The 72,089-nt window shown below is 37.5% G+C and overlaps 3 protein-coding genes across 3 annotated transcripts; 2 read left to right on the top strand and 1 right to left on the bottom strand.

The window, feature by feature from the left end:
* The first annotated feature begins 23,761 nt into the window (after window positions 1-23,761).
* Window positions 23,762-25,421, top strand: LOC111876621 (50S ribosomal protein L29, chloroplastic). The gene is made up of 2 exons (XM_023873168.3): window positions 23,762-24,143; window positions 25,110-25,421. The coding sequence occupies exons 1-2, from the start codon at window positions 23,814-23,816 to the stop codon at window positions 25,293-25,295; spliced, it is 516 nt and encodes a 171-aa protein (XP_023728936.1). The 5' UTR covers window positions 23,762-23,813; the 3' UTR covers window positions 25,296-25,421.
* Window positions 25,422-34,637: 9,216 nt separating this feature from the next.
* On the top strand, window positions 34,638-38,907 carry LOC111876622 (bifunctional aspartate aminotransferase and glutamate/aspartate-prephenate aminotransferase). Its single transcript, XM_023873169.3, has 10 exons — window positions 34,638-34,852; window positions 35,555-35,792; window positions 35,890-35,983; window positions 36,075-36,178; window positions 36,453-36,701; window positions 36,863-36,976; window positions 37,078-37,161; window positions 37,797-37,967; window positions 38,228-38,341; window positions 38,550-38,907. The coding sequence occupies exons 1-10, from the start codon at window positions 34,704-34,706 to the stop codon at window positions 38,676-38,678; spliced, it is 1,446 nt and encodes a 481-aa protein (XP_023728937.1). The 5' UTR covers window positions 34,638-34,703; the 3' UTR covers window positions 38,679-38,907.
* Window positions 38,908-41,693: 2,786 nt separating this feature from the next.
* On the bottom strand, window positions 41,694-45,789 carry LOC111876623 (thioredoxin-like fold domain-containing protein MRL7L, chloroplastic). Its single transcript, XM_023873170.3, has 6 exons — window positions 45,634-45,789; window positions 44,104-44,276; window positions 43,370-43,869; window positions 43,212-43,293; window positions 43,008-43,119; window positions 41,694-42,005 (listed from the first exon to the last, which is right to left on the bottom strand). Exons 2-6 carry the CDS (start codon window positions 44,227-44,229, stop codon window positions 41,875-41,877), a joined length of 951 nt encoding a protein of 316 aa, XP_023728938.1. The 5' UTR covers window positions 44,230-44,276; window positions 45,634-45,789; the 3' UTR covers window positions 41,694-41,874.
* Between the last annotated feature and the right edge of the window lie 26,300 nt (window positions 45,790-72,089).

The raw sequence follows: 72,089 nt of genomic DNA, 5'->3' as shown, positions 1-72,089 counted from the left end.
GGCTATTAGGGTTACACCATGTAACTCATGACTTTACCCATTCCTTATGCTCCATGGATTTTAACCTCCATGGAGTATCCATGGGTCACCCCATGGACTTAGTCCAACATAAGGAATCTTGGATCACAAGCCCACATATATAAGAATAAGTGATTTACACAATCAACCCATATATTTAATTAGTCTCCTTTTGATCACTTAATTAATTCCAAATTAATTCTTGATCAATACTAATTAAATAACCTTATTAAAATATTAGAACTTATAATATATTAACAAACCTTAAGTGTTATTTCTCTCATTATAGTTTATCCAAATGCATGATGCCATGCAACCCAAATGGACCATGCCGGGTTGGGTTAAGTCTTACCAATTATAGTTATGGACTTAGACATTAATCCAACAGTCTCCCACTTGGATAAGTCTAAAACTATTATTGCTATGACTTCAGGAACCGACTGGCAACCATAGCTCTCAAAAGCTTTTGTCGAACTCTGACCTTGTAGATGAACTCTGACCTTTGTCAATGACTTGTCCATTAGATAAGGGATCATATATTCCTCCATTCTAGATATCGTATGGACTGAGACATGGATTATAATCATTCTCTCTGTCCATTTGTTGTTTCCCGATTTCCGATTTATGACAACTGACTAATTGAACAAATCAAATCAGTCCTGGCCCGACCGAGCACTTCCATTTGTCATCATCAAATCATCGAGGGGCCCATACATATCGCTTTTATCCCGAAGGTAAAAGGAATGGATAAACTTCGACTCATATGGCTTATTCTACTACTTGTTAAATCATACACAAAGGCACGCTTTATAACACCGAGTTACCAAGTGCGTTTTCGTGCAATGAATATACAACCAACTCATAGTAACAACTCATATCTCTAGGTTTGAAGAATATAAGATATTATCGTCTCATGATCACTCGTGATAAAATCCATGAAGTGATTCCAATGAGCGCGGGTTGAATCCAATACTCATAACTTATGAGCACTCATGAGTGTTGTAGCCCTTTGTCCAACATCTTAGACCTCTACAACCCAACTCATGACAGTCTTGATTCATATCTACTTCTAACATATGACCGACTGTGGATGGTTTAAATAACTTAGTCAATCAGAACAATGACCTAGTTATTTTGGAAGTCAAAACATGCAAAGTGAAACACAATAATAATCGAATCCAATATGGTATCAAAACCTATGAACATAAATAAAACACCTTTTATTTATCACCATATGATTACACATTATTCATTGTATACTGTTTCAACTATCAACTTTATTCTTGAATTTAAAACAATAGTAGTCCCATGCTCCAAGCATGTACACTATGTTTTCTAAACACTAGTCATGCCACACACCAAGTATGCATACTATGTTTGTCTATGATCTTTACTTTGTGAATTAGATCAATTGAACGTAACTCCAATGATCCTTTTTCACAGTCCCAAATCCTTACTGCAAATGCAAGAATTCCAAATTCATGCCATTTATTGAAATATGTTAGATTCTAAACTTATACGCATTGATCTTCTTGTAATGATTATGCACAAAGTCATAAAGACTTGACAACAACCATTACAGAGCATTCCAAAGGAGATCGGCTCCTTGGAAACGTTTCCTAATCTTACACAGATTGAATAATTTCTAACTTTGAAACATTTCCAGATTCCATTTTGACTATCACTTATGAACAAGAGTTGCCTCCTTACAGATTATGTCAATATGGTCCTTCCAGAATTATCACTATACTTCCAACTGTCCTTGAGCAACCAATCTTTGGTAAACCTTAGATTGTCCTCGATAATTGTTTAATCCTTTTAGTCATATCCAATTCTAGACCTTTTCCCTTCTTAATGCCCCAGGCATTTGGAAAATTTTAGAAAGGATGAATATAGCACATGTAATCGATCCTATATCTGAAGCATATGGGACATGATTCATGATGTCTCACATAAAGACTAAACCAGTCTTTTGCTATAACATTTCCATTTCAATTTGCCAAGTTCTCATAATTCAGATTATGAAAAGAGATGCCGTAATCATAATCGAATTTTAGAACGCAAATAATGGACCCATATACAGAATTTCCTTATGTTGAGCCATTCCAACATGAAATTCATATATATATATATATATATATATATATATATATATATATATCTTTGACTAAATGATTAAAACCTCATGATCTAAGCTTATAGATTTGAGATGAAGTATAATTTCCTCTCCCTTAGTTATAGCAAAACAACTTTTCCCAATTGAAACCTTTTGTTTTCTATAATTAACATTGCTAACTTGCAATACTTATCATAATTATCATGCTCCCACTAACATGATGATTATTAGCATGACACTTATGCTCCCACTAGCTTTGACATGTACTCAGAAATCAGCTGACTTTCTTACCAAAGTTCAGATTTCTGATACTAGATTGTTTTGATATAACTTTATCAAAATCATACACCTTCCCTTAGATAGCACACTTGTGTGTCTAAACAATTATGAAGAGGGATGCCGTAATCATAATGGTTAGACCTTTTTGCCACTTCTCACAAGTCCAGGTTAGTGTGCCGGTAAACCACACACGCTCCACTAACGACTTTGAGAATGCAAATATTACAATTGCTATCTAGCTAAAATCTACTTAGTGAAAGTGTTTCCTCACCATCATTTTCATGAATCGGAGAGAAACCTTATGACACTTAGATTTAATGGTGTATGTGTTCTTATCCATGTGAATTGTCACAAGACAAGGATAATGACAAATCCAAACTCATATGGACTGAACTCAATCTTAATTTCTTGCCATCTGGCAGCTCAAGGGCCTGCCATTGCTTCCAAGTTGTTATGCAACCAATTGAGAACTCTAAGAACTCATATGCAAAACCAACTTTAACTGGAATGGGCACAAAATATGTCAACACGATAGGTTATAAACCTCAAGTCGCGTGCTAGTGAAGAACTTTAGGTTTTATTCTTGATTAGTTCTTGAGACTTTCAAGACTCTTAAGACTCCCACTGTCCTCTTGACATATAAGACTTTCTTGTCAGTTATTCAAGAGATAGTGTGGATTCTAATCAAGACAAACACTTCACAAAATTGGCCTAAGTTGGTCTTTGTTTTATCCAAAACATCACAACTTACCAATTTCAAATGTACAAGAGTAGAAAACTTTTACTCTTACATTTGACAAGTGTTTTAAACCTTCTTTAAGACATGTCACTCAAATTACAATCTTGGAGTATGACTCTCAGACTTGTATTGGAACGAAGTATGAATCATCTTCTTGATTTAACCATTTCAACAATTCAAGTTCCTCTTTTTAGTCATAAGAATGCATTAAGATTTCCTTAGATAACTAATTGTGTTATGGTTTCTTAATCATGAAGATGATCACAAAACTGATACTAAAGTGCTCTCCCATCTTTTCAGATTTGAGAAACTTTTATCTTTCTGCCTAAGTTGATTCTTCTTATTCGCTCTGCCATACATTGGAACCTTTTTCCAATGTCTCAGAATTTATAATTAAGCTTGTAAGTATAACCATATTTACTAAACCTTAGTAAATAATGACGAATAGTCTTATCGATCTTTTGTGGTGGACTTAATCAGTGCACAAGAATGTGTACTCGATCCCTTAGTCCATTACTTGACTCACACATCCATGTGAACAAGTAATTAGTCTTAATTTTCCAATACTTGAAAGTTCTCATTCATCATGCTATACAACTTGCATGATTCCAAGTTCCGGTCCAATTGAAACTTGGATGATGAGAATCTTTCCTTATTTGGTAAATTTAGACATTACCACAAATGACATAATCAATTTTGTATTTCCACTCTTGCTATTAATGAAATCTTATAAGCAACAAAAATTTTCACCAAATGCCATTGTAAGGATATTTTAAAATAAATAAAATCTAAAATTTCTTTTTATTTTAAAAACTTTGCGGAAAAACTTATCCTTACAATCCATATGAAAACTTGTTGTTATCTATTCCTAAGCAAAATATCATAACGCCTAAGAAGTAGCTCAAGAATCCGATCTTTAAACTATGCGATAGAAATCCATCTATGCGATCAGATTCAGCATATTCTTTCTTTAAGTTTCTTCACTTTTCTTTGATTCTTAAAACATCACCATGTGACCCAGTCACATCATGTATCAAGAATCTCAGAATAGAAATTTAGCAGAGTTAGATAGTGGACTTTACCTGAAGTAGAGTCAAACTTATTGACTTTACCATCCTTAGGTAAGTTTGGCAGCTTCGTAACCAAAGCCCCTTCCTTTGGCAATAGAAACGTATGGACCCTTAAGTAATAGTACATGAGACTATCTCAGACTTAGCCTTTCTCTTTACCATTTGGTCAACCAAGTTGACTATGGCCAATCCCTTTCCATTGGGAAGAGAATGCTTTTCTGGATTTCCTATGTCACTATTGTCCGTGTCCATAAAGTTTTGGGAAGTTGATCTCCTAATAAAATTTGCTTTACTAGTACACCAAATCATTTCTGATTTGCAGCACCAAGCAAATTGATAATATCATTATGGGTCTTGTCATAGTCTGTTTCATAGGAGTCCCAAAAGAACTCACTATGTGACTTAGAAAGTAGTTGAGCCACCAACTTTCTCAAGACTTTGACACCCAACTCTCCCGGCTTGTCAATATGTGACTACATCTCCAAGATATGATCACACATAGACCTTTGCTTGCCAATAGGTCTTGATTGACCTTAAACTTTTCAAGAACTTGTGGGTTGGGGGAATAATTGGAGGAGGTGAAAGAAGTATGATTTCCATGGGACATCATCTTCATTTAGGAAGCTTGTTTCAAGAGATTTGGGAAGATCATAAATGTCTAAACCAAACATCTTTTGGGAGATATTCAAGATAGTTGATCTAAAATCCTTAATATGACACTCAATATGAAATATTAAGGTTAGGACCCAACAAACTATTTTATAACTTAGAAGAGGGATGCCGTAATCCAAGCTACAAAATATTTGAAGGTAGGTGAATGACGATTCACCAATTTCCACCAAGATAAACGAAATGTATTATTAGGTTTTAATTGGTTTTGAAACTCCTAGATCTTTGAGATTCATTGAACTTTTCAATGGCATGTTTCAATCTCGAGTGTGCCCTTCAGGTTTTGTGACTGGGATGCCGAGGATCACAAAACAAGGTGTGAAGTAACCATGCAAATTACTTGGTACCCTAAAGTGTTTACCCCTCAAACGATGTGCCGGTTAACCACACACGCTCCATCGATACTATGATAAACATTAAGTTACCCTTTGCCTGCCTTGTTAAATATAAGTTAGTGTGTCGGTTAACCACACACGCTCCACTAACCGACTTAAACAAAGTGCAAAGTGTAATTTCATGGATTAGCACCTTATTCACATTTTCCTAAGTAACTAAGATTGGGTATTTATAAAAGGTTTAGTTACTTAGTATTTATCATTAATACTTTTAATGAAGGGAGAATTATAGTCCTTGTCCTACCCGTTCGGCTAACGACCCTCCACCGGTCAAGGAAGCGGTGGGTGAGAGTGGACACCCATTAAATTGCCATTTTATAGGCAGTAACCTTATACCCCCTTATAGACTGACTTCGTGAATGAGGCCTACTAACGGTAAGACTGACTTGCTCTTATACATATATATAAATATTATTAACTTATAATATTATAAAGTATAAGGGTTGAATTTTAACTTTTAAAATTCTAAGGGCTAACTTGGAATTAAAGTATTCATAAGTGAAAACTTTTCGAATTCCAAAACTTGAGGGCAAGTTTTGAAACTATTCAAAACTAATTAATTCCATAACTTATGTGTTTAAAATAGTTTTAATCCAAAAACTCTTCAAGTTCCATAACTTGAGGACTAGTTATGGAAGACTTTAAACTAATAAAAGAATTAACTTTTCTTTGTTTTATAACTTATGAAATTAATTAAGGTTACACTTTTTCTAATTTATTATTTAATGAAGAGACTCTTGGTCCTCCATAACTTGAGCACAAGTTATGGAGTCATAAAACCATTTAATTAGAACTAGACTCTTCATTTTGTAACCTTTGCCAACTTTTATGAGTTTTATGAAACTTAAATGTGACTTTTTATATAACTTGAGGACAAGTTACAAAAACACATTTTAGAATCAACTCTTAGATTAATTTGGATTGAAAACAACTATTTCACTCAACTTTTCTATTAATCTAAGCAACTCATAAGAACAAGATAATTCAAATCAAACTTTTTCATGTAATTAGTCTAAACCTTAAACTAATACAAAACATGAATCTATTGACAATTATCTTTGAAATTGGATTAGCATGAACATTACCATACCAAAAACAAGTTTATAAGTTCAAAAACATCTTAGGGTAATGTTCCTAGTCCAATTCCAGCCAAAAAAGTCGAATTATGCTGTCTGGGGGTCCAACTCGTCGAGTGCACGAACCAACTCGGTAAGTTGGATGCATTTTGCCTTGGACTCAGCGATTCTGCTGGGCAGACAGCATCAAAACTCGATTTTTCAGCTACTTTTGCAAGTATAACAAGAAAACAAGCCTAGGCTCTGATACCACTGTTGGGTTTTGAGCATTCTAACACTCTTAAGTGTACATGCAACCCTAAATACCTTGTATCTATGTTTTCTCTATTATACATACAGATATGAACATCCAAGGTATTATCCTAATCTAGCATACAAGACAATGAATATAACAAGATAGAATACATACCTCTTTCATGTAGAAAGTCTTCATGAAGCTTGAGTGCCTAGTGCCTCAAGTGTGACACCTCAAATGGTTCACACAACACCAAATACACTTGGAATAACTTTAGAGAATTCTACACTTCTTGAGAATCGGCTAGACCTCACACTCACACATAGTGCACGATTTCTTGAGCCATGGGATTCTTTTATATGGTGGCTATTAGGGTTACACTATGTAACTCATGACTTTACCCATTCCTTATGCTCCATGGATTTTAACCTCCATGGAGTATCCATGGGTCACCCCATGGACTTAGTCCAACATAAGGAATCTTGGATCACAAGCCCACATATATAAGAATAAATGATTTACACAATCAACCCATATATTTAATTAGTCTCCTTTTGATCACTTAATTAATTCCAAATTAATTCTTGATCAATACTAATTAAATAACCTTATTAATATATTAGAACTTATAATATATTAACAAACCTTAAGTGTTATTTCTCTCATTATAGTCTATCCAAATGCATGATGCCATGCAACCCAAATGGACCATGCCGGGTCGGGTCAAGTCTTACCAATTATAGTTATGGACTTAGACATTAATCCAACAGTAATGCCAATTAGCCATCACCTGAATACCATAACATGTGATGAGGCTCAGATAATCCTTCGAGTAATAGACTCGTCCCTACAACGGTTAGACTCAGACAAAAGCTGTGCAATAGGGCCAAATACAGCACTCTGAGATTATTCAACCCTGACCACATGTGATGTGACGTATTCACCTAATGGCTAACTCCCATCACTCAGATTCCCACAAAGCACAAAGCAAGCAACATTCTGATGCACGTAAACTACTCAAGCAAGTCTGTTCTCATAGAGAGAAACGGTACTAGTATACAATGCTAAGCTCATACTATCAGGCATAACCTAAACAGGATATCCTACAACTGTCTACTCAACACTAGCATGCAATTCACATAAGCTGAAGCACATAAATCAGGAACATAAGGCATCACTCCTAGATCCTTAGTCCTATTCTACCATGCTGTTCTACCGGAACTGATAAACATAACATAAACTTGTATGGGTACTTTGGGGAATACTTACTTGAGCTCGGCCGGTCGCGCACATCACACACTTCGTTCTTTCTTAAAACTCTTTAATTAATCTTTTAGAAAACTTTTTTTTCGAAATCTTTTAATCCCTCGGATTGAGTTCAGACACTCCCGAAGGTGTGTCCGAATCCCTCAAACCAGAGCTCCGATACCAACTTGTAACGACCCAATTTTCACGTCCAAAAATTTCATTTTTAAATCATTACTTTGGAAAACATTTGTAAATAAACATCGTTTGATTCTATCATTTCATAAACATATTTCGTTTCTGAAAACCAAAACATAAAAACAACCATAATGTCAGAGTATAAAATCCCAAAATAACTCATGGTGCGGAAAACAATGTGCGTGTATGATGTGCCGCTACCGCGCCAGCTCCTTCCCCTTCGAAGAAGAGGTACCTGAAAACAAAAGTGCAAACGGTAAGCACGAAGCTTAGTGAGTTCCCCCATCGTAGCACATACCATACAATCACATAACATACAAATACTGTGTAACGTCCCAAAATTCAAGACCAAAAATTTCTTTTTAATAAAACATTACTTTAAACAAAGACATCATTCCAAAACATAATCTGAGTATAAGTTTTCAAAACACTTGTTTATTATCAGAGTAAACATTCCCAGGCTGACTAATCTATGGTGTGTGCCATGCGATCACCCCGAGCTCCTCCCTCCGCTACCGGAAGTACCTGAAAACAAAACTGAAAACCGTAAGCACGAAGCTTAGTGAGTTCCCCAACTTACCACATACCATGCATAACCACATACTGCACATACTGGGCCACGCCCGCTATCCGGGGCCTCGCCCCCTACTTCGGACCTCGCCCGCTACAACGGCCCCGCCGCTCCAGGCCCCACCTGGCTTCGAGCCCCGCTCGGATACATATCTGTTTCACTTAGGCCTTGCCTGTCACAGGGCCTCGCCCACTAACATATAATAGCACATAAACATATCACATAACATTACATAAACTAAACATATACTCACAACTCTTGCTCTAAGGCCTCGCCTATCTTTGGGCCCCGCCCGTGTCCTACTACTGATGAGTCATGGAACCTCATCCATACTCCTGCTGTTAGTGAGATACGGGCCCAACCCACTCTCACTCCTTTCCTAACTTGGGCCTCGCCCCTGCTCTTCTGCTACTGAGATGTGGAACACCATCCACACTCTGCTATTGGTGAGATACGGGACCTCGCCCACACTCACCTCCCTACCAGGCACATACAAGTATCACACAGACAACAAGTATAAACTATCACATAAACTGCTCCTTGGGCACCCGCCCTCTATCATTGGACCCATTCATACAAAGGGAAACTCACCTGATACTGCTGAACTGCTGTTGCTAACCCCTTTGACCGCTACCTGACCACTGACTCCGAATTGCTGCTCCGCTAGCTCCCCGAGCTACCAATATCAACATAACACTTAGTCTAACTGACCTTCAAAGGTCAACCAAGCCAACTCTGGTCAAAGTCAACGTCCTGGTCAAAGTCAACCTTCCAGGTCAACCCTACTCGTCGAGTCACCCTACTGACTCGCCGAGTTTATAAGTCCAGAGTCCTTCCACTCGCGACTCTACTCGCCGAGTCAGCCCCTGACTCGGCGAGTCTACTGATTCCCGATTCCTGTCTTGTCCAACTCACTGAGTCCTGGCTCGACTCGCTGACTCGAGACTTAACTCGAAGGGTTTGGGACCACGCGACCTGACTCGCCGAGTCTAAGAACAGACTCGCCGAGCACACGGTAATCTTCATCCAACTCGCCGAGTTGTTCATCCAACTCGCCGAGTTCATGCCTATCTTCGTCCGACTCGACGAGCTGTTCATCCCACTCGTCGAGTTCCTCCTCATCTTCAAGCTACTCGCCGAGTCCACTCGAAGGACTCGCCGAGTCCATTAAGATCCACTTACATGCAGAGGACTTCCGAGTCATGCATGGACTCCAAACTGTAGATCTACCCTTCCCAAGCCTATTCCCCACGTAAAGTTGCAAACTTTACGTGTAGAGAGGGAGATCTAGGCAAAATGCACCAATAACTAGGGTTTAAGACCAAGAGGCTCCAAAATCCACCCAATGGCTGATACTTTACGGGATTCTAAACCAACACAAGCATGGATCTGAGGTAGCAACCTCAGATCTGGACCTCAAGCTTGAAATTGATCTTAGGCATGGCTTAAAAGCCCCAAAACTCATAACCAAAGAAGATCTAAAGGAGGGAAACGAATTGATACCTTCCAATGCTCTGAAATGTTCCCCAAACTTCAGATTCAAAGCCACTCCTTGATGCTTCAAAGATTCCCACTTCTTCTTCTTCTTCTTCTTCTAAATCACTCAAAAATGGCCAAAATCATGAATCATCACAATGGGGGCTTAGGGTGCGGCGTTCTGGGTGTGAGAGACAGTAAAGGAGCCCTAGGAAGAAGATTGAGACGTTTAAATAGGCTCCAAGCCCCGGATTTAGGGTTTTCCTCGCACAGACCAGACTCGCCGAGTCCACTTGGCCGACTCGCCGAGTTGGTCACTTACTCCTCAACCCGGATCCCGCTCCGACTCGCCGAGTCCCTCTTAAATTTAGGGTTTCCTTTACTTTCTTGGCTTTCAAAATCTTGGGTGTTACAACTCTCCCCCATTTAAACTGAACTTCGTCCTTGAAGTTTACCATGGCCCACCGCCTGCGATCTGCCTCCAATACCCAACACCAGCCGCCTACCTGCGCTGGTCTTCCACCTGGTCATTCTGACTAACATCAACCTTGCGGGTAAACCTCAGGTCAAACCTGACTCCGAACAACTTAGAAACAGAACTTACTCAACCGATAATCCTTCTGGTACTCACCGAGTACTGCACTGAACCCGCAGAGGTTCTCCACTTCTTTCCTTGCCTTCCCAAGGCAAAGCCTCATAACCGACTTTTCCTCTGACACGGTGAAGGTCCTATCCTTCACTAACTCCATCACCCCCCCCCCCCCCCCCCGCTATTCCCAGAACAGGTCATCACCGCCAGTACTCACTGACACTCCTTTCTGCCAACACTTGGTGTCGAGCACCCCTCGACTTAACTAACTGAATTCCACCATACGCTTCATACTCGCACTGCCACCGACTGGCAATTCTACTATTCCTCATCTGACTCCCTGATGAACTGAGACCACCCTAGTCCCTACCAACCTATCAATGACTGGATTACCGGCTCCCACCGGTAGCTAGCCCCAACACCATCACTGGTCGCTCTCAGCGACTTCCAAAGAAACCTCGACCACCTATAACTGCTCAATCAATCCTGCCATTCAGGCACTACAAACCTGGGATCCCCGATCCCCTAACTTGACACTAAGGTCCTTACCAGGTCCCACCTGTGCTGTTAAAACTCACGGGCCTCGCCCACGGGTCCCACCCGCCTCTATCCTTCTAGTCTCACTAGTCTAGTCACTCTCGCTCGGGCCCCGCCCACGGGTCTCACCCAACCATACTACTGAGCAACCCTGCTCCCTGGTCTCACCTGTACTGCTAATCTCATACGGGCCTCGCCTACGGGTCTCACCCAACTATATCCTGGAGCGGCCTCTCCCAAGGTCTCACCTCTCTAGAGCTATACAGGCAACTCCCTACCATTCTCATCCACTACTCAATCTTGATCCCTACCTGATCACTAGGAGATAAGGGCCTCGCCCCAACTCTACTAACGGAACTACTAAGGAATGCTACGGCTTACCCATAGGCTTACATCACCATCCATTGCTGACCTCTAGTGAATGCTACAGCTGCCCTGTAGTCTTACAACACTTCCACTACTGACTGCTAATACGAAGGCACCCACGTGCCATCAGCTTCTCAAGATCCTTATTCCGACTCCCGCGAGTCCTTCAGGCGATCCACAACCTGAATTCTCAACCATAACTAACCATTACCATCACACGCGCTAGCTGATGTGGAGTTTCTCAAACTCCCAACCCTAAAATCCTCAATCCATTAAACGCTGAACTACTTCTCTTCCCTCTCGGAGGTCTCGTACTCATTCTGGGTCTGCGTGCTCCTCTCTGGGCACACCCGGAGAATTCTCCCCCACTTCGATCCTGCTTACCCCCTTGCTGCTCAATACTCAAAGAGATCCCAATTTTTGCTACCATTCCATAACCCATCTACTAAGGAACCCAAGCCCGCCATAGCTAGGGATTTAGCCAATCCATCACAATCACTGCACCACTCTGAACTAGCGAAACGTACCAAATCCCTCCCAAGCATGCTATAGTTACTGCATCCTTTTAAACCTTCTTCAATAGAGCACATCCCCTAACTACCATACAAATATCCGAGGTATGCAGATGGCATATAACTCGATCACAAACAACCAATCAAAATAAAATACTTTCACCACTAATGTTGCAGAACCATAACAATAAAATCATGCATGAATAAAAGAACTGAAAATGGGAAATTGCATACCTGCAACGTCCGACGTTGCTCGCGTCTCCAAGATCGTCATCTGAAAAGCCCTGCTCCCTGCCGTAGGTGCCTCTACCCGGCCCTGACGGCCATCTGTGATCCTCAAAGTTGTAGGGGCAGGTGCCATCACCCGTCCCGCCGAAGACAAACTGGGGCACTGGGCCTTCTTGTGGCCCCGCTGGTTGCAATGAAAACATATCATGTCTGATCTATGCACGGCGGTAACAGTACAATCCCTGTTGAAATGACCAGTCCGACCGCACTTGAAGCAGCCAGACTCACCGCCGCTACCACTCCTGCACGCACCCCCGTGCGCCCTGCCACACTTTCCGCACCGATTGCGGTCCTGATGATCCCTCGATCTCGAATCCGATCCCTTGGGCCTTTTGCCCGAACCCGTAGCTACTTGAACCTCATCCGGCTTCCTCTTCCGGATCTGCTCCAAATCAATTTCCCTCTCTCGAGCCCGAGAAATCATATCTTCCAACGTCTTATAGCTGGACCTGCTCACGAACTCCCTGATGTCGTCCCTCAACATCTCATGGTACCGAGCCTTCTTCATCTCCACATCCGCTACATACTGCGGTACAAGAAGAGCCCTCTCCCTGAACTTGGAGGTGATCTCCGCCACAGTCTCAGTAGTCTGCGTCAAATCCTGAAACTCTCGTGCCAGCTGCTGCACTTCAATAATCGGTGAAAACTCCGCCCTGAACCTGGCCGAGAAATCGCTCCAAGTCATCGCGTCCAACGTGGCATCATCCCCCAAGGCATGACCAATCTCCTCCCACCGATCCCTCGCTCTGTCCTTCAGAAGACAGGAGGCGAGTCTAACCTTGTCCCCCTCGGGACACTTGCTCGTACGAAAAGCGTTGGCAACATCAGCCAACCATCTGCTGCTAGCAATGGGGTCCCTAGCCCCATGATAATCTGGTGCCCCGCAGGCTCTGAACTCTCGAAATGTCAAGGTACGCGCTCCCATCAATGCCATCATCTCAGTATGGAAGGCTCCCAGCCTCTCATCCAAAATCTCCAGTATGCCCTCCTTGACCGTGCCAAAGATCACAGGAGTCTGAGCTAAAATACTGCGCGTCACCTCAGCTGATATCAATTCTCTCATCCGCTCCTCGAGCTGCTCGGTCCCTGAACCCGAGCCTGATCCCTCTCTGGCTCCTGATCCGCCCGCTGGTCTCTCTCGCAATGTCACCATGCTGAAAATATACCACAACCACTATCAGAATACTCATCACTGATGCGAGACCAAACACACCCCTTACTAGGTTCCCGGTCTTGTCTTAGCCCTTCCCGAATCAAGTACGGATCCTCTGCTTTCAGTAGTACGGGCCCATACTACCTTCCACATCTATCCGTACTTTCCTCGGGGATTGCTTTGACTCTACCAGGTCCCTTATCTACTAATGCTGCTCCCAACACTATCTCATCCTAGGCTTACCCTAGGGAAACCTCTGACTCAACTCAAACCAGTCCTCAGCTGCTGAAGGTCTCCTTGTGATGCCAATTAGCCATCACCTAGATACCATCACATGTGACGAGGCTCAGATAATCCTTCAAGTAAAAGACTCGTCCCTACAACGGTTGGACTCAGACAAGAGCTGCGCAATAGTGCCAAATCCAGCACTCTGAGATTATTCAACCCTGATTACATGTGACGTAACGTATCTATCTAATAGCTAACTCCCATCACTCAAAATCCCACAATGCACAAAGCAAACAGCATTCGGACAAGGGGAAAGTCTAACCACAACATACTCAAGAATCATATCCACATAGCAAGAATCTGAACTAGCATGCAACACAAACTCATAAACTCAGGCATAACCTAAACAGGCTATCCTACTACTGTCTAATCAGCACTATCATGCAACTCAAAAGCACAAATAACAGGCACATAAGGCATCATCCCTAGATCCTTAGTCCTATTCTAGTATGTTGTTCCATCAACTGATAATCATAACATAAACTTGTATGGGTATTTTGGGGTACTTACTTGAGCTCGGTTGATTGCATGCACCACACCTCTTTTCACTTTTCAAAGTTCTTTTCTTTCTGAATTCTTTTTGCTTTTCTAAAACTGTTTTTCGTTCTCAAAATTCTTTTTACAAAACTGTCTTTTCACTTTTGAAAACTTTTTATCCGACCCCTCAGTTTGAGTTCAGGCACACCCGAGAGTATGCCCGAATCCCTCAAACCAAGGCTCTGATACCAACTTGTAACGTCCCAAAATTCAAGACCAAAAATTTCTTTTTAATAAAACATTACTTTAAACAAAGACATCATTCCAAAACATAATCTGAGTATAAGTTTTCAAAACACTTGTTTATTATCAGAGTAAACATTCCCAGGCTGACTAATCTATGGTGTGTGCCATGCAATCACCCCGAGCTCCTCCCTCCGCTACCGGAAGTACCTGAAAACAAAACTGAAAACCGTAAGCACGAAGCTTAGTGAGTTCCCTAACTTACCACATACCATGCATAACCACATACTGCACATACTGGGCCACGCCCGCTATCCGGGGCCTCGCCCCCTATTTCGGGCCTCGCCCGCTACAACGGCCCCGCCGCTCCAGGCCCCGCCTGGCTTCGAGCCCCGCTCGGATACATATCTGTTTCACTTAGGCCTTGCCTGTCACAGGGCCTCGCCCACTAACATATAATAGCACATAAACATATCACATAACATTACATAAACTAAACATATACTCACAACTCTTGCTCTAAGGCCTCGCCTATCTTTGGGCCCCGCCCGTGTCCTGCTACTGATGAGTCATGGAACCTCGTCCATACTCCTGCTGTTAGTGAGATACGGGCCCAACCCACTCTCACTCCTTTCCTAACTTGGGCCTCGCCCCTGCTCTTCTGCTACTGAGATGTGGAACACCATCCACACTCTGCTATTGGTGAGATACGGGACCTTGCCCACACTCGCCTCCCTACCAGGCACATACAAGTATCACACAGACAACAAGTATAAACTATCACATAAACCGCTCCTTGGGCACCCGCCCTCTATCATTGGACCCATTCATACAAAGGGAAACTCACCTGATACTGCTGAACTGCTGCTGCTAACCCCTTTGACCGCTACCTGACCACTGACTCCGAATTGCTGCTCCGCTAGCTCCCCGAGCTACCAATATCAACATAACACTTAGTCTAACTGGCCTTCAAAGGTCAACCAAGCCAACTCTGGTCAAAGTCAACATCCTGGTCAAAGTCAACCTTCCAGGTCAACCCTACTCGTCGAGTCGCCCTACTGACTCGCCGAGTTCATAAGTCCGGAGTCCTTCCACTCGCGACTCTACTCGCCGAGTCAGCCCCTGACTCGGCGAGTCTACTGATTCCCGATTCCTGTCCTGTCCAACTCACTGAGTCCTGGCTCGACTCGCTGACTCGAGACTTAACTCGAAGGGTTTGGGACCACGCGACCTGACTCGCCGAGTCTAAGAACAGACTCGCCGAGCACACGGTAATCTTCATCCAACTCGCCGAGTTCATGTCTATCTTCGTCCGACTCGACGAGCTGTTCATCCCACTCGTCGAGTTCCTCCTCATCTTCAAGCTACTCGCCGAGTCCACTCGAAGGACTCGCCGGGTCCATTAAGATCCACTTACATGCAGAGGACTTCCGAGTCATGCATGGACTCCAAACTGTAGATCTACCCTTCCCAAGCCTATTCCCCACGTAAAGTTGCAAACTTTACGTGTAGAGAGGGAGATCTAGGCAAAATGCACCAATAACTAGGGTTTAAGACCAAGAGGCTCCAAAATCCACCCAATGGCTGATACTTTATGGGATTCTAAACCAACACAAGCATGGATCTGAGGTAGCAACCTCAGATCTGGACCTCAAGCTTGAAATTGATCTTAGGCATGGCTTAAAAGCCCCAAAACTCATAACCAAAGAAGATCTAAAGGAGGGAAACGAATTGATACCTTCCAATGCTCTGAAATGTTCCCCAAACTTCAGATTCAAAGCCACTCCTTGATGCTTCAAAGATTCCCACTTCTTCTTCTTCTTCTTCTAAATCACTCAAAAATGGCCAAAATCATGAATCATCACAATGGGGGCTTAGGGTGAGGCGTTCTGGGTGTGAGAGACAGTAAAGGAGCCCTAGGAAGAAGATTGAGACGTTTAAATAGGCTCCAAGCCCCGGATTTAGGGTTTTCCTCGCACAGACCAGACTCGCCGAGTCCACTTGGCCGACTCGCCGAGTTGGTCACTTACTCCTCAACCCGGATCCCGCTCCGACTCGCCGAGTCCTTCCTTGGACTCGCCGAGTCCCTCTTAAATTTAGTGTTTCCTTTACTTTCTTGGCTTTCAAAATCTTGGGTGTTACATACTGTCAGGCATATCTGGGTGCCCGACCTACCCCTTCGGTCCTTTCGACCTGGATACTGCCTAGCATATATGGGTGTTGGCCTCCCCTTCGGTCCTTTCGACCGGATATTGCCTAGCATATCTGGGTGCTGGCCTCCCCTTCGGTCCTTTCGACCGGTAACCAGAGACTATTTCACACCTACTACTACCACATAATATCATATCACACATATCATAATCTGGCTAGCATGGATGAGTACTAAACTACCCCTTCAGTCCTATCGACCGATAACCAACGACTATTCCACCCCTACTACCACTATCACATAACATCATAACATGCTAGCACATAAACATATCAAGTAGTAGCAAACCTAGATGAATATCACAAAGATAATCATCTAACATACAACTCTTACTGGTGGGCCGACATTGTGGCCTTAGACCCACCGCTACTGGAAGGTAACTCACCTTGAAAAGTAGCTGCTGATAGTCTGCTTGCTAGACGACCGACTGTTGCACCGGCAATCCTCCAACTATAAATCCATAAACATAGATTAGTCACTCCTAAATACCCTTAGGTCAAATGACTGACCTACCCCTGGTCCAAGGTCAACTTCCAGTTGACTGGACTCGCCGAGTCATGACACAGACTCGCTGAGTCCCTCTCCTACTCGCTTCCAAATCCTCACCATAGCATCCATCTTGAGGATTTGGGTTTCTGGGACTATTGATACACGTTAAACTACTCATCCCGTGTGCAGCTACGAAGGGTTGGACCTTCTACACTTCAACCCCTCTTAACTCAGTAACAGTTCATATGACTCGCCGAGTTTGAAGAGTGGATACCCATTCAATCGTCATTTTATAGGCAATTTCCTTAAACACCCCTTATAGACCAGCTTCGTGAATGAGGCCTACTAACGGTAAGACTGACTTTTATTCATACATATATATATATATATATATATATATATATATATATATATATATATATATATAATGTCAGACTTTTAATGTTATATTTAGTATAGGGTGTATTTTACACTTTTAAAATACTAGGTGGTCAAGTTTAACAATTATACTTTTAATTCAATTAAATTGTAAACCAAAACTTTATGGATTTATTAAACCTCTTTTAATTATACACCTTAATTAATTAATAAAACCATAAGGGTGTGATATGAACTTTTTCAAAACATCACTAGGGTTTTAGAATTTAACATTCCTAAATTAAACTTTTAATCAACTTTTAAATTCCAAAACTTGAGGGCAAGTTTTGAAACATTTCAAAACATTAGGGTTTAGAATTTAAATATACATCAAAATTAAACTTTTAATCAAAATTTAAATTCCAAAACTTGAGGGCAAGTTTTGAAACCTTTTTCAAAACATTAGGGTTTCAACTATTTAAATTTCAAAACAAAACTTTTGAGTTCAAATTTAAACTATAAAACCTAAAGGGGAAAAATTGAAACTTTTCATAACACAAGGATCAAATAACAAATAATATAAATTAAACAATTAATTTCATCATTATCTATATTTGACCTAATTTCAATTTCTTGCAAAATAAGTTACCCAATTAATACAAATAATCAAACTTTATCATATATGGAAGTTATTATCTAATCAATTGGTAATTATCTTTTGTTTAATCAAGGATATACTCATAAATATGTATAAAATCGGATTTTAATGATCTAAAACAGATAAGGCAAGTATCCATGAGAAAAACAACAAGAAATCCTGAAATCCCCTCTTTCTGACGCTCGAACTCGCCGAGTACCACACTGGACTCGCCGAGTTAAGGCCTACTCGCCGAGTACACTGTGGTACTCGCCGAGTTCATCAGGCAGGTTGGCCAAAAATCGATTTTGTAGCTTGAATAAACACACAAGGCATCAATACAATAGAAACCAATCAAGACTCTGATACCACTGATGGGTTTTAGCCATAAGAACATCCTATGTGCTCATACAAACCCTAATGCTTGGATATAGGTTTCTCTATTGTACATGCAATTCATCCAAGACTATAAACCCTAGATCTAGTATATGATAATCAATATTACATATGAATTAGAGTTTAGATCATACCTTGATTGTTATGTAGCAATAACAATCTCAATTCCTCCTTATAATGACTTTAGAAGGTTAGAGTCACAAATGTCACTCCTCTAATGGTTCACAAACACCAAGAGCAAGAGGATGAAGAAGAGAAGAGAAGGAGGTTGCCCAAAACATGTGGAAACCCTAGACAACAAGTTCACCACGTTTTTGGGGCATAAGGGTTCTTTAAATAGTGAGGCTATTAGGGTTATCAAACAAGGAAACCCTAATTTGGATGCTTAAGCCCTAAGCAACCCATGGGCTCCTTCCTTAAAGGCCTTTGGACGATTTCTAATGGGTTTCCCCATAGAATTCGTCCACCCCTTTAATATGGAGTCCATTAGCTCAATATTCAACTATCATACAACTGACAGTTCTAGTCCCTCAAGTTTAATTAATGTCTTTTAGTCACAAACTTAATTCTTATTAATTCTTGACTAATATTAATTAAACAATATGATTTCTCCATTAATATATTATTCTCATAATATATTAATAAATCATATTTAATCCTTTCTCTCCATAATTCATCCTATCAAGTTGCTTTGGTGAAGGCAACCCAAAAGGACCATGCACCATCGGGTCAAGTACATACCAAAATAGTTATGGACTTAGACACTAATCCAACAATAAGTACAAATAGTTGTAAGAAAATACTTGTATGACCATAATAGCGAAGAACAAGTAAGCTTTAGAAACATTTTAAGTAACAAAAGATCAAAACAAATGTTCATATGGAAATTTCATTTCATAAAAATAAAGAGCTATATCTTTTGGGAAGAAATGACGTAGGATAAGTACATTTCATTAAGATCACACAAAAGAAATAAAAATGCGATTTTGAACATCGAAAATGATTCATTGAAACATAAAATTTCGATAAAATATTGAACAATAAATGTTCATTGTCAATTCAGAATGTTGAATTTTATTAGGTTTCACCCTCATCATGAAAAAATGACTTTGGATCTTAAACACAAAATTTTGACATACCTACATCATAGTTGTTTTTAACCGGGTATGCCTCATTATATATATATATATATATATATATATATATATATATATATATATATATATATATATATATATATATATATATTAGGGATGAGCATAGGCGGGTTCCCGGCTCATTTGGCGAGAACCGGAACCGGAACCGGAATCGACAGTTCCTAGAAAGTTAGAACCGGAACCGGAACCGCTCTAGACAGTTCTTAAATGTTTGGAACCAGTCCCGGAACCGGCGGTTTCGGTTCTGAGAGCGGGTAACCCGGTTACATTAATTTTGTTAACTTTTGTCGATAAAACCGCAATTTAGTTCGATCCAAATCATGTCAATTCGGACCAAAGACAGACAAAATTAGACCAATATATATTCTAAACCGGTCTAAGTAACACACATATTTATATGAATGAATCTCCATTCTTAATAAAACACTCCTATAATCGCCACATGGCAACTTTTTATACTATGTTTCTACCACGTGGCAGATTTCTACACCCTCACCTTATGGTTTTCCCGCTCAAAATTTCCTCTATGTCTATCCATTAATTAATTCCTATTTTTAGGGCTATAAATCAGGTTTGTAATCAGCAAAATTTGTGAATTGATTACGTCTATCCATTCCTATTTCTTTTGGAGTTCGCATAAAGTCAAACTTCCCTCGGTGTTATCACCAATATTCTCCTCGAATTCCATTCCATATTGATTTAATTTTTAAAATTTGAATTCTGTTTCCCCCAGAACTCGGCACGTCCCTTTAGGGTTTTGAATTCACCTTGTGCAGTCCCTTCTTCCTTGTTGGTCTTCTCATGTGGTTTTTTAAGGGGGTTTTGGTTGTGGTTCAATATAATGTTGGTTTTTCAGTTTCTCAATATTCTGTCTACCTGTGTCTACAAGTTTGTATGCTTGGTCGCCTCATTTGATTAAGTTAGTGTAGGTTTATGTGTTCATTCCATTCGTATACATGTACATACTATGATATCGATCTATAATTTGTTTTTCTTTTACATTTTGTTTTAGCATTTGCAGCTATCAGAGAGATTTCTCCTAAAAATGACGGGATTTTTAGCAACTTCCAGGTTTGTTTGACATTTTGGTGAACTTGATTTCATTTTGTTCTTAACGATTTATGAGTAGATTTTGAATTTTGTTCCAGTATCTCTGCACATAACCTATTCATTTTCTTTGGCATCCCAGAGGTATTGTAAATATGGGGACGTTAAATATTTTCCGATTTTGAATCTTGGTCTTTGGCCTCTGTTCTTGCCTCTATTATTATTGCAAACGACTATCAATCCTCATTTATTGATGGTTGCTAAGAAAAAAAAGTAAATTATATTGATACTTATTGAGAATTCCGTCTTTTCCTAACTACAAAAGGTTGGTGAAGTTAGTTAATCAAATCTATCAATAGATGCTCAAAAGATGCTATTTATCGCCCTTGATTTCACAAAGTATAAGGCATAAAAAAAAGAGATAAATAGGCCATGAGAGAGATGAATAGAAGGAATCATGTTTCAAGTTAAGACTTACAAAGCAAGTTTACTTGCATTTCAAAGATCATGTTTTGTGTTTGGAAGTTTTGGTCTTTTTTGCTTTTGCAATTCAAATTATTAGTATATTTTGCTCAATTTAGTAAGTTAACTTGCATTTCATGTCAAGTGATGGGTATTTGTAGTGAGATCAGAGAGGATTGAAAGAAGAATGATGCAATTGTATGACTACAAGTAAAAATGAGGGTTGGTTTTATTTTGAAACTAGGTTATAATCTGTGTGTTACACGGTTGAAGATAAAAAATTTATTTTATATACAACATTAAACCAATATTTATATATAATAATTGGTGTATATTGGTATGTTTATAATTATTATGTATAGATAATATTTAAAATGATTAGAACAATTAAATAATGTTAATTTGATCATCTAAGTTAACAACCAACATGTTAATCATTTGAAAATGACCATTTTGTCCTTGGACCAAAACTGGATGTACTTTCATTTAATAATGTATTTAAGCATCTTACTTTCATTAAGATTTTGTGTGGTTATGTGTGTCTGTAAACGTTTACAGGTTCAAAAATAGGAGGGCATTGTGGTCGTGCCTATCATATTGAGAACGGTTTTGATTCGGATCTAGAAACACCATAAGGAGTTTCAGATTGTTGTTGGTATTTTAGTTGTTAATTCTATTTGTTTTTCTTTTGTTGTAGCATGTAGCTGTCTTGATGGGCATAATACCTTCTTTTTTGTTGTTATTAACAATTGTATGAGTCTGATACAGGTTTCGACGGGGGCAAAAAAAAAATGAGTAACAAAAAAAGAATTTTTGATCTGGTTTCGTGGTAAAAAATGCCAGGTTTGATCTCTGATGTAAGGTCAAGTATGATGCAATATCAAAAAAATGTTTCAAAAATAGCAAAGTTGTTTCTGAAATGGCAGTTTTAATAGCAACATAGTTTCAATTTTTAATTTTTTTTATGTCTATTAACAGCAACATACTTTCTAAAATGGTTGTTTTTATAACAACATACTTTCAAAAAAATGTTTTTTTTTTTATTCTTAATGTTTATTTATAGCAGCACACTTTCTGAAATGGCAATCTACTTATGTGGTTATGTTATGTATTATTGGGTTAATTTCGGGACTTTGATAATTTTCCATATAAGGTTACCTCTCAAGGCGTCACTTATTTAGTGGTCTGGCTCAGTTCCTGCTGCTTCGAGAAAGCATTTTGATGTGGTGGTTTGCATTATCTTTTGGATCCTTTGGAAGTATTATAACGAGTTTATTTTTGGAACGATGAAAAGCCTAGACGAGATGTAATCTTTTATGATATTGTTTCTACTCTTACTTTTGGATATCACAAAGAAGTAAGTCTAAAACTTTGTTTTGAGATTGTTAGTTGGATAATCCCTGTCATGTAGCTCTCTCGAAACTTTTTTTTGCTCTTTCTTAGAGCTTTTGTTTATATAATTCCACTATTCCAAAAAAATATTATTATCATGTAAAGTTATTGGTTTTTTTTTTTCAGTCTATTAAAATTTATATTTTATTTACAACATTATGATTTTATCATTTATCTTCGTTTAAAAAACGTTGTTGTTTTGAAAACTCATAATATATAAATTAAAAATAATGATAATAGACTTACAAACAAAACATCTAATGTTGTATAAAATAATTTTTTACAAAATTTAAATTTAAGATTATGTTATTTATAATCTTTATGTTATTTTATTTTGTCAACCGTGTAGTACACGGGTTATAACCTAGTATGTGTATATATATATATATACCGGTTCCGGCGGGTACCCAGCGGGTAGCGGTTCTGAAAAACGAAAACCGAAACCTGAACCGCTTAAGGCGGTTCCAGTTTCAAAACTGTCAGTTTCGAGGCAGTTCCGGTTCCAAAAACAGGTACCCGGTTCCGATGCTCATCCCTAATATATATATATATATATATATATATATATATATATATATATATATATATATATATATATATATATATATATATATATATATATATATATGTCAATTCTATATTTTTTTGTTTTGAAAAAATCATTTTCTTCTTAAAAATTATAGGGACCAAAAAAGAAGAAAAAAAAACTATAACAAGACTAACAACAGTAACATTTTGATAAATGCTATAAAAGCAGGTAATCATATTTTGTTATAATGGTCATTACTCATTAAAGTAATTTTGTGAAATTAATTTTATACAATATATAATTATTCAAACATACTTTTTACAACATAATCATTTCATAATAAAATACTTTATATTTTGATTATTTTAATGAATTTTGATGAAACGAGTTCTAATTTTTTAAATCTCTTAATTAAAATAATCAAATTATAGAAAATGAAATTACCTAAAAGGAAAAACCACCAAAGTGAATGGTATATGGACCCGACCCGACCCGACCCGATCCGATCCGATCCATAAGTGGACTGTTATATCCCAATATCCTTATCTCCAACAATCCATCGTGCAAAGGAGACTGGTACCATAACCACAGCAACAAGATGCTCACACTCTCCATTGCTTCTTCTACTTCCGCCATTACAGCTACTCCCAAAACCACCTTCACTTCTTCAACCAAATCTTCCTTCAATGGCATACGAATTGCTCACGTTCTCCCCTCACCTGCCGTTCGAGCAACAACACCAACTCCGCGCCAATCCGTTGTAATGATGGCCAAAAAAGAAGAAGAATTAAAAGAAATCAGAGCTAAAACCACTGAAGAAATCAACGACGAAATCGTTGATCTTAAAGGAGAGCTGTTTATGCTCCGTCTTCAGAGGTCTGCTAGGAACGAGTTCAAGTCCAGCGAGTTCCGTCGGATGCGAAAAAGGGTATGATAATTTTCAGCTTCGTATATTGAATTTTAGGGTTCTTTTTAAATACCTGAGAATTTTCTTCTCATTCCTGACCAATTGTTTGAACAAACTTGGGGTTTTGTTCCATTATTAGAGCTACATTTCATGGTTTGAAGTCAAAATTTGAAATTATTATACTGTGATTTTCTTTTACGAATTGGGAATTGTTAGAATGTTTATAATGGTCGATTTGAATTGATGCCCATGTATTCTCTCCCAAAAGACCGATCATAACCTGGAATTTTGGCTTGGATAACTTGATTGTTTATGCTCCTGTTACCTTATGAATGGATCTACAGATGTTAATAATGGGTTCTTTAAACTTCACTTATTGAGACAACACTTTTGTTTAATGGGAAAAGGAAAAAAAAGAGGGCCAAAGTGATGTCAGGATAAATGATGTTTAAAAATTATTTTTGGAAAAATGGAAGCACATTTCCAGAAATGAATGGAAAAAATAAAGGGTTAAATGCAAGAAATAACAATCATACTTTCATTTATTGGTGTAATGTAATACAGTATCTGTTACAACAATGTACAATGTACTTTAAAAAAGTTACCTAGTTGTAGCATTAGTACTTTATATATTTTTTCTTATTAGGACATTATACTTAAAAAAATTCTATTCAATTATAGCAATGAAATATGAATATTTATATTTAAATGACGTTGCTATAAAAATACAATGTTGTAATTAAAATAAATGAAAGTAGAATGTTAAAAGCCACTGTATTTCTGTTTCGTCAATGAAAGACACCCACGTTTTGCAAATTTTTCTATGTCGACCATAATAGAAAATTTTGACAAAATTTTCTATTATGACCACTTTAACATGCTATAACATAGTATAGCAGGTTAAAGTGGTCATTGACGAAACTAAATAAGTGGTTTTTAAGTATATTTTTTTGTTTGTTTGTTTATTTGAAATTTATATGGTGGAAGGTTGCTCGAATGCTGACTGTTAAAAGAGAAAGAGAAATTGATGATGGTGTTGGGAAGAGGCAGTCAAGGAAGCTTGACAGGCAATGGAGAAAAAGCATTGTGCCAAGACCACCTCCATCTCTTCTCAAGTTACAAGAAGAAGAGGCAGCTGAAGAAGCTAAGGAGTCTGCATCAGCATCAACCTAAGTAGTTAAAAATTAAAATCCCATTGTGTTTCCTTAGTTTTAATTTGATAAATGTGTAATTTTGTTATGAATTTCAAAATTTATGAGTTTTTTTTTTTGGAATTGAAGTGGATATATTTTGGTGTTAGCGCCTATATTGATGATGAGTACAAAGGGGATAAGAAAAGAAAATCTTGTCTTACGAATCTAATATAAAATTTTAGATTCAAGTTTGTGAAAGATTAGTAAATATAATACAGTTTTTATCTTTTTGCGAAAAAAAAGTATTCATGTGACAAAGTATGGGTAAGTTGCCAATAACGCTATTAAAAAAAAAAAAAAAAAAAAAAAAAAACAAGAAGGGCGTGCTAGCTTTGCATATTAAAGTTTTGGCATTAAAATAAAAAAAATGCAATGAATTTGAAACTTATTATTCGGTAATCAATTTAGATTTTTTTTTTCTAGAATGCCCTACTATTTGTTTCAAAGCTTTTATGGGAAAATGCTTCAACTTTACAAGATCTTGATTTTTATAAGTAGAATTCGACATTTGAATTCAAAATTCCATTCTATTTTATGATGTGTTTGATTGCCAAATACAAAAAATTCAATTTCTATTTCAAAATTTCATTTTATTTTAGGAACTTCGGTTGTCAAAAAAATTATAAAGATAGTTGATTGAGACATGGAATTTTACAACTTCTTTCCTGTTTTGGTTAGATAGGTTAGGGATTTCAAATTGTTAATGCATGTTGAATTGTGTTTTATTCAAGAAAATTACACCATAAGAAGGTCAAAAATCACGAGTTTTTTACTTGATGCTTGTAAGCGGAAAAAGTAATTACCAATTAGTGGTATTTTAAAATATATTTACCAAGTAATTGTAGTTTATTAAAAGATTAATAAAAATACATATTTAACCCTTTTTCCCTTACGTGTTCATTGTCACGCGCCAGATCTCATATAAATTTTGCTCTCATGGTTTCTCCGTCCTTCGCCGGAAATATCTTCTTCTCGCTAAACATAAAACACTTCCATGTGCCTGCATAACACAGGCAACTGTTATTTTCTATGTTATGATACTTTTGAATATTGATTTTCTTCAATCAAATGGGTTAAGACATTCAATTTAATGTTATCACTTATATTTTCTTCATACGGTGTTTTACATTCAATACATCGGTCTTCCCGATCAAACTTCAAAGACTTCTCAATGTCTAAGCATTGTGAGGGATAACTCTACTGCAGTAAAGGAAGCCTGCATGGTTGAGATGAATAACAAATCGTCAACCTCATTGTTGGTGGTGCAACCGGGATTTGGTTTAGTCGATTGTATAATACGGATTCTCCGGCACTACGCTCGTAGAGAAAAAGTTTCATTAGTGGTTGGGGTTTCTCCAACATTGCAGAGAAGGAGTTGGACCACAATCATATCGTTCTCATGCATTTTTTAGATTATTAAACTTCAAATCGATGAAAAACTCTTAGTCCTAGCTGAATCGAAGTCTCCGACAGTGGTTGGATCTCCACCATTGGCATTCATCCAGAGCTCGAGTGGGAAATCCAGAATATTGATTATGTGCAAACTACACTGGGAAAAGACGACTACGATAGGGGTTTAATAGTGCTTATGGTGTGTCGTGAAGAAGATGTGAGGGTCTGACTTTTATTTGGTTAATCCTTTAATGGTATATAATAGTATTAATGGATTCAAGGGGAGATTCACTGACTAGAGGGAGTAGGTCCATAGAGGATAGATCACTGTGTTTTTGCTGGAGGAGAAAACAAACCGTCAAAAAATTGTGGGTCATTGGATTTTAATTTGCTTTTTGATTTAAAAAATCGGTTCAAACAATTTTCACCATCTTTTGGTAATTATCGTTTAAACTACTATTATTTGGTAAACATATTTTAAAATCACTACCCCTCGGTTAAAAACTCCAAAAATCACAAGAATTGTAGAAAGATAAGTAATATAGAATCCACAAGATTGATTTTTCTATTAAAGTCAACATGAGCTAGAAATACATTCAACATGTAAATGATAAAGATGATAATGAAAGCATGCTTATTAGTTATTAGTATATAAATACACAAGAATGAAAGAATGATTAAAGTTAGGTCTTGTAAGTAAAGGTATCATTTAAGATGGAAAAAGGATCAAACTAGCTCTATATGTACATATTTACTTGGTATAAAATGAGTTTAAAGTATGGGCCTAAAGTTAGTATAATTTGGACTTTGTGGCTACAAAACCCAATGCTCAAAGATGTCCTCGGATTGTTTTGTTTTCTACAAAGTTGGTGCTCTTCAAAAAAAAGTATAAAATGTAGTAGGAAACATGTTAAGAACCTATTAAAAGTAAGAAAGAAATGGCATTAAAGTATGATTTTTCATATTTAAGACCCAAGAAAGTAGTTTGTTGAATTTTCCAAATTGAATATAAAGTATAAAAACATGAAACTTTTGGCAATCTAAGCGTTCTTATGAACTTATAAACATATTATGATGTGAAAATTACATGAAAGATGTCCTAATATGCAAGTAAACACCCTACAAAAAGTATGATGGCCACATAAAAAATTTCAAGAAGTATCAAAATAGAAATTGGTTTTAAAGATTTAAAAGATCCTCAAACATAATCAAAGTATGGAAAGAAAAAAAAATGCACATATTTCTTTGATGGTACATATTTAGCTAATGAAACATGTTAGTGTGATACTGAAATGAGAAGATAAATGATATCAAGAGACATAAAGGAAAATGCATAAATGAATTATGCGGTTATAAAAAAAAGTAAGTTATTTAATTAAAAGAATCATAATAAATTTAAATTTTGGACAAAAAAATATAATATTAAAAAGTAGAGTATGTAAAAAGAAAAAAAAATTATTAACTTTGCATATAATAAATTTCGTTTACAAAAGACTAAACTGTAAAAATGGTCCCTGTGGTTTGCTTAAATTTGTCACTTTGGTCCAAAAATGTTTAGACTAGCACCAGAGGTCCAAAGTTTTCATTTTGTTGCTTGTTTGGTTCAATCTGTTTTGTTTTTTTTCAAAATGACGAATTTGCCCCTGTTAATATGATTTTTTTTCTAATTTCCAGATTTAAAAAAATAAAAAATAAAAAATATAAATATAAATAAAAATAAAATAAATCTCTCTCTCTCTCTCTCTCTCTCTCTCTCTCTCATATTTATTTGGGTTTTTGTCATAAAAGCTCTCAATTTTACATGAAATTGTGGGTTATGCCCAAAATTGGTTTTTCTGTGTGTTAAAGCCCCAACATACCGGAAAATTGGTTCACTTTTACCCCCGAACCAGATTTTACCTTGGATGGCCAGTCACATATTAGGTAATTGGGTGAAACTATTTGACTCGGACATGACGTGGCAATGTGCAAGTCACGTCAGCGTTGCTGGCTTTGAAGGAAAAAACAAACACTGGCTTTGAAGGAAAAAACAAACACTGGCTTTGAAGCTAATAGGTTTTGAACCCGGGTTTCCTGAAATATTATACTTAATATATATCACACAGGTGTTATTTTATTTATTTATTTATTATTATTATTATTATTATTAGTTTTCTTATTTATTATTATTATTATTATTATTATTATTATTATTAATTACCAAATTGGTGATGTGAGAGCTTTTACCATTGATTTCATTTTACTATGTATAGAAAAAAATGTCTAAAATGAAATTAAGTTACATATTTTGATTCATTTAAGACAAAATATAAATAAGTCTTTTGAAAATAAAGATTTAGTATTTGGCCATAACAAATTATATATATATATATATATATATATATATATATATATATATATATATATATATATATATATATATATATTACAAAAATTGGTATTTGAGAGGATTCACTCTCGGTTACTTTCAATTCTTTTTTCATTTTCATCACTTTACTTTTATTTGTTTTTATATTTTGTACCCCTAAATTATTTTTGATGTAACAATTTTTATCTTTATAATTTTAAAATTTATATATATATTCTTTCTCCTTAATTAATTTTTATTTAACAGTTTTCAACCTTTATAATTTTAAAATTAAATTATTAGTATTTTATACATTATAATTTGGTCTCTTACTAAATTTTAAAGTTACATTTTGGCCCCTTATATAATTTTTTAATAATGTTTTTTTTTATTAATTTCTTAAAGATACACTTTCAAGTCAATTGTTTGTATCCATGTTTTATTTTGATATTTTTGTGCTCCACTTTATATGATTTAATCGTCTTCGTTGTATATATGGTGTCAAATTGCGTTTTTTAACATACCGGAGCTTCCGCAGCAACACGCGGATGATCCAAACCCTAGTTATTATTATTTATTATTATTATTATTTATTATTTATAATTATTTTTTTTATTATTTATTATTATTATTATTATTATTATTTATTATTATTACTATTATTTATTATTATTATTATTATTATTATTTATTATTATTATTATTGTTATTATTATTATTATTATTATTTATTATTTATTATTATTATTATATTTACTATTATTATTATTTATTATTATTAATTTTATTATTTATTTATTTATTTATTTATTTATTATTATTATTATTATTTATAATAATTATTATTATTATGAATTTATACATATATTTTTATGCGTATAAAAAATGTATTTATAAACATAAGCATACATATTTATTTATTTTAAAAATGTGTGTATACATATATTCGTATGTTTACTTTTACGTATTTATATATGTATGTATGTATAAAAAGTTTATACTTTTTTTATATGTATAAAAAAGTTTTTATACATGTAAATAACATTTTATATGTATAATAAAAGTTTTTGTATGCATAAGTTTTTTTAATACATATAAATAACATTTTATACATTTTTTATACAGATAAAGTCATATAAATAACATTTTAAAATGTTTTTAATATAAAACAATACAAAGACATTTATATATGTATTTATAATGCATTTTTATATTTGTATGTATATAGTATGTTAAAGATATAAATATGTTTTTTTTTAAATATAAATATATTTAAAAAAATCATCTTATACATATTAAAACCGTATTTATAAATAATAATAATAATAATAATAATAATAATAATAATAATAATAATACTTATTATTTGATTATTCCAGCAAAATACACATTAAATATATTAAGTTAGGAGTTATAACACAAAACTTATTCTAGCTTGGTGGAAGTTCCTCTGCCTTATGGATTGGGAGACCAAGGTTCGATCCTTCCTGCCCCTATTTCTTTACTCTTTGCATTTTTTCCTCCAAATAAGCATTGTTGACGTGTTCGATTCAGCCCCTTTACGCCAGTCAACTATGGTGTTACCGACCCTGGAGGGTCAAATACGGTTAAGGGGCACAGATGGACAATTTATCCGGTTTTTGAGGCATTATCGTACAAAAAATCCGACTTTGGGCATAATCGACAATTTCATGTAAAATTGAGGGCTTTTATGACAAAAACCCTATTTATTTTTCTGATTTTCATATTTAAAAAAATAAAAAATAATAATAATAAATAAATCTCTCTCTCTCTCTCTCTCTCTCAAATCCATCAAATTCTCCATAGAAAATCTAGATCTTGACTTGAAATAACCATCGGAGAACAAAAAACGGCCACCGGAGAAGACGAACAGAGAAAATAATGGTGAATCTGGCGACTCTGGTGTCTAGCACGAGAATGTGTTCGGCGACTCCGGTGTATGGCAACCAATATTGTTAACGTATCTACCCAGATATAGTCGTTCCTATCATCATCATCATCTTCCCCACAAAGAAACCCTCAACCACAAGTGTTGCAACCACTGTCTTGAAACCCTAATGAAAATGTGAAAACCCTCAAAGGAAAATCTCTCTCTCTCTCTTTCCCTCTCTCTTTCCTTCTCTATCTTCCTCAGAAAACCCTAGATCTTTTATATCTTCGTTCTTCTCCATCGATTCTTCTCTGGTTGATGAAGGCTATCAAATCAGAGGGTTTTCAAGATTAAAGGGTTTTCATAGAGGTTCAACAGTAGAGGCGGTGTGGACCAATGGTTGTGGTAACAACTCCGACGAAGGGTTTCCAGATCGAAGGGTTTCTAGATCGACGACTATGTCAGCTCCGATGAAGGATTTCTAGATCAACGACTCCAATAGGTGGGGGCATTTGGGTTACTATGAAGCCGACGATAAGCACAAGGAAAACGGGAGGGGGTTGTTGCCCTCTTGACAGCCGAAAAACCTCACCTCCGGTGGAGGTTTTCTCGATTAAAACAGAAGAAGAAGAAAGGAGGCAGTAACAATAAGTACGGGAGTGTTTGGGTTGCTTGTCATCGAGAAAGAAGAAGAAAACATGGTTGGAACGGAGGGTTTTCCACACATTGAGAGAGAGAGAGAGAGAGAGAGATTTATTATTATTATTATTATTATTATTATTATTTATATTAATGTAACACCCAAAGTTTTGAAGACCAAGAAAGGAAAGAAAACCCTAAGTTTAGGGGTCGACTCGACGAGTCCAAGGAGGGACTCGGCGAGTCCGTGCGGGATCCGGGTCGAGGTGTAAGTGACCAACTCGGCGAGTCGGCCAAGTGGACTCGGCGAGTCTGGTCTGTGCAAGGAAAACCCTAAATTCGGGACTTGGAGCCTATTTAAGCGCCTCATTCTCTCCCCTAGGGTTCCTTTACTGCCTCTTTCACCCAGAACATTAAACCCTAGCCGCCATATCCTCTATTTGAGCCATTTGTTGCCTTGGAAGGTGAATTAAAGCTTGGAGAAGGAAGAAGGAACTTGGAGGAGCAAGAAGGGACCATAGATCTGGGATTGTGAGTTCATTCTGAGCATTTGGAGGTAATAAACTAGTTCCTGGACCCTTTTTGCACCTAGATCTATGTGTGGTTGTTGGGGCTTTTTAGCCATAATGTTATTATTTTGAGTTAGAAGCCAGATCTGAAGTTGCTACTTCAGATCTAAGCATATTATGGTCTTGAGAAGCATAAAGTAGCAGCCCTTGAGTTAATTATGGAGCCTCCTTGCCTTAAACCCTAGTTTGTGGTGTATTTTGCCTAGATCTCCTTCTCTACACGTAAAGTTTGCAACTTTACGTGAGGAATGGGCTTGGGAAGGGTAGATCTACAGTTTGGAGTCCATGCATGACTCAAAATTCCTCTGCATGTATGGAGATTTGAATGGACTCGGCGAGTCCTTTGAGTGGACTCGGCGAGTAGCATGAAGATTTGGAGAAACTCGACGAGTGGGATGAACAGCTCGTCGAGTCAGATGAAGTTAGGCAGGAACTCGGCGAGTTGGATGAACAACTCGGCGAGTCTATTGAAGGTTGTCTTGGACTCGGCGAGTCTGGTCGCGAAAACCCCAAACCCTTCGAGTTGAGACTCGAATCAGTGAGGAATGGAGACTCGGTGAGTTGGACAGGTCAGGACTCGGAAATCGGTAGACTCGGCGAGTCATGGACTGACTCGGCGAGTCGAGTCGCGAATAGAAGGACTCTGAACATATGAACTCGACGAGTCAATAGGGTGACTCGGCGAGTAGGGTTGACCTGGAAGGTTGACTTTGACTAGGACTTTGACCTTGACCAGAGTTGATTTGGTTGTCTTTCGGGGGTCAGTTAGACTCAGTGTTGCATTGACATTGGTAGCTCGGGGAGTGAGTGGAGCAGGAGTTCAGAGAGTTGTCGGGCAGCAGCTAGTGGGTTCATCAGCCAGTTCAGCCAGTGCAGGTGAGTTTCCTTTTATATGAATGGGTCTACGACCACAATGCTGACCCATGTAGTTATGAGTAGAAGACCCGGGGGTTAGCCCTAGGCACAGTATGCTAGTATGATATTCGGGACGAGGTCCAATGACAGAGGGCGGGTGCCTAAGGAATGGTTATGTGATAGTTTATACTTGTTGTCTGCGTGATACTTGTATGTGCCTTGTAGGGAGGTGAGTGTGGGCGAGGTCCTGTGTCTCACTAATTGCAGAGTGTGGATGGTGTTCCGCACCTCATTAGCAGTAGATCAGGGGCGAGGCCTAAGTTAGGGAAAGAGTGAGTGTGGGCTGGGCCCGTATCTCACTATCAGTAGGAGCATGGATGGGGTTCCATGACTCATCAGTAGAGTTCGGTTGTTAGGACCGGAGGGTAGTCAGACGCCCCAGAAACGTCTGACAGTATGTGATGATATGTTTATATGCTGGCAAGTTATGTTATATGTGATAGTGGTAGTAGGAGGGGGAATAGTCCCCAAGTTCGGTCGTTAGGACCGAAGGGTAGATCGGACACCCCAGATATGTCTGATAATATGTTATGTTATGATATTTGTGATAGTAGCTGAGTGTGGGCAAGGCCCGTATCTCAGAGATAGCGGAGTGTGGGCGAGGCCCGTACCTCCATGAGTGTGGGCGAGGCCCGTATCTCCTAGCTGATTAGTATATGATTGTATATACTTATATATTATGAGTTAGCGGTTGAGTGTGGGCAAGGCCTGTATCTCTCCGAGAGTGGAGTGTGGGCTAGGCCCGTATCTCCCAGATAGTAGAGTGTGGGCGAGGCCCGTATCTCCCGGCTAGCGAAGTGTGGGCAGGGCCCGTATCTTGACGAGTGTGGGTGAGGCCCGTATCTCCCGGCTAGCGAAGTGTGGGCAGGGCCCGTATCTTTACGAGTGTGGGCAAGGCCCGTAACTCCTAGCTGAATGTTGTATGTTATATGCTTGCATGGTATGTGGTAGGGTAGGGAACTCACTAAGCTTCGTGCTTACGGTTTTCAGTTTTGGTTTCAGGTACTTCCGGTAGCGGAGGGAAGAGCTCGGGGTGATCGCATGGCACACCATAGTTTAGACAGCCTGGAGATGTTTACTCTGATAACGAACATGTATTTTGGAAACTAATACTTTGTTTATGTTTTGAAATGATGAATTTGCTTAAAGTAATGTTTTATTAAAAGAAATTTTTAGCCTGAAATTTTGGGACGTTACAATTAAAATCAGAAAAATAAATATGAGAGAGAAAGAGAGATTTATTTTATTTTTATTTTTTTTTAAATCTGGAAATAAAAAAAATAAGAAAAAAAAGAAAATCATATTAACAGGGGCAAATTCGTCATTTTGAAAAAAATCAAAACAGATTGGACCAAACAAACAACAAAATGAAAACTTTAGACCTGTGATGCTAGTTCAAATCTTTTTGGACCAAAATTTCAATTTTAAGCTTACCATCTCTAAGTTTAGTCTTTACAAAAAAAAAAAAAAAAAAAAAACATTGTTAAGTTACAAAAAAAATTTCCAAGTTCCAACAACCCCTAAGAGTGCAACAACCCACCTACCACCTATATCACCAAACCCCCCATCAAATCTTTCTTTATAAATTTCCTGGATGAGTCGCCATCGGATTCCAAACACAAATTTGGCTCAACCATGTCTGCTCAAATTTCCGGCATTTCTTCCACATGCTCTACTGCCTCCTGCAAAGATCATTCTCTCAGACTCGGGTTTGATTCACTGAGCTCCAACAGAGCAACATCAATCTCGTTTTCTTCTCAGCTGAACACCAATTTGTCAATCAAGTATGTTGCTATTGGTATTCACTTGATACTGTTATAATTTTGCTTTGAATTGGCATTTTAACGTACTAAAATTTGTGTTGCGATTGAAGTAACTCAGTTAGGTTGTTTAATTACTCGGATACATATTTTTGGTTTGTTCGGGAAACGAATTTATTAGTTGATCGCATATTTTTGGATAATTTGAATAGATTGCATTTTATTTATAAACAAAAGGGCATTCCGGTTTGCTATACAATAGAGAAGCTGGGCTTATCGCTTTAAAAAACCTCCCATTAATGTATGCAAAGCTCCGAATCTGCTGTAATACCTATCTTATACCTATCTTAAACCTTGAATTTATGCTTCTGATTTGGATCTTAAAGCTCCAATTTCGTAGTCGTGGTCCCACATCCCCTATAGGGATGAGCGTTTTGCTCGAAACGTAGTTTAAGCCTTAAGGTCATCATTCATCAAATCTGATGATCAGATTCCTGGAAACTGCTAATCTGCTACTAGTTCTCTTGAAGGATTCAAATTTTACATTTATAACCAGAAACATATCAATTACTGTGCTTGAATTGTTGTTATCGAAAATCATGATTCAGGTTCCATAAATTACTATACAAAACCTTCATTTAGGTGCTAAACTTAATGCTATAAACAGATGGCGATATTATTCCAACTTATTTATATATTTTTGGTTCTATTTGTATTTTTGAGTAGATCTTTGGAGACTAGAAGAAGGCATAAGACCTCTAAAATCTGTTCAGCAGTAATAGTAGAAAGCAACTCTGAACAAATGGAACTTGATACAAGTCTGAGCCCTAGAGTCAACTCTGTAAAGCCTTCAAAAACAGTGGCTATAACTGACCAAGCAACTGCACTTGTTGAAGCTGGTGTTCCTGTCATTCGTTTAGCTGCTGGAGAACCTGATTTTGACACCCCATCTGTTATTGCTGAGGTAGCTCACTCAATGATATATCTGTCAATTATTTATCCAATCTACTCCTTACATTTCTATAAAGTTTAAATCTTTATATCTTTTTCATTATAAATAGGCTGGAATAAATGCAATTCGTGAAGGGTTCACAAGATATACTCCAAATGCAGGTACCCTAGAACTACGAACTGCTATATGCAAGAAACTAAAGGGTAAGTTTTAAATGTAAGAAACACAACTTAAGGGTGGATATGGACATATACTTCATAATTCTTAAGTATTTTCCTTCATTTATTATTGCAGATGAGAATGATATTTCCTACACACCTGACCAGGTTGTGGTTAGTAATGGGGCAAAACAGAGTATACTACAAGCAATCCTTGCTGTTTGTTCCCCAGGAGATGAGGTTAAGTGCTGTTTACTTTTTGCTATATAAATTTTTTTATAAAATTATGTAAATAAACTACTTGTTTGTAGTAGTTGTGAGATTATTTACGCAACTTAAAAGGTATAGTTTCATAAATCTTAAATCATAATGGATTTTACAACATTGAACTATGAAAAATCTACCAATGTCATACAGAATAAAAGCAATTTTCATTCCTATAATAGGGTAGTTTTTTCAAATTAGAATGTTCTTGCATCTAGCCCTTTATCTTACAAGCTTTCTAATTTTTCAGGTTATAATTCCAGCTCCCTTTTGGGTGAGTTACCCAGAAATGGCAAGGTTGGCTGATGCGACACCTGTCATTCTTCCTGCAAGAATCTCTGAAAATTTTCTCTTAGATCCAAAGCTTCTTGAATCCAAGCTTACAGAGAAGTCAAGACTGCTAATTCTTTGCTCTCCATCTAACCCAACAGGCTCTGTTTATCCTAAGAAACTTCTTGAACAGATTGCTCAAGTTGTTGCAAAGCATCCAAGACTCCTGGTAAAATGACCAAATTACCCTCAGCCTGAATTTGCTACACAGGACTAGACTATATCACTAGACAAGCTTTGTAGGGCTATTGACATCAGTCCTAGTGTGTAACAAACACAGGTTTAATTTTAAATATTGTGAACCTTAAGTTTTTATTGGTTTCTTTTCAGGTGCTCTCTGATGAAATATATGAGCATATAATATACTCGCCAGCTGTCCACACAAGCTTTGCATCTTTGCCTGGCATGTGGGAAAGGACACTAACAGTCAATGGGTTCTCTAAGGTATATATATATATACACATATACATATACTGATATACATATGTATATGCATATGATAAATAAGGTATGGCTCATTTAGTGTGCATATTTATTTGTTGTAGGCTTTTGCAATGACTGGATGGAGGCTTGGATATATTGCTGGTCCTAAACACTTTGTTGCTGCTTGTAACAAAATTCAAAGTCAGGTAAATATTTATATAATTGCACCTTCTTTATACATTTCCATTTCTATAATCTGAAAGATAATCAAGATTATCTAGATGAAATGCTGTAAGAACAAAAACTGTTTCTTTTTGGACTGAATGAGAGTAAATGACCATTTCACCCTTATGTTTGGAGGACGTGGTGTATGAACAAAGACTTTTTTTTAATGGACCGAATGAACTGTGTGCTGTATGAACAAGGACTTACTTTTTATGAGTGAATGACAATATTATCCTTCTGTCTGGATGAAGTGCTGTATTAATAAAGACTGTTTCTTGTTTGGACTGAATGAACTGAGTCAATGACCGGTTTACCCTTCTGTTTGGAGGAAGCGGTATACGTATGAACAAAGAGTAGACTTTTTTTTTTTTTGGATCGAATGAACTGTCTCAATGAGAATAAAGACCATTTTATCCTTGTGTCTGGAGGAAGTATTCTATAAATGAAGAACATTTGTTTCTTTTTGTCTGAACGAGAGAGTGAATGACCATTTTACCCTTATATTTTGAGGAAATGATGTATGGACGAAGACTGTTTCTTTTCTGGATCAAATGAACTGTCTCTCTGAAAGAGAGAGAGTAAATGACCATTTTACCCCTCTGCTTTGTTGACTCAGTCAACTTCAGGTGCGAGTAGTATAGCTCAAAAAGCGGCTGTGGCTGCTTTAGGAATGGGACATGCAGGTGGAGCAGCAGTTTCACAAATGGTCAAAGCATTTCGTGAAAGAAGAGATTTTTTGGTCAAAGCTTTCGGGGAATTAGATGGTGTCAAAATATCTGAACCTCAGGTATAAGATTAAGAGCATCTCAAATCATTGACTTAATGTGTAGCTTTTTAGTTTTGCCATGTCATCTTTCCACTGACTTTATCAAACAAAATGCTGTTAACTTAAATCCTCTCCAATCATTGACAACTTTTCAAAAGCTTTTTTTTAGAAATTAACAACTAATCCATCGTCATCTTTGTGAAATATTTGTAAATCTCCTCATCTAATTGGTTATTTTTTTACGCATGTAAAAAGTACATAACAATAACATTACTTTGCAGGGTGCTTTCTACTTGTTTCTTGATTTCAGCTATTACTATGGTAATGAGGTGGATGGCTTTGGTTTGATTAATGATTCTGAATCTTTGTGTCGGTATTTGCTTGAAAAGGGCCAGGTAATAATAATAATAATAATAATTTACCAAAAACACCTTCTTAAGGGCTAGTTTCAACACTCAGGATGAGGACATTTATGTCTTTTGGACTAACAAGAGATCCGGAGCAAGTCCCTGACATCAATCTCGGTCCCAGTCAGTTTGCAATAAATTGAAATTATTATTTAAATTGAGTTTTAAGGTCAAACGGACATATTGAATTTCCCAGGTTGCCCTTGTTCCTGGAGATGCATTTGGGGATGACACGTGTATCAGGATCTCATATGCAGCATCTCTCTCCACCTTACAAGCAGCTTTTGAGAGAATCAAGAAGGCTGTTCTCACTCTCAAGTCTTAAATCCCCGTTATCAGTTTAAATCTTTGCCTTTATTTGCAAGTCAGGGGCAAATTTGTCACTTTTGCATTCATAATGGGTGTTTTCGTAATTTGCATGAAAATTTGTATTTTTCTTAGGTGATTGGTATGATAAAATTTTGTGATTTTTACGTTGTACCATGTATAATATAAGCTATTAACTTGCAAGCGACAAAAGAATAAAGTTGATAACTTCGTTTTAAAATGTAAAATGCGTTTGGTTGTAGAAATTGATTTCATTTTTCTAGAAAATATTTTCAAAAAATAGAGTTGAGTTTTCAATGAAAATTTTAGAAAACACATTTGGTTAAAACCGGTGGAGGTTTTTTTTTTTTTTTTTTTTTTTTTTTTTTTTTTTTTTTTTTTTTTTTTTTTTTTCTGTTTTAGAAATTTAGAAAACTTTGGAAAACTATAAAAATCACTTATCTAATTTACATACAATTTGGAAAATAAAATTTTTCATTTTTTTGGAATTTTTTTGAGATCTGAATCTACCAAAAGCCTTTTCAAAAATTTCATGGAAAAATGGAAAATTTTCCACAATCAAATGCACTTTAAGCTGCGTTTGATTGTGGAAAATTGTTTCAGTTCTCTTTGAAAAGTTGTCAAAAAAAGGAGTTGAATTTTTTATTTTTAGTTTTCGGTGAAAAATTTTAAAGATGTGTTTGGTTAACTTACTCGAGAATTTTTATTTTTCATTTTAGAAAAAAAAAAAAAACGTATTTGGTTATGTATTTGTTTTTTTTGTAAAAGAAACTATTTTCTTAAGTTGCCAACAGACCTGAAAAAAATGTAATAAAATGACAATGAATTATGAGTTTTTGTTTTACTATCCAGGTCACATTCTAATTTTACACTTTTGCCTTAGATTTTAAAATTTGTTACAAATTTTGTCTAAATGTTAAAATTTGTTACTAATATGGTCCAAACGTTTTAATTTACAAATACGCCCCAAATTTGTTTTTTTTCTTTTTCTTTTTTTACAAATATACTATTTTACAACCTTTTTAAAGGTTTTTTATAAACTTTTTTTTTACAAATGTGCAATTTTTGAATGTGACCTGCCTAGAAAAATAAAACTCATAGTTCGTTACCATTTTATTACTTTTTTTTTTGGGTTTGTTGGAAACATGTTTCTTTTTCAAAAACAATTTAAACCTATTTAAAATAACAAATTGGAAAATGAAAACCGATGGAAAATACATAACCAAACACGTTTTCTTATTTTTTAAAATGGAAAATAAAAACTTAGGGTGCGTTTGGTTGTAGAAAACTATTTTCATTTTCTAAGAAAATGTTTTCAGAAAATTGAGTTGAGTTTTCATTTTTAATTTTCAATGAAAATTTTAGAAAATGTGTTTGGTTGGAAATGATGGAGTTTTCATTTTTCATCTTAGAAATTTGGAAAACTTTGGAAAACTGTAAAACTCGCTTTTCTAATTTACATACAATTTGAAAAACTTAAGGGTGTGTTTAGTTGCGGAAAAATGGACCGTTTTCCGGTAAAAATTTCCTAGAAAAATAAGAATTTTGAAAACGCGTTTGGTTCGTCTGTTTTTCTAAATTTTTCACGAAAAATGAAAATTGTTTTTCCTTTAACTAAATGCAACCTAAAATTTTCATTTTCTTAGAAAACTTTGGAAAATTGAACGAACCAAACGCGTTTTCAAAATTTCCGTTTTTCTTGGAAAATTTTCCACAACCACACGCACCCTTAAGGTTTCGTTTGGTTGTGGAAAATTTTCCAACTTTCCATGAAAATTTTGAAATCAGGTTTGATTAATTCAATTTTCAAAAAAATTCCAAGAAAATGAAAATTTTCTGCTTACCAAATTGTATGTAAATTAGAAAAATGATTGTTATAATTTTCAAAGTTTTCTAAATTTCTAAAATGGAAAATGATAACTCCACCAGTTTTGACCAAACACGTTTTCTAAAACTTAACTCTATTTTCTAAAATCGTTTTCTTGATAAATGAAAACAAGTTGGAAAACTGAAAAAATGTTTTAACCAAATGCGTTTTCTAAATTTTCTACTGAACACTGAAAATAAAAACTCCAACTCCTTTTGTTGAAAACTTTTCTAAGAAAAATGAAGATAAGTTGGAAAACTGAAAAAAAAAAATGTTTTAACCAAATGCATACGTTTACTAAATATTCTACTGAAAACTGAAAATAAAAAGTTAAAAACTCCACCTCCATTTGATGAAAACTTTTCTAAGAAAACTGAAAACAGTTTTCAACAACGAATTATTTATTTTCCTTTTTTTTTTCTAGAATTTTCGCCAGCTTTCATCATTTTAATCAACAGACGATAATGAATGAAAATTGAGTGTTTTATGCAGATGGCTTAGAGCAGTTCCTCTATCCTTGATTCCAGTGACTTTGTCTCTATGAATCCTGATGGTGAGACCTTTATCACTTGTCACAGTGGCTCAAATCCCTGCTATCAGTTTAAATCTCACCTTAAATTATGCTCATGTTAGGGGTAAACTTGTCATTTTCACATACTGTAAGTGATGTTAATAAAGGGTATTTTGTAACTTTTATGGAACATTGTATTTTTCTTAGATAATTGTGATAGAACTTTGTGATTATTACATTGTACAATGATAGAATTGTGTGATTGTTACAATGGACCTTGTATAATACGATCTTTTAACTCATAAACAACACAAGGAACTTAATGATCCAAGTCAAAATGGTAATAGTTAAATTTCTATCAACTGATTATCTGACTATTTAGAGATTTATAACAAAATTATAGTTAAGAGAAAATAAATTGTCATATGCGATATACAAATACTTCTACAAAATATAAGAATATCACTTGGGTTTGTTTGAGGGCCTCTGAATGATTAAGAGACTCTGAATGATACAACAACATTGAATCAAATGAGTATAATCAATTTTGTCATACATAATCACTTTTGAGATGCACGTATATGATACCCTCTTAATGGGTTGGATAAGAAAAAAATGAAGTGTTAACAATAGAGTTTGCTAATAACATCTATTTTGCCAAAATTTCTTATATATTGTTAGGTCTATTACAAATCTAGAAGAATATACAACTTTTCATGCATGAAGTACAAGTCATTGTAGCATGATTGTACATCTATTTCTTGGTATACAACTGTTCATGCATGAAGTACAAGTCGTTGTAGCATGATTGTACATCTATTTCTTGGTAGTGAAACCAGGGATTGCGTCATTGGTCATCACAAAGTCATTACCAAGGCATGGGGGCTTTGCTGCTCCATAGTAAAAGAAGGCCATCATCTTTGACAACTCGTCAGCTGTTCGAATTTCTGAAAATTAACAAAACAAAAATAAATTAATAGGGGCAAATCTGTAATTTTGGTCAAAAGCATCTTTTGTCCATTGATCTCGCTTTTCAGCCCAAAACTAATAATTTTGGACATGTTTGATATCCCATCAAAACCACAACATTTTATTTGACATAGAGTAAGTTACATTTTTGGTCAATTTTTGCGATTTTGGTCCTAGATAGTTTTCTTTTGCAATTTTGATCCTTATTTGAGGCTTTTGTAATTGTAACAATTTTGGTTCCGGTTCCAAGTGACTATATTTTCGGGACCAAAATTGCAAAAATCGGCTATATTTAGGGACCTTTACTAAAAACATGTACCAAAACATTACAAAGAACTCAGATAAGGACCAAAACTGCAAGAGAAAACTTATTGGGACCAAATGAGCAAAAATCAACTAGACTTAGGGACCAGTACTGTAATTTACTCTGACATATGAAATTGTTTGTCATTTTCATAAAGGACCCTAAATGCAAGAAATAGCAAATTACAAGGACTAGTATAAAAGTTAACAATTTAAAGTACAAGATCCTCATAATAGATAATTTCAAAGTACAATGATATAATAAGAAGAAATGAAAGTACAATGCTATTATTAAAAAAAATATAGGAAAATACATGGCTATTTTTTCATTTAACCCGTATTTACAATACTTTTTAACTTGTGTTGTGGGCATCTACTTCAGCCACGTAATCAAAAAGGGGTAAAACGGGAAACTCAGCAAATCATGAGCATCTTATCAGTAGAGGGGTAATTTAGGTATCTTACTTATTTAGTTTGTTGCAACAGAGTAGTACTTAAGGGGGTAGAGGGGAAGGGAGAATGTATTTTTTATGTCTTTGGTAATACAATGAGTCTTTGTTTAATTCTATTCTTGTTTTTTGATTTTATATAAAAGTCAGTTTTTAGCATGGGCCCACATCTAAATGCAAGAAAAAAGAAATAAAAGTAGGATGCTATAATAAACAAAATCTTTATACCTTTTTCACGGTGTAAAATCTTTCCAACTTTTGTAAATATGAGCTCAGGAAAAACAGAAACTCCAAGTGTTGACACTAAGTCACACTCCACAACAGCATCAATCGCAACACACTGTTAAAAGTTAAAAAGTTAAAAGTTAAAACAAACAATAAATGTTAATTAATATACACACATATCAGTGAAAATGATGAAATTTTGGTTACCCTTGGTGAAGGTATTCTACAATCCCATATAATTTGTATTGCTTTTTCCAACTGATCACGAGCCATTTCATTTTCTTTTGGTCTGAAAAAAATAAAAATGATTTAAAAAGGTAAATAAAAATGGTTTTAAAAAGCTATAATTAGATAGATTAGGTAACCTTCTATAACGATTATGAACAAGAACAATCAAGGGGCTAAGATCTTGAAACACAGTGTCCTCCCATTCTTCAGACTTAATGTCTTTAATAGCCCTAATATCTTGCCAATTAACTTCACCATCACTATCATAATCTTCATCATCTTTTTTCACGTTTTTAATTGTCATTTTATCAAAAAATTGACTGAAATTAAAACCCCTTCCTTCTGCATCTTCAGGCCAATCTGGATCCTCTTCATCTACAACAAGTGGATAATCAGATAAAAGTTTTTCCATCATTTTTTTCTTTTCTTCAGGGTCAACGTCTTTGACTTCAGGGTTCATTTCGATCATTTGTCTTATCTTTTTCCTGAATTCTATCCTTTCATCTTCATCCATTTCAAAATCACTATCATCATCATCATCATCATCAATCTTGCTTGATTTTGTGGATTCTTTCTTTTTATCATCATCACAATCCAGAATTTCAACTTTGGAAGCTCTTAAAAAACTTCTTTCTGTCTGTTATTGCAAGGCATTTGCGATTTATTATAAGGTTAAATGCAATAAATCGCTGTCTTAATAGAAAGAAACAAAAGTAGGATACTAATGTATATAGGGTTCTTCTATAATAAACAAACTAGATAAAAACGTAAGTTGTTATATCTTGCATTTTGCCCTATATAGTAGGGGCTATTAGCATAATATAAGCAGTTAACAAGTAAATTCAAATAAAAGAAACTAGTAAAATTATACCAGAAACATCGACCTTGGCAAATGAATGGTTGTAAAAGGCATCTTGTTGAATGAAATAGAAGCTTTTAATAAATTCTCCTTTGCAAATAAAGGTTGAGAAAATGGCAGCATACTTAATAAAGACATTTCCACGATGTTTCCAATTCCCAATTCCAGTGTTTTGAATTGAAACCCTAGAGAAATAATCAAAGAAAATAAAATTTAGTTAATTATATAATCTGAATGGAAACCATGCCCGAAACCCTAGCTGAGTTGAGAACAGTTCATCAATAATCCAAGAAAATCCAGAGGAAACGATAATTTGGATTGTGAATTGTGAAATGTTCCCTATTATTTCAAGTATTACAAATTTGGTCCCTGAACTATTCATTAATCTACAAGTTCAGTTAATTAAGAACTTATTTTGTTTTTTTTGGCCTGAAATAGTCATTTTCGTCTCTTTTTTAGCAGAGGTGGCGAAATGGAGGGTTTGGATTGGATTGAATTGATGAAATGGAAAATGGGTCAAAATGGGTTAAGTGTTCAAATGGGCACTTGGTTATGGGTTAGAGGTGTATAATTGGGTTGACCCACTAAGCCCTTTTTTTGTTCAATTTCTTATTGAATTTTATAAATCAATATATAAAAATGCAACTCTAAAAATTATTATTTACCCAAAAAGAAAGTATAGCATCATATCAAAGAAAACTAAAATAAATAAAGAAGTCATTGTCGGACTAAGAATAAATAAATTAAATAAAGAAATTTTAGATGGTTTTCTATTCATGGATGTTGCAGCCCTAACATTTATGCAAGTTTCTCAGGTGCATTTTCATATATTTCGTTCTTAATTATATAAAACTTATCAAGGAAAAAGTAAAACCAATTCTGGCCCATTAGGGTTTGGATATTGCCATATTGGTTTGATACTATTATGGTTTGAAGATATTGACATGTTGTATCATCATTTGATGTCATGTTCATAAGATACATTCAAATTCTTGTAGGCCATAACGATTTCATTTTTTTTTTTTGTTACTTTACCTTGTTTTAATTTGTATGGAGAGAGTTTGCATTGTCACCTGAGTTGAAAAGTTTTTTTTCTTTGATGTTAGAATTATCTATTTGTGTATTGGTATAGTTTTTGAAAGTACAGTTAGTTTGTGTGTAGCCTAAATAAGAAAAGCTGAAAAGTATGCTGTTTATTGATAATATTAACCCCTTTTGCTATGTGATTATGATAATTATGTAAAATTGTAGAGTCTGATGATTGCTCTGAGGGTTTTGATGCCTAACACAACATTATACTTGTAAACTATTTCTCATTAGACATTCTACTTGAAAAAATTCCAACCAATTGTAGCGATGGGTAGTAAAATGCCCTAAAAAAAACAAATTAAAAGTACTACTAACAATTAAACCCAAACAGTATCGACTGTAAGTTGAACGACAAAAGAAAAGGAAATTCTTAGCAAAAACAGATTGAAAGAAAAGAAAACCTAAAAGTGTACATAGGCAGCGAAGGAGAAGAAAAGGTGGGTCGATGTTTACCTGCGTAAACTGAAGAGCGTGGGTTATTGGGCGCGGAGCTGGAAAGCTTCAAGATTTATGGCGATAAGGGTTTATCATTTATGAGGGTAAACAATTGCAAAGGGTAAAGAAAACCCGAAAAGAAAGAAACATCCGTTACCTCCGTCAGAAGAAAGACGCAGGAAGAGGCAGTGAAAGGAATTGACATTTGTGAATCTGTTTTACTAGTGAGCTTTTTTTTTTTTTTAAATAGTAATATTTCCTAATACTTTTCATAAAATGTTAACAAAATTTTAATTTTAATCAACCAAATGTAGGTTGGTATAGCATTCCAAAAATATCAAGTAAAAATTTCATTTTAAATGAGTTAAAATTATTCATTTATTGTTCTAAAAGACAATCAAAGTCAAATGTTCACAAAGAATCAGAGTAATTCGTAAAACATTCGGTGTGAAATAAATCTTCATGGGATGCAGTGTAAGCCGGACCCTTACCAGAAATACCTGAAACATTTTAAACATAAACTGTAAGCACAAAGCTTAGTTTTTTTTTTTTTTTTTTTTTTGATCAAGAACTTCAACATGGATTAATTTAATTATCATCGTACAACAAGTGAGATGACAAACGGGCAACAAGCTGCACCGCTAAGCCTTTTTGTATAGCAAAACTCAATCTTTTAAAGACTACATTCATAGAACTAGGGGATATACCATTGCAATGCATGATCCGTTGTACTCTATTAAGAAGCTCTACCGCATCCGATGCGAGGAAACCAAACGTATCAAATGCAAATGGTATGAACACGTGTTGATTTTCCATGCTATACATACATATCAGTACAAAGCTAACCGGGTCTATTTCACCCCCAAGCTAAGTAGTTAATATCGACGATTTCCAGGTGGGATATCAGATATCGGTGCTTTTCAAAATAGCGGTGTCAAATATCGGTCCAAAATATCGCACCTAAAAAATCGGTGATATTTACCGATATTTAACCAATATTTACTGATATTTTCAGGTGGGATATCGGTTAAGTAATTTTACTTGTTTTTTTTAGTGTTAAGTCATGGCCTTAAGTTGTATGGTCTTAACTTAACTGAACATGTTATTATGTTAAGTACTTAATTGTTAGTTTTAGGTCATAAACTCATATTTTAAGTATTAACCGATCTTATTATTATGTTAATTGTTAAATACTTAAGTGTTAACTTGCTAGTTTCTATAGGTTTGATCATGTTGATGTGTTAAGTACCTAATTCTCAAATGATGATCATGATGATATTAGAGTTGATGTGGAAGATCTAGATAAAATAATTGGATGCCTTGGTTGATGTGGACTTGGAGGAAGATTTCATGACTTACGTAAGATTATGTTTAGAACATTGATAGTTTTAATTTTTAACTTTTTATATTACTTTTATATATGTTTTATGTTTATATATATATATATATATATATATATATATATATATATATATATATATATATATATATATATATTAATTATGCATGATATAAAAATACCGATATACCACCGCGATAACCTATATCCCAAATATCGGCCCTTGACCGATATTTGATTTTGGACCGCTATAACTGCCTAGCCCCCAAGTCTATTCCAACTCCTTCGGTGTCTATCTTTCAACCAGTACAAGTCTATTTCACCCCTGAGTTTGTTCTAATTCCTTAGGTATCTTTCAACCGGTAAGAGTCTATTTCACCCCCGAGTCTATTCGAACTCCTTCGGTATCTTTCAACCGATATGGGTCTATTACCCATCCAAGTACATTTCAACTCATTTGGTATCTTTCAACCGGTACGAATCTATTTCACCCCCAAGTCTATTTCAACTCCTTTGGTATCTTTCAACAGGTACTAGTTTATTTCACCCCTACATCTAAGCATACAGTCATATAAGCAAGAGTCACAAAGACAACAAACACATACAGTGTGACATCCCCATTTTCACGGCCAGAAAAGACTGATTTTGTTTATGCTTTATGAAAATCAGAGTACCTCTTTTAATAAAAATGTTGCAGAATTTATTCCCAGAAAAAAAAACACGATAAATACGTTATCAAAGCATTTCTAAAGAAACGTATTTTATTCATTTAAAAACATTTGTGATGTCATCGTCAATACAGAAACATAAGCATAAACAGAACTTACATTCATTTACACTAGTGATCTATATCTCCTTAATCTCTCAGTGTAATGTCACTTCATATCGACACCTGTGATATAAATAAACTGAGTGGGTCAGGTTGGGAAACCTGATGAGTACATAGGGTTTTCAACCCACAATAATATAATTATTATGTTTAAACAATCAACCCAATTACCCCTCCCCATTATCTTCTTTAGTCTTAAGGATCTACCCTAAGAATCAACTATTCCTCGTTCATTTATTCCTAAGGATCATCCTAAGGAATCAGCACGAAGTCCATCGTTGCCAAGGTTTACACAACAGGCACTAAGTCTGCATAGTCGCCAGGGGTTAGGCATCAAGTCTGCATGATCACCAAGGTTTACACAATGGGCACTAAGTCTATATAGTCGCCAGGGTTTAGGCATCAAGTCTGCATGATCGCCAAGGTTTAGGCACTAAGGCTGCATGGTCGCCAAGGTTTAGAGTACACCAGGTGAACACATCGTTCACAACACCTACAGGTTACAAGTCTGCTAGTGTTCCACTGGACTGTCTAGAATAGTCTGTGGTTGTCATCCATACTCTGCTGAAAGACGGGGCCATCGTTTGGGAAAAGGCTTCTCACATCGTCCACCTCTCACCCTCACCTCATGGTCTATAACACCTCTTAACTCATCATCCAACTCATATTCCATCTATTACATCTACCCATGTTTTACCCCAACATTATCGTAGATATAAAATACATATACAGTTTAAATCATTTAAAACATGTATAAAATCGTTCATCTTAGCATAGACAGCAAGTACTCAGATAATATGCACACATAACACGTAATTTATATAAAATACTTTATATATGTGTGTAAGATGAAAGTAACTATGCACTCACCTGAGAAGATGGTGACTCGATACTCGGACATCGCTTCGTTCTTTAAAATAATTTCCTTCGACAAAACCTAGTATTATTACCACTAGATTTTAGTCTAATATTTACCGTGACTAATTATTAGTTTTATTATTATTATTATTATTATTATATAAGTGTTTAAATAATACTTTCCAACCACTATGTACAGACAGGGGACAGACATAAAACACCGGAGGGCAGGACCATTTTGGCGTATAGCACTTCTGAAATCCAACAACCCTATGCGGCCCTTTAAACCATATTCCCGTACCACAAGTAGTTAAAAGATATTATAACGACACTTATATAAGTCATAATAATAGCTCAAATATTTATTATAAGTTCATAATAACAATATTAATTTTAAATATAAGGTATATTAAAATAGGGTAAACATAACTTACTTACAAGGGGATTTTAGCTAGGAGTCGGGCTCTGCAGGGGCAGAACTTTGTCGCTGAATCTTTCTAAGAAAGATTCGTGCAACGCTTCAGCGCTCACCTTACTATACTAAAAACTACCGAAAGAGAAGTCGAATCACGAGAGACCGAAATGCTCGGGGGATAAGGAGAGAAAGACTCTTGAATCAAGAGAATGGTGCAAGAAATATGAGAGCCCAAGGCTCTTATTTATACTAATTGAATTTTCAAAAACTACTATCCATAATTACTTAATGACCTTTTAGTTATATAAACAACTACACACCCCTCTATAATACTATTTTAAATGGATTTAATGATATTTGTACTAAACTAATGTCGAAAAAACTCAACATTAGTCTTATAATGACCGCATCGTCGATACCTTTCTAATGATATATACATATGTATATATATGTGTACGTATATATGATTTATACTTTATTTTAATATGTAAATATGCTATTATAATTTGTAACTCGTTCACACGAACTCCGTTTTTGACGTTCTTTATATCCACGTGTAGGTGGAGACGCACTCTACAACTTTCGTTTAGAATCCGTTGGCTAATTTTGACTTTATTTTTAAAGTTATATTTTTAACAGGCCGGGACATGATTGGTCTGTTAAAATGTCATAACTTCTTCATCCGATGTCCATTTTCGTCTGTCTTTTTATTGTTACACTACTAATAATGAGATCTTTGATTCTCGTTTAGGTTGTGTAGGCTAGAAACCGCTCGATCTAATACTCGAACTTCGGGCTGTACACCATTAAGCCGAAACTTCGAAAAATCATAACTTCCTCATAAGAAGTCATATTTGGGCGTTCTTTTTATGGACGCTCTCAGGTTAACATATTCTATGACTTTCATTTAGATTACTAAGGCTAAAAGAAGCTCTATCATAAATTCACTATTTACGTCTTCGCAGTGTCGTGTCGGTTCCGTTGCTAAACTTCGACGGGTCATAACTTCTTCGTTATAACTTGGATTTCGGCGCTCTTTATATGTACGGAACCCTTGAGACATATTCTACAACTTGGTTAAGATTATTTATTCTAAATAATCTTTTGTCGAAAAGTCGTTTTCGACCCCTATTATCTCTATACTGACTAGCCCGAATGTACGGACGTTACAATTATCTCCCCCTTAGGATGATTACATCCTGGAATCATCTAAGGAATAGGAATCACATGATGACTCCATACGTTATCTCCTCATCCTAAGTAATAACCGTAACTTTGATGTTTCTTCGAATGAGTATCTAACTCTAAGACTTCCTGATTGCAGGCGGTGCCCGATCTTGGACCTGCTCTCTATCTCATGTTAGACTTCTAAATCATTATCTTCATGGCACAATCTCGATCTTTATTGGAGACTCCTTCTTTAACAAACTTGAGATAAGTTTCTTCCTTCGATTATCATAATAGACTGATGGGTCATGTTCTAATGATCTCCCATCGCATGATGCATCACTTGGACTCAGGTCTTTTAGAGTCAAATTCCAGAACAGACTATACCTTCCTTCATGTTCTAACCACATCTTAAAAGGTAGCATTTCTAGCTACATGCAACCTTTCGTGATACCTCTACTGATCGCTTTTTATTTCAATCTTTCGTCTTAAGTCAGACGCTACATCGAACTTGATTCTTTAAACCACATAACATACTCAACGTAATCGGACTCAATTTGATATGACCACTAGGGTCGGAATAACAATCATCTTCTTAGTCATTACCGAAACGATGGTAATGACATACTTGAATAAAACGAAATCAGTTACTAGCTTCTTGGTAACCTTGTGACTTTCCCTGATCCAAGCGTGATTCATGTGCTTCCGGTAGTATATGCATCTACTACCTTTCACACCTACTCATACTCGTCCCAAGTATTGTCTCGCAGTCCCCAATTCCTAAAATCACAAAACAATTTAACACATACGAGTGTGTCCAAATAATCATAAAAATTTCCCTAGACACTACTAGGACTTCTTCCATTCATATCTTCAATCATCAATCCTGCTTCAACTCGGTTGGTGATGGACATTCCAGATGATAGGAAAACTTTAGGAATTACATCAATCGTTCTATCATATAGCCTATCAAATGTGTACATTTAGATGTACCCTACTTCAATAGACGTACTGATATTTTATCAAATGTATTCTAAAGGTAAGATACCTCTGTTATTATATCTTCTGATAGGTATTATTCAGTATCGTAAGCCGTCTCTTTTCCTCTATTTTCTCAGTTTATCATGGTTCGCATCCCTTCCTGAACTTCTGCCATTGTAATAGGTTCGGGTGCAGGCGTAACGACCGATGCATGACCCATCACATTCTTAGGCTCAGGTTGTCATCTTCCTCTTGTTTTGTACACCCAAGCAGACGTTTGGTGTACCGAGACGTGAAGTTAAGATAGGAAAGATCTTATTTACGATAGACGTATAAATCTCCTTATTACTCTGAAACGTTACATGCTAGTTCTAATATCGTAATCATAGTGTCACAATCAGAAATTTTTGTGCCTTGTAACTACAACACTTAAGTCAAATTATGAATCCAAAAACATAAGAGCATGTATGATGCTTACTCTATGACAACAAAATTTCAATCAAACACCCCATGCAAGCAATTCAAATAGTCGTTAAGCAATTGGAAACCCTAGAAGTTCTTGTTTAAGTCCATTTTTGGACTAGGACTTCCTTATTGGTCCCAATGGACCAATAAGCTTCCAATTTGACTATCTTGGGCTTAGAACTCTTAAATGGGCTCTAATTTGACCCACTTCCATTTAATTCAATATTTTGGGCCATATTGGGCCTAGAATGAAATAGATTAACTATATGAACCATTTTGGACCATAATTAACCTAATCTAGACTAATAAGGCATAAAAATCACATTTATATTTTTTTAGGGCCGAAAATCATCCAACCTAGCTATAACATGGGCTCAAGGGGCAAAAAGCCCAAGAACCTCCTCTTACCCTCCCCATTCTCGGCCCAAGCCCAAAAGAAGAGGAGAGTTGACTTTGTGAGTGACACCTCACAATTGTTCAAGGGACTTCCATGCAAGGAGACTCAAACATCCATGCACTCACATACTTCCATGACTAGCTAACTTTTTTTCTTCCTCTCTCTCTTGCTCTCGGCCGAGTCCAAGCACACACACACACATTTCACTCACTTTTCTCTCAAGGAAACACTCTTATAACTCATCCATATTTCAAGATCTAAGAAGGAATCAAGGGGATTTTCACACAAAAATCATCATCTAAGATAAGAAATCTCTTAGATCCTTAAGCTAGCTACTTCATTTCATCCAAAAATCACCTCTTAATTCATTCAAACTCGTGATCTAGCACTTAAGAAGCATCCAAGTTCAAAATCTTCCAAGGAAGGTTGCTAAGGCCGAATTTCTTCTCATTTTCTTCCAAAAACCGAAACCACACCCAAAGGTGAGCTTCATACCCCCTCTTTTTCGATTTTTATAAGTTTTGTGGGGGAGAATACAAGCAAATGTGTAGATCTATGAGTATATGTATGCCTTGTGTGATTTTTATGCTTATATGTATGATCTTGTGTGATTGTGATGTTTATACTAGCCACAAGAACCTAAAAACCGAGAACTACAATATGATGAATGAGATAAGTATAACTTATACCATTTCACACTAATCAAGTCTAGGAAAATAACTTAGTTGGTTAATATGAACATTTTTGGACTTAAAACCCATTTTTGGGCTCAAAATGCGAAAAATACAAAATTAAGGGGCCCAAAACAACAAAATATAAATTCTGAAGGTTGAGACGAGTCTAAACAATTTCTAATATGTATTTTCTGAAAATTAACACTTTTGAAGGGTTAAAAATGTGAATTTTAAACATAATGGGCCAAAATGGACTTTTCGGCCCAATAAAGCCCCAAATTGCGAGATTTTTGATTTGGAGGGGCTGAAACTGCACATTTCTGTAAAACAGAGGATTACTAGTGTACCAAATCTATTTCAAGGGTCAAAAGTGCTTTTCAAATTAAAAAGGGACCAAAGATGCAAAAATTTTCCATTTTGGGTCAAAATTGTAAAAATTGCGAAAATGGAGGTTTCAACTGAGAAAATTTCATTTTTGAAGGACTTAGGCTGTTTTTCAAGTAAATTTGTGCTAAAAATGTCTTTCCAATAAGTTTTGATACTAAAGTGTCAAGAAAAATAGTTTACGGACTAAACCGGAAATTCTTTTATACACAAAGGGTTAAAAGTGTAAATTTTATCCGAGAAAGGGCTTAAGAAGATAAACTCACATTCTTAAAACAATAGATCCCTTAAAATAAAAATACGAGTACTACGTCTACTGGTGAAACGTGATAATAAATACACCTTCAACACCAAAATCGTTACCAAACGAATTGATTCAGTCTCGAATCAATAACGAATCAAAAATCAATATACAACGGTACTTCAATACACGGTAATATACGAGAAGTCAATACACATTATTTGGGCTCAAAAGTTTCAAATCGTGCTTGTTGGGCCTAGCTAGCCCAATGACATGATCCTTAGGCCCGAAGGGAACACGCTTACATGTTATTGGGCCTTATATGACCTAATTCCATGTAAAAGGACTTTCAATAGCTTTATTGTGTTGTTGGGCCCCAAGGGTCCTTTGGTACTGCTAGAAAAGTCGAGAAGTCAAATGCGAGTCGGGCCAAGTGCCTTTCGCATTCACGATAGCCTTGAACGACTTATGGAAATATCGAGGGCTTCGTACTCTCTATTCTCCTCAGTTGTGGGGCTATGAGAAGTCAGGGTGGTTAGATTAAGTGAGTCTTACGGACGATGCGAAAAGGATCGTTTGTAATTGGTAGTTATAAACTAGTCATTTTCATTAATGCGTGATTATAATGACTCACAATCCATAATTAATCCAATGTTACCTGGAATTATCGAATATAAACGTCGCAACGACATAACAATATATAAGACACGTAATTTAATGTATTAGGAAAACATCGGGTTTTCCTAGGGAATTCAACACTTTCACCTATGTGATGCATACCAAGTCTAACAATTATTCACACTTACAGAAATCAACAAGCATACTTATGGATCTTCACACTTTTTTTTGTTATATACAATACTCTTTTCAGAAAATATCGGATTTTCTGGTGGTTTTCAAAACAATACAAATCATTACTTTCAAACATTACTTATGAACTCACCAACATTTCATATGTTGACGTTTTTCCAAAATACTTGTATTCTCAGGTAACAGGTAAATCGAAGAAAATGTATCCAGTGATATCATGATGTTTCGTTTAATTAATATCGAACGGTTTATGTTTTGGAAATGTAATGTTTTAAAACAATGTACTGAATGTAAACGCTATTGGTTGTAATATTTCAATGCATGGTGATGAATGATGTTATTATTCATGTATAATCATTGTGATGGTATTCCATTAAGTCACAATAGCCCTCGGACGTTTCCGCCGTCTGGTTCGGGGGTGTGACAGATTGGTATCAGAGCTCTGTTTATAGTGAACTAGCATATCTAACCACACATTGATATGCAACTATAAACCAAAAGAGGGACTAACACAACTCTGAACAAAACAAGTAAAACACAACAATAAAACACCCTTGCTTGCATTAGGAACAAGAACATAATGCCGAACCAAACAAGATAATGCTAGTATCCCGGTTAATTCAGGACTGTCCTTAGTGGTATCAAGGAGTGGATGTAGCCTGATCAACTACATTCCTTCCAAGGTATAAGTATCACACGTTCTGATGAGATCGTGATAGCTAGGGAACCTAAAAATATACCCCTTTAGCACCAAAAAGAGAACGCCTGCTTAGTCTGTACAATAGTTGTAGCATCCTAGGAATAATGTTAGCATATTTACACACTCTCGCAGACAGCATGGCTGGTTTCCATCACCCCGAAGATCCTTACTTCCCTAACCAGGGAAATAACGGATGGTTAGACGAGGAGCCTGAGGAAGACCCCGAAGAGGAATCTGACGGGGAACCGGAGGCAGGAGTCAAGGGCGAGCCTGTCGAACCAGAAGAGGAATAGGAGGAGGAAGAAGATGAAGGAAGCTTTGAGGAGGAACCCGATGACAGTGAAGGGGGGTGATTCAGACGCGGAGTCCGAAGTCATCAACCCCCCTTACCCGATTAGGGTGCCTGCTTACCGGGTGGGCCCCACTGGTCCTACACCTCCCTAGGGTATTGATCTTTGGAGATGGAGCAGACAGCAGGGACAGCGACCCCCGTACGACATGTCACGCGAGTTCTTTGACCTGAGGGACGGAGGACCGGCTGATCGAGCCCTTCCAGTCATGGTGAGACGGTTACGGAACACTGGCGACCTTGCTCAAAGCACTGCCGACCAGGTACGCCAGTTGTGGACTAGGGTCGAACGTGCAGAACAGGAGACACGTGACGTCCTTTGAGAGTTCCATATGAGGCAGGTGATGTGGGAGTCTCGACTCCAGGATGCAGAACGACAGGTGGCTCGTCTTCAGGGAGCATCCACATCCTCAGCACCACCCCCGGGCACAGCTCATCGCGGTTAGGGATATACTTATCTTACTAGCTCATTAGGATCTATGCTATGTACCTTGAGTCTATGTTTAAGTGACTACACTACTCATAGAGCCGTTATGCTGTCGAACTAGTATCACTCATGTATGCTCTCACGAGCAAAATTTTCATGTATCAAATGCGGATAATATTAGTAAACTTTTACGTGTTTTATTATGACATTACAAATTGCTATGTGTTGCGAATCCATGATTGTATGCTAAATGGTAGAAGTACTTAAGTTCGTACCATGCACCTAGTCAGTAGGATCACAACCTCACAGAAACCACATACACTCAACATCTTTCCGTTTCATGAAAAAAAGATGCCTCGCCGACCTACTCCCTGGACCAACCCCACCCGAAGTTGACTCCATTGCATTCCAGGCAGCCGTATCTGCTGCGGTCACCGCAACAATGGCACAAATTCACCAAGGGAACAACGAAGGAGGCAACAGACTAGGGGCCGGGAGTTCGAACAATGGAATGAATCAAGGACCCACCAAAACATGTACCTACAAGGACTTCACAAACGCCAAACCACGAACCTTTAACGACACTGGAGGGGTGATCACTCTGAAACGATGGATCGAGAAGGTGGAATCGGTATTCGAGATATGCGATTGTCCTGAGGAGATGAAGGTGAAGTTTGCAGCATGCACTTTCGTTGACCAAGCGCTCACTTGGTGGAACGGACACGTGGAAGCCATGACACTCCCCGTAGCCAACTCCATGCCATGGGCATAAATGAAAGAAATGCTGATGGCTGAATACTGCCCTCGTGGTGAGATTCAGAAAATGGAGAAAGAGCTGTGGAACCTCACTGTACGGAATGCTGATATCGATGCCTACATATCAAGATTTAGTGAACTATCTCTGTTATGTCCGGGCATGATCACCTCGGAAGGAAAGAAGATCGAGCGATTCATCTGGAGACTAACCTCTCCGATCCAAGGAAACGTGATAGCTGCAAATCCCGAAACTTTCGACAGTGCTAAGAGATTGGTGAAGAAGCTGTATGACCACAACAACTAGAAGGGTGAGAAGCCAGCAGAGACTGAGGCCAGGAAGGAAAGTGATGGCAAAAAGGGGAATAACAACAAAAGAAAGGGGCGTTAGGGCTCCGAGACTTCCAAGAAGCAGCAGACAGTGGAGGTTAATGCTGCCACTGTGCAAGTTCTAGCTACACCACATGCTCCAGTCTCAGCTGCTCCAAATGCTCCTAGACCTTATTCCGGTAATCTTCCCAAGTGCAACAAATGTGGTTTCCATCACAATGGAGAATGCAAGGAGCTGCAGTGCACCAGTTGCAATCGGAAGGGGCACACAGCAAGGTACTGCAGGGCTTACCCTCCTCAGAATCAACAACAGGGAAGCATCAACAACAACAACCGCAACAACTAATTATTATTATTATTATTATTATTATTATTATTGTTATTATTATTATTATTATTATTACTATTATATAAGCGTTTAAACAATACTTTCCAACCACTATGTACAGATAGGGGCCAGAAATAAAACACTGGAGGCAGGACCATTTTGGCGTATAACACTTCTGAAATCCAACAACCCTATGCGGCCCTTTAAACCAGTTTCCCCGTACTGCGAGTAGTTAAAAAGATATTATAACAACACTTATATAAGTCATAATAATAGCTCAAATATTTATTATAAGTTCATAATAACAATATTAAATTTAAATATAAGTTATATTAAAATAGGGTAAGCATAACTTACTTACAAGGTGATTTTAGCTAGGAGTCAGACTCTGCAGGGGCAGAACTTCGTCGCTGAATCTTTCTAAGCTAGAAAGATTCGTGCAGCGCTTCAGCGCTCACCTTACTATACTAAAAACTACAGAAAGAGAAGTCGAATCACGAGGGACTGAAATGCTTAGGGGATAAGGAGAGAAAGACTCTTAAATCAAGAGAATGATGCAAGAAATATGAGAGCCCAAGGCTCTTATTTATACTAATTAAATTTTAAAAAAACTACCCTCCATAATTACTTAATGACCTTTTAGTTATATAAACAACTAAACACCCCTTTATAATACTATTTTAAATGGATTTGATGATATTTGTACTAAACTAACGTCGAGAGAACTCAACATTAGTCTTATAATGACCGCATCAACGATACTTTTCTAATGATATATACATATGTATATATATATATATATATATATATATATATATATATATATATGTGTGTGTGTGTGTGTGTACGTATATATGATTTATACTTTATTTTAATATGTAAATATGCTATTATAATTTGTAATTTGTTTATACAAACTCCGTGTTTGACGTTCTTTATATCCACGCGTAGGTGGAGACGTACTCTACAACTTTCGTTTAGACTCCGTTGGCTAATTTTGACTTTGTTTTTAAAATTATATTTTTAATAGGCCGGGACAGATTGGTGTAACGACCCAAAAATCACGACTAAAAATTTCTTTTGAAATATTACTAAAATCATATTTATAAAAAAATATCACCGTTCATAACATAAATTCAGAGTATTAATTCTGAAACCTATTCTTTTCATCAGAGTAAACATCCCAGGTTGTTTAACTATGGTGTGTGCACTGCAATCTTCCCAAGCTCTTCGTTTGAAAACTGAGTACCTGAAACCAAAAACTAAAACTATAAGCACAAATCTTAGTGAGCTCCCCCAAACTACCACATACCATACAATAACATATAAAGCACATACAGGGCCTTACCCACTGCATCAGACTGAGGTCCAGACTAACTGGGGCCTTGCCCCCTACATCGGACCGAAGTCCATAACTGATTGGGACCTTGTCCCCTACATCAGACCGAATTTCGAGCTAACTGCATCGGACCGAAGTCCGGAACTGACTGGGACCTTGTCCCCTGCATCGGACCGAAGTCCGGGCTAACTGCATCGGACCGAAGTCTGGAACTGACTGGGTCCTTGTCCCCTGCATCGGACCGAAGTTCAGGATAACTGCATAGAACCGAAGTCCGGAATTGACTAGGACCTTGTCCCCTGCATCGGACCGAGGTCCGGGCTAACTGAACATAGCATAGCATAAACATATCAACTAGCATAACATATATACTGCATACTGCATCGGACCAGAGTCCGGAACACATAACACGAAACATGCTTGAATCACAAAGACATCAAGCACTCTAACTACTGCATCGGACCGGGGTCCGGAACTACTGCTAACTAAACAGGCCGGCATTGTGGCCGTAGACCCGTTCCTACTGGAAGGAAAGTCACCTGCACCGCTGAAGTTCTTGCTGATACCCTTCTGACTGCTATCTGACAACTCCCGAACTGCTACTCCAATAACTCCCCGATCTACTAATACCAAATATAACACTTAGTCCCAAACTGCCCTCCAACAGTCAAACTAAGTCAACTATGGTCAAAGTCAAAGTCCTGGTCAAAGTCAACCCTCCAGACTGACTCTACTCGCCGAGTCAGCCCGTTGACTTGTCGAGTCCTTGCACTTTGAAAATTCTTAAACACGACTCAACTCACCGAGTCACCCTAAGACTCGCCGAGTCTAACGATCTCCGAGTCCTATCCTGCTCAACTCACAGAGTCACCTCCCGACTCACTGCTTCGAGGCTTAAGTAGAAAAGGTTTGAGATTCTGCAGCCAGACTCGCCGAGTCCAAGAACAGACTTGCCGAGTCCAAGGAAATCTTCAACAGACTCGCCGAGTTGTTCTTCCAACTCGCCGAGTCCATGCTCATGTTCATACAACTCGTTGAGTACACCCATGTGATTCGCCAAGTCTCTTCAGTTCTTAATCCATATAGTGGCTTTTCGAGCCATGCAGGGGCTCAAATCCATAGATCCATTCCTCTAGAGCCTAACCCCCACGTAAAGTGGCAAACTTTACGTGTAACCAAGGAGTTATAGGCTTAGAACACTCTAGGGATAGGGTTTGTAACAAAGGGGCTTCACCAACAACTTATTGGCCTAAACTTTATGACTTTCTGGATTATTACCAACCTAGATCTGAGGTAGCAACCTCAGATATACTCCAAACTCGAAATAGATCTCATCCATACTCAAAATGCCCAAATCTCAAACATAAGATAGATCTGGATGCACAAAAGCCCAAGCAACAGACTATTACCTCAAATGAAAGCTCCAACTGAAGTAAATCCTGGATCTACACCACTCCTTTGCAGCAAAGCCCTTGATCTTCAAGCCCCTCTCCAAGATTCTCTCCTCCAAGGCTCTATTCTCTAAAATAATGAAGGCTCACTCAATTCTAGGGTTTCTGGAACTCAAAAGGGGAGTAAAGAGGTTGAGGGTGGGTTATAATGTGCTTTATATAGGGCACAACCTCTGGGATTAGGGTTTTTCTCGCCCAGACCAGACTTGCTGAGTCCACTCACTGACTTGCCGAGTCGGTCACTTACTCAATGACCTGGATCTCGCTCCGACTCGTCGAGTTCCTCCCTGGACTCGACGAGTTGACTCTTGACTTAGACCTTAACCTTTCTTTTCTTGGTCTTCCTAATTCTAGGTGTTACAACTGTCCCCCACTTAAACTAGACTTCGTCCTCGAAGTCCACTACGGCCAACTATTTCACAAACCACTTACTGCTTACCACTAGCTATGCACTTAACTTATCCGATTGAAATTCTTGAAAATGTCTTATCCCGACTAACCTGATCATTACCATCTTCCAGTGCACCACTTTTACCTAACCGGAAAATCTCATCGGCACTCACAGTGCACCTACTGCTGATACACAAGGGGTTTACCCCCTTTACCCTGCATCACCACTAACCTTTCCAAGGCAACTTTCCACAAGCAACAAAACTTTCCAAGCTCATTCAATCCCCTACTGAGCTGCAATTCCGGCCACTCCCAGTGTCGGCCATCGAACCCTTACTCACAAAATAATTCCACCTGTGATGCTCCAGTACTGAAATCTCCACTCTGTGCGAGAATTCAAACAATCCAATCGAGAAACCGATCCCTTTCTGCTAAGGTCAAAACTCAAATAGAACTATGAAACCACTCTGAGATTACCTGATTCTGTGGTGAGCAACTTAGCATCACCCGCCCACTTGAACGACATGGTCGCCTCCAAAAGCGTACCCCACCTTTTCATGACCATGAAGACCAGCCCCTGCAAGGTTCTAAACTCGAAAAAGAAACAAATACCTTACATCATGATCACATTGACTCCGTCTGAAACATGCTTTCATGGGGTAGTCTGATTCCCTGATAGTCCACCTATACTGAAATGATATGATCCTGCTGTGAGGGACTTTCCATTTCCCAATCAACCAACTATTCTGCCTACACTTGCAACCCAACTCAAAAACTGATACCGACCATAACACTGAAACTATCTGAAACATTGAACTGCCTGGAGAACTGAACTGCCTGAAACACTGAACTTCCTGAAGCACTGAACTGCTATATGGTTGCTTCCCAAAATATCTCGAGACCTTCCTAGTCTCCAATCATTTGTCGGTTATCTGCAACACCGAGTTCCAACTCAACTGTGGAGCCCAAGGACTCCTTACTTAGTCACTCCCACGACTTCTGAACGAAATCTTTCTTTGGAACTAGTTTCCACTAGTTATCTTGTCACTATGGCTCTAACAACCTCCCGATCCAACCGATCGGGTCCATACATCAAATCCTAACATCATCAAATCCAAGACTAAAAGTATTGGTTCCAAAACCAACTGTAGCCCTTAACATACACGAACCTAAGCGGTCCACTGATTCCCTGATCTCATAACTGTGGAGACGATCCAACTGTCGAATCGCTGGCTCAACCATAACTAAACCACTTGGGAAATCCAAAATCCAACTCGTGGATTTCCATATCCTCACTGTTGCACCCGAACTGGTGGGTAATATTGCTCCTCCCGCATCCAAACAACGTGATCATGCTATCTACCAATCCTGATGAATGCTACGGCTACACCCGCAGACTTACAACTCTCTAATATTACCTGGCTGCTAGTGAATGCTACGGCTACCCCCCGTAGACTTACAACACTTTACGTGCAATCAATGCACAACCAACTCATAGGTAACAACTCAAATCTCTAGGTTTGAAGACTTATATGATATTATCGTCTCACAATCACTCGAGATAAATTCCATGAAGGGATACAAGTGAGCGTGGGTTTATTCCAATACTCATAAATTATGAGCACTCATGAACGTTGTAGCAACCATTGCCATGTCTAAAAACCTTTTGCCATCTACAAACCCAATTCATGACAATCTTGATTCATACCTACTTCTGACGTATGACCGATTGTGGAGGTTTGAATAAATTAATTATTCTTGAAGTCAAAACATGCAAAACTGAAACAATAGTAAATAATTGTCAATGATAGTAACACTTTACTCATAAATAAATCACAAATTTTATTCATCATCAAACGTCGATTACATTTTACAAGTTTCAGAAAAGGCTATCTAATCTGTAAAACTAATATCATCCCTCAGCCCGATGCGCCTCGCATGCTGCAAAGGCTTAACCCTCGTCAGTCCCTTCGTACGGGGGATCTACAGGGTTCTCATCTAACAATACCCTCTTTTCCACAAGGAGTCCTTCTTTAATCTTGTGTCTTATGAAGTGATATTTTCTGTCAATGTGTCAAGATCTGCCATGATCTCTTGGTTCCTTGGCTAACCGCACTATTGCTATCACAGAAAATCTCCATAGGCTCCTTAATAGCTGGTACAACTCCAAGGTCTCCGATGAAGTTCTTTAGCCATATCGCCTCCTTCGCTGCTTCACTCACTGCTATATACTCTAATTCACAAGTCGAATCAGCCACCGTCTCCTGCTTGGAACTCTTCCAAGAGATTGCCCCTCCATTTAAGGTAAAGACCCAGCCCGACTGAGAGTGGAAGTTATCCCTATCAGTCTAAAAACTAGCATTACTATACCCTAATACTATCAAGTCATCACTCCAACCAAGGGTAAGGATCCAATCCTTAGTCCTCTACAGGTACTTGAGAATGTTCTTTAACGCGGTCCAATGAGCCTTGCCAGGGTTCCCCTGATACCTATTGACCATGCTCAAATCAAATGTCACATCAGGGCGGGTACAAGTCATAGCATACATGATCGAGCCCATAGCAGAAGCATACGGTAATCGAATCATCTCTACTATCTCGGCCTCTGTACTCGGACTCTGTGTCTTACTCAGTTTGGCATTGCTTTGGATCGGTAAATCTCCTTTCTTGGAATTTTGCATGTTGAACCTTTTCAACACCTTATCCAAGTAGGTACTCTAACTAAGTCCAATTAGTCTTTTACTCCTTTCTCTTAATATCCTTATCCCTAGGATATAGGAAGCTTCCCCTAGGTCCTTCATAGCAAAGCACTTCCCAAGCCAGGACTTAACCTCCTGCAAGGTTGGGATGTCATTTCCTATAAGTAGTATGTCATCTACATACAGTACCAAGAAGCTAACTATACTCCCACTAGCTCTGATATACATGCAAGACTCATCTTCACTTCTCAAGAAGCCAAACTCTTTGACCTTCTCATCGAAACAAAGATTCCAGCTACGAGATGCTTGTTTTAATCCATAAATGGATTTCTCAAGCTTGCACACTCTATTAGGGTACTCTGCACTGACAAAACCCTCTGGCTGATTCATGTACACATCCTCAGCCAACTTTCCATTAAGAAAAGTGGTTTTGACATCCATTTGCCATATTTCATAATCATGAAATGCAGCAATGGCTAGCATAACCCTAATAGACTTAATCTTTGCTACCGGTGAGAAGGTTTCATCATAATCAATATCCTGAGTCCGAGTAAAACCCTTTGCGACCAGTCGAGCCTTATATGTGTGCACTTTTCCTTCCATGTCGGTCTTCTTCTTGAAGATCCATTTGCACCCGACTGTTTTATGGCCTGGTACATTGTCAACCAAGTTCCAAACTTGATTGTCATACATGGATTGTATCTCGCTGTCCATAGCCTCCTTCCATTTAGCAGATTCCGGGCCTGCCATGGCTTCCTTAACACTGCTAGGTTCATCCAAATTTACCAGCGTACTATCGCTGATAAATGTATCACCTTCCGTAGTAATATGAAAACCATAATAAAACTCAGGTGTGTTCCTAACCCGTGTGGAACGCCTCGGAGGTACAGACTTGTCAGCTGGCTCAACAGGAGTTTCCTCCTCAGGTTGATTGCTAGTGTCTGAGGTTCCTTCACCAATTGATTCTTGAATTTCTTCAAGATCAATTTGCCTCCCACTGTCTCCTTGGATCATAAACTCTCTCTCACGAAAGACCCCTCTTCTTGCTACAAAGACCACATTCTCACTGGTTCTGTAGAAGAGGTAACCGAAGGATTTCTGTGGGTAGCCGATGAAAATACACCTTTCACTTCGGGATTCGAGCTTATCATGAGTCTCACGCCTCACGAAAGCCTCGCAACCCCAAATCTTGATGTGGTCTAAATTAAGAACCTTCCCAGTCCACATCTCATGAGGTGTTTTAGTAACCTTCTTTGTAGGGACTAGATTAAGGATATGGGCGGCAGTCTCTAAGGCATACCCCCCAAAAGAGATTGGTAGCGAAGCTCGACTCATCATAGAGCGAACCATGTCTAACAAAGTTTGATTGCGCCTCTCAGCTACACCATTTAGCTGTGGTGTCTTGGGAGGAGTCAATTGTGATACAATCCCACACTCCTTAAGACAGTCAAGGAACTCGGTACTAAGATACTCACCACCTCGATCGAATCGAAGCATCTTAATGTTCCTGCCCAATTGATTTTCTACTTCCTGTTTGAATTCCTTAAACCTTTCACAAGTTCCAGTGAAGGGTGATTTTGTCATCTTTCCAAGTAGACAAGATTCACAACTATCATCCGATTTAAGGTCGAATGACTGCAAGACTCCACTCTTTTGGAGTTGGCATATGCGTTTCTTGTTTACATGTCCAAGACGACAATGCCACAATGATGCTTTATCTAGGCTAGTAGAGGAATCAATATACAACACATTATTTCCTAAGTTGTCTTCAATCGACACAGTTTCATACACACCATCACAGGGTAATGCTTTAAAATAAAACATATTATTAAAGAAAGCATTAATACCACCACATTCATTATCAAACGAAAAGGTAAAACCTTGTTTGTACAAAGCATGAAAGGAAATAATATTCCTCGCCATTTCAGATGAGTACACACATTTATTCAAATCTAATTTTAACCCATTATTCAGCAACAAAGTATAAACTCCAATCTTGGAAACAGGTGAAGCCTTCCTATTCCCCATGATCAAGTTTATCTTCCTGTGCTCCACATCCTCACTTCTTCTTAGGCCCTGCAAATCAGAACATATGTGAATACCACATCCTGTATCAAGCACCCAATAGTTAGAATATGGTGAGTAATTAGACAATATTGTGTAAATACCTGCATGGGTGGGTTTCACTTTCCCATCCTTTAGATCCTGCAAGTACTTAGGGCAGTTTCGCTTCCAGTACCCCTTGTCCTGGCAATAGTAGCAGTCAGCATCCTTGGGAATGGCAGAAGGAGTGACAGAACCGCTCTTGGTCCTTGATGAGGAGCCTTCAAGAGACTTTCCCTTGGTACCCTTCGAAGGGGACTTCCTCTTTTTCCCTTTGCCTTGCCCGATAGCCAAAACAGGGGTAGATGTTGGAGTAGGAGTAGTAGAGGTAACAACCGCCTTGCCCTTAAGACCGGTTTCAGCGGTCTTCAAGAGTCCTTGAATTTTGCTAAGGGTAACTTCCTCCTTGTTCATATGATATGTCATACAAAATTGGTCATAACAAGAAGGTAAGGAGTGCAAAATGATGTCAATTGCCAACTCCTCAGGGAAGTTCACATTTAGCTTGAGCAAACGGTCCACATACCTTTGCATCTTTTGCATGTGGCCTATGATGGATTCACCATCCTTCATGCGGGTTGTTATCATGGAGGAGATTATTTCATATCGCTCCTGACGAGCACTCTGATGGTACCTTTCCATCAGGTCTTGGTGCATCTCAAAAGGGTAGAAGTCCTCATAGGACTTTTGGAGCTCGGCTGTCATCGTGGCCATCGTGATGCATGCCACCTTAGTAGCATCTCTCTCATGTGTCATGAATTCACCGATCTCCTCAGGAGTAGCAGTGGACTCATCAAGCTCCTTTAACTCCTTATTGAGGACATATTCCTTGTCCTCATAACGAGTAACCATCCTGATGTTCCTAATCCAGTCCATGAAGTTGGAACCATCAAAGATGACTCTCCCACAAAGATTCATGAGAGAGAAAGAGCAAGTTGGGTTAGAGCCTGAAGCATTAGTGTTGGAAGACATCTGAAAGAAGAAAGCAAGTTTAGAATAGATATATAGAGTCCTTAATAAGACACCCAAATGTAATATTAAGGCTAGGATCCAATCACAATATATTATACTTAGAAGAGGTATGCCGTAATCTAAGTAATAATATATTTGAAAGGTAGGTGAATGATGATTCACCAATTTCCACCATGAAAAAAAAATGAATTATTAGGTTTTAATTAGATTTGAAATTCCTAATGACATGTTTCAATCTCGATTGTGCCCTTCAAGTTTTGTGACTGGGATGCCAAGGATCACAAAACAAGGTGTGAATAACCATGCTAATTCACTTGGTACCCTTAATATTATCACCTAATCAATGTGCCGGTTAACCATACACGCTCCATTGATCTATGACAAACATTAAGTCACCCTTCATGATCCTTGCTAGTCCAAGTTAGTGTGCCGGTTAACCACACACGCTCCACCAACGACTTGGTAAGGTACAAAGTGTGAATTCCATGGAATAGCACCATGTTCACATTTTTCTAAAGTAACTAAGATTGAGAATTAAAACATTTAGTTACTTTATAATAATTATTATACTTTTAATGATGATTTAAAGTCATTGTCCTACCCGTTCGGCTAACGACCCTCCACCGATCAAGGAAGCGGTGGGTGAGAGTGGACACCCATTAAGCTGCCATTTTATAGGCAACAACCTTATACCCCCCCCCCCCCCCCCCCTTATAGACCGGCTTCGTGAATGAGGCCTACTAACGGTAGAACGACTTATTCTTATACATATATATAATAATTAACCATTAATGTTATAAATAGTATAAGTGTTGAATTTTAACTATTAAAACTCTAAGGGTTGGAATTAAAGTTTATTAAAGTGTGTGAAACTTTACAAATTCCAAAACTTGAGGGCAAGTTTTGTAACTATCCAAAACTTTTCATTTCATAACTTATGAATTAAAGGTTTATAAAATGAAGACTCTTCATTTTCATGCAACTTATGTGTTTTAAATGTATGTTTAAAATAAGTGACCTTTGGATATCCATAACTTGAGTACAATAAATGATCAAGAATTAATCCTAAACAATTCAGCAAATAATTCCTATCATCTTCTAAATTCATAAGAACATGAACATGATTATCAAAGTTTCAAGAATTATATGAACACATACAAAGCATGAAATTTTGATATATGCTATTGTAAATGGATTAGAACAACCATTACACCAACTAAAACAAGTTTTAAAACACCAAAACAGCTTAGGGTAATGTTTCTAGTCCATTTCCAGCAGCAAAAGTTGAAAATCTGCATTCTGAGGCTCCTACTCGCCGAGTGAACGAACCTACTCGCCGAGTAGGATGAATTTACACATGAACTCGGCGAGTTCATCAGGCAGACAGCAAAAATTCGACCTTTTTCACTATTTTGCATCAAGTATCAAACAAACAAGCCTAGGCTCTTATACCACTATTGGGTTTTGAGCATTCTAACACTTCCTAAGTGTACATGCAACCCTAATAAACCTTGGATCTATGTTTGTCTAAGGTACATGCAAAATATTATTTTCCAAGGTTTATAACCTATCTAGCATGGCATGGGGTACTTTTAAACATAAAAGAACTAGATGAATTACATACCTTTTGTTGAGTGTTGATTCCTTGAAGTTTGAGAGCCAAGCACTAATAATGTGAATGCCTCAAATGGAAATCACAAATCACCACAAACTTGGAAAATGTATGAGAGAGTATCCTAACACTTAGAAATCGCCACCACTATTATACACACACTCTAGGGTGCTTTTCATGCAACATAAGCTTGTTTATATAGTGTGCATGGTTAGTGTGAAACCCTAATAACCCATGTATTTTCCTCTTCCAAGGATCCATGGGTTAAAAGCTCCATGGATCATCCATGGACTTCCATATAAGCTTAGCCCATTCCCTAATGAGTGTTAGCCCACACCATATAAATATAATAGCCCATGGTTTAATTAGTCTTCATTTTAATCACTAAATTAATTCATAATTAATTCAAGATTAAAACTAATTAAGTAACATGACTTTATACTAATATATTATAACTTATAATATATTAATAAATCGTAAGTATACAACTCTCATAAAATTATCCATAAATAGTTTGGGTGAAGTGCAACCCAAATGGACCATGCCGGGTCGGGTCAAGTATATACCAAATAAGTTATGGACTTAGACACCTTATCCAATACTTACAACACTCTACTACTATCTGGCTACTAGTGAATGCTACGGCTACCCCTGCAGACTTACATCACTCTACTACCATCTGGCTACTTTACTAACTACTATACCAAGGACATCCTGACTACCCCTAGTCCTGCTAATGATTCCTCACCCTGATTTCCCAAAACTAGCCCTTAGTCATCAAATGCTGCATCAACCTCGACATCTTATATCCTTGATACACTTAGCGTTCCGACGAGGAATTCTTCAGCTTGGTTCCCAAACCAACTGTCTACTAATCCAAATACATGAAACCATTGTTGGGAAGTTTCCAAACTCCCAACTCCTAAACCCACTCAACCCTTCAGCTGCTTTTCCTTACGATTCAAAGATGACCAACCCTTTCTAAATTTAGCATGCTGCCAATTCTGAATACTTGAAGGGTTCTCCCCCACTTTGATTTGGCTAGCTCCTTACTGCTCACTGATTGAAAAGGATTCCCCATCCTTCCAATCGTCAAAAGGGCGATCTGCTGATCGCCAACGCTTACCTCTGTTGGCGCTCCAACTAACCTTTACTAGATTTGAACCATTCTTGCTAACTAGCCGAGTACCCTTTAATCCTTAACTGTATTTGCTTTAGTGACTGCATCCTGAGAACCTACGTTTAAGGTGAACATCTCCAACTCACTTCCCTACCGATCGCTAGCAATTTCACTGGAAGCTCTAGATTGTCACTACTGAGAATATAAGTGATCAATACCCAAATGACACCTTCTGAACGTAGTGAGGCACTATTAAATCTTACACATTCATGCTCCAGCTACTGCATCCGAAGTAACTTGTTCTAGAGGGGACGATCTCCAAATTACCATTCTATTTCCGAGGTATGCAGATGGCATATGACTCAATCGCACATAGATAATATAATACTCCAATACATATGCTTATTAATATCGATGCAGTAAAATAACAATAAAATAATCACAGATGGGGGTTTCGAACGGCATACCAACGATCTATTGTGGCTCGATCTTAACTTCCTGTGGGACGATGGGCGTCGGGACTTGAACCCTCTTCACCTCCAAAACAGGGCAACGAGACTTGTAATGACCTGGCTGGTGACAATGAAAACATATCTAATCCTTCTTACAATCCCAATGCACATGCCCCCTTTCCCCGCACTTAAAGCACCTAAACTTGTCACAAGCAAACCCATGAGTCCCTCCACACTTACCACACACCTCTAGGTCCTCCTGACTTCCTGCACCCAAGTCAACTAAGTATGACTCCTCACTTCTTACCAATTATCCTGAAATACGTGCTCGCTTCCTTTCTCCGGGTTGCCCATCCAAACCAATCTTCTGGTCCCGAGCGATCCTGACTACCCCATCAACCGTATGAACAGCAACTGTCTGACCCAGGAACTTAGCGGTCAACCGATCAGTGACCCGCTCAATGATGTTGGGTAACTCCTCGCGTACGACTCGCAAAACCTCCATAACGATCCGATCATGCAGGAGGTCTCCTGAGGATGGGGTGCGGCACCCACTTCCAATTCGAAATGACGAGATCTAATAATAGGACCCCCTTCTTGATGGATGCCAGGGATCCATAAGCATTGGGCTCCAAGCGATCCCCTAACTGTCCTGAAACTATCCTGGCCCTCAAGGCCTTAAGATGACTATCCATAAGCTCCACGATGGCCTCTCTAACCGAACCGAAAATCACTGGAATATGATCAATGATGTTGCGCGTAATCTCTATGGAAATGAAATCCCTCATCTGATCATCAAGTTGCCCGACTCTAGAACCTGAGCCAGATCCCTCTCCGGTGCCTGATCCACCCACTGGTCTCTCGCGCAACGTCACCATGCTGGAAACATACCACAAGAACCATCAAAATACAAATCACTGCTGAGGGATCACACACACTACAAGTTCTCTGGTTTTATCTCGGCCCCTCTTGAATCGAGTACGGATCCTCTACTTTTAGTAGTACGGGCCCATACTACCTTCCACATCTATCCGTACTTTCCTCAATAGTTGCCTCAACTCCACCAAGTCCCTTTCCTCTACGACTAATCTTTGCTACTCTCATCCTAGGCTTGCCTTAGGGAACCTCTGACTCCACCCAGCCAGTCCTCAGCTGCTGAAGGTCTCCTCGTAATGCCAATTAACCGTCACCTGAATACCATCACATGCAATGAGGCCCGGATAATCCTTCGAATAAGGGACTCATCCCTACAACGGTTAAGACTCAGACGAGAGCTACGCAATAGGGTCAAATCTAATACTCTGAGATTATTCAACCCTTATTACATGTGACTTAACGTATTCACCTAACAGCTAACTCCCATCACTCGGAATCCCACAAAGCACAGAGTAAGCAGCATTCAAACAAAGGACATTCTAACCATAACATAGTCAAGCAATCATATTCACATAACAAGAATCTGTACTAGCATACAATGCTAAGCTCATACTATCAGGTATAACCTAAACAAGCTATCTTACTACTGTCTACTCAATACTAGCATGGAATTCTCATAAAGCTGAAACACATATAACAAGCACATAAGGCATCCTCCTAGATCCTTAGTCCTATTCTACCATATTGTTTTACTGAAACTGAAACTGATAAACATAACATAAACTTGTATGGGTAATGTGGGAGTACTTACTTGAGCTCGGCTGACTGCATGCACCACACCCCTTTCTCTTTTCAAAATTCTTTTCTTACTCAAAGTTGTTTCTACTTTTTCTAAAACCCTTTTCTTTTCTAAAAATCAATTTTTACAAAAACTTGATTTCCTTTTGAAAATTCCTATACCATTTCCTTAGTTTGAGTTCAGACACACCCGAGAGTGTGCCCGAATCCCTCAAACCAAGGCTCCGATACCAACTTGTTACGACCCAAAAATCATGACTAAAAATTTCTTTTGAAATATTACTAAAATCGTATTTATAAAAACATATCACCAGTCATAACATAAATTCAAAGTATTAATTCCGAAACCTATTCTTTTCATCAGAGTAAACATCCCAGGTTGTCTAACTATGGTGTGTGCACTGCAATCTTCCCGAGCTCTTCCTTTGAAAACTGAGTACCTGAAACCAAAAACTGAAACTATAAGCACAAAGCTTAGTGAGCTCCCCCAAACTACCACATACCATACAATAACATATAAAGCACATACAGGGCCTTGCCCACTGCATCGGACTGAGGTCTAGACTAACTGGGGCCTTGCTCCCTACATCGGACCGAAGTCCGGACTAACTGCATCGGACCAAAGTCCGGAACTGACTGGGAGCTTGTCCCCTGCATCAGACCGAAGTTTGGAACTGACTGGGACCTTGTCCCCTGCATCGGACCGAAGTCCGGGCTAACTGCATCGGACCGAAGTCTGGAACTGACTGGGTCCTTGCCCCCTGCATCGGACCGAAGTCTGGGCTAACTGCATCGGACCAAAGTCCAGAACTGACTGGGACCTTGTCCCCTGCATCGGACCGAGGACCGGGCTAACTGAACATAGCATAGCATAAACATATCAACTAGCATAACATATATATTGCATACTGCATCGGACCAGGGTCCGGAACACATAACACGAAACATGCTTGAATCACAAAGACATCAAGCACTCTAACTATTGCATCGGACCGGGGTCCGGAACTACTGCTAACTAAACAGGCCGGCATTGTGGCCGTAGACCCGTTCCTACTGGAAGGAAAGTCACCTGCACCGCTGAAGTTCTTGCTGATACCCTTCTGACTGCTATCTGACAACTCCTGAACTGCTACTCCAATAACTCCCCGGTCTACTAATACCAAATATAACACTTAGTCCCAAACTGCCCTCCAACAGTCAAACTAAGTCAACTAT

Source organism: Lactuca sativa, chromosome 4, assembly GCF_002870075.4.
Source record: "Lactuca sativa cultivar Salinas chromosome 4, Lsat_Salinas_v11, whole genome shotgun sequence".
NCBI lineage: Eukaryota > Viridiplantae > Streptophyta > Magnoliopsida > Asterales > Asteraceae > Lactuca > Lactuca sativa.
The sequence above is the reverse complement of the archived record's forward strand: the minus strand, read 5'-3'. Positions and strand labels throughout refer to the sequence as shown.

Excerpts from the sequence above, each read along its gene's own strand:
- LOC111876621 (XM_023873168.3), top strand. The coding sequence starts at position 23,814 with ATGCTCACACTCTCCATTGCTTCTTCTACTTCCGCCATTACAGCTACT. Across the intron at positions 24,144-25,109 it reads TCCGTCGGATGCGAAAAAGG|GTTGCTCGAATGCTGACTGT; the intron begins GTATGATAATTT and ends ATATGGTGGAAG.
- LOC111876622 (XM_023873169.3), top strand. The coding sequence starts at position 34,704 with ATGTCTGCTCAAATTTCCGGCATTTCTTCCACATGCTCTACTGCCTCC. Across the intron at positions 34,853-35,554 it reads AACACCAATTTGTCAATCAA|ATCTTTGGAGACTAGAAGAA; the intron begins GTATGTTGCTAT and ends ATTTTTGAGTAG. Across the intron at positions 36,179-36,452 it reads TTTGTTCCCCAGGAGATGAG|GTTATAATTCCAGCTCCCTT; the intron begins GTTAAGTGCTGT and ends CTAATTTTTCAG.
- LOC111876623 (XM_023873170.3), bottom strand. The coding sequence starts at position 44,229 with ATGTCTTTATTAAGTATGCTGCCATTTTCTCAACCTTTATTTGCAAAG. Across the intron at positions 43,294-43,369 it reads GTTCATAATCGTTATAGAAG|ACCAAAAGAAAATGAAATGG; the intron begins GTTACCTAATCT and ends TATTTTTTTCAG. Across the intron at positions 43,120-43,211 it reads GTAGAATACCTTCACCAAGG|TGTGTTGCGATTGATGCTGT; the intron begins GTAACCAAAATT and ends AACTTTTAACAG.